The sequence below is a fragment of the Amblyraja radiata genome, chromosome 5, assembly GCF_010909765.2.
Source record: "Amblyraja radiata isolate CabotCenter1 chromosome 5, sAmbRad1.1.pri, whole genome shotgun sequence".
NCBI lineage: Eukaryota > Metazoa > Chordata > Chondrichthyes > Rajiformes > Rajidae > Amblyraja > Amblyraja radiata.
The window spans coordinates 82,166,096-82,228,963 of NC_045960.1; the positions used below are offsets into that span (position 1 = coordinate 82,166,096).

The following is a 62,868-nucleotide window of genomic DNA, read 5'->3' on the forward strand; positions in this document are numbered from 1 at the left end:
CTCCTATCTCACCAGGGACTATCTTTACTGAACCAATTTACTGTTGTGTGGTGTCTTTTTAAAATTGCTGTTTTTTCTTTTATTTTCCCCCCACAAATATGTAATATGTGATTCTGTTCCGTTCTGTTTTGTAGTTTTTTTGCACAATCCGCAAGCATTGCCACTTTCATTTCACTGCACATCTCGTATGTGATGAATAAACTTGACTTGACTTATGGAGGCTAAGACATTGTGCATTATTAAAGGGGAGATTAACAGGTTCTTGATTAATAAGGGCTTCAAAGGATATGGGTAGAAGGCAGGAAAATGCGGTTGAGATGGAAAAATAGACCAGCCATGATAGAATGGCAGAGCAGATTTGATGGGCCAAATGGCCCAATTATGCTTCTATATCTTATAGTGATGACACATAGTGAAGACCATATGGGAAGAGAGCCCGTATGTGCTTTTGGGAGCAACACTTCAGACATCAGGAGGAGACGGTTGAGAAGTCTCTCAATGACTATGGCATACATGAGACGTCCATTCCGACTTAGGCAATCAGAGGTGTTTTCTTTCTTGAAGACGGTCATGATTATAACATCTCTGAGGTGTTCTGATGTGACATCCCCAGTCAAGACATGGGAGGGGAAGGTGTGGACTTATGACTGAGCTTTCGTGTTAAAGATGGAGAGATCAAGTAAATGATGACATAGACAGTAAAATATTATAGAGGCGTTAATTTTCAATCTGTAGAGGTTCACCACTTGAAGTAACAGGATCTGGATGTCAAAAACCACCCGTCAATTGTGAAATACTTTTGACGTGATAAAGTCCAGTTTACTTCAGTGCAAACATGTTGCCATCTATTGATGAACCTGTGTTATGACACTTGCAGATATGAAGTGGGATGAAGCCAAAGCAACAACATGCTCTTACCTTGTATATTCAATAAAGATTAATGTTTTAACTGAAATTAATCAAATAGAAAATCTAGATCAAGTCAAAAGGGACGGAGAGGTGGAGGCACCAGTGATTGCAGCTGCTGAAATCTGAGAGAGGTGGAGATGGGGAAAAAATTAGCAATGAATTCCTGAGCTTGACTGTGAAGGAAGCGGAGATCTGTGAGATCTCAGGGTCGGAGTTGTGGAGGATTATAAAACAGGAGAAATTTACAGAGATATGGAGGAACAGGAATTGAAAGCATGTAAATTTGGAGTGGTGTTAGGACGCCACCTTGTGACTGATGACTTGGCAGATTGAGACACAGGTTAGGTGGTATTGTTGGGAAACCTCAGCCAGTCAGACCTACAGAAGTTTCTGTGGAAGGAGAAACAGGTCAACATTTTAGGTCAGTTATCTTGAGTCAGAACTAGGAAAGAGAGAGGCAGGTAGGTTTTTAGTATGCGGGAATGTAGGACAAGTGATATGTAGAACTTGGCAATGTCTGTGATAAGGTGAATGGCTTAATGGGGACAGATATCAGCACATAAAGCTGTGCACCAAGTTGCTAATGGTGGAACAATGAAATTGTGGCACAATTTCAGCAAGTCAGGCTGCACCTGCAGAAAAGAAACAGGCACCTTTTTGGGTCTGCAGCATTTAATTCTGAGATCTGATGAAGGGTCCTTCATCTGAAACATTATCAGTTCCTCTTTCCACTATTTTCCTGTGTTTTTATCAAGTCCTGACAGCACATGCTACTTTCTGCTCATAGAAACATAGAAAATAGGTGCAGGAGGAGGCCATTCGGCCCTTCGAGCCAGCACCGCCATTCATTGTGATCATGGCTGATCGTCCCATATCAATAACCCGTGCCTGCCTTCTCCCCATATCCCTTGACTCCACTAGCCCCTAGAGCTCTATCTAACTCTCTTAAACCCATCCAGTGACTTGGCCTCCACTGCCCTCTGTGGCAGGGAATTCCATAAATTCACAACTCTCTGGGTGAAAAAGTTTTTTCTCACCTCAGTCTTAAATGACCTCCCTTTTATTCTAACTGTGGCCCCTGGTTCTGGATTCGCCCAACATTGGGAACATTTTTCCTGCATCTAGCTTGTCCAGTCCTTTTATAACTTGATATGTTTCTATAAGATCCCCCTCATCCTTCTGAACTCCAGTGAATTCAAGCCTAGTCTTTTCAATCTTTCCTCATATGACAGTCCCGCCATCCCAGGGATCAATCTCGTGAACCTATGCTGCACTGCCTCAATCACAAGGATGTCCTTCCTCAAATCAGGAGACCAAAACTGTACACAATACTCTAGATGTGGTCTCACCAGAGCCCTATACAACTGCAGAAGAACCTCTTTACTCCTATACTGAAATCCTCTTGTTATGAAGGCCAACATTCCATTAGCTTACTTCACGACCTGCTGTACCTGTAAGCCAACTTTCAGTGACCGGTGTACAAGGACGCCCAGGTCTCGCTGCACCTCCCCCTTACCTAACCTAACCCCATTGCTCATACTTTCCTCCTCTAATGATTTATCAGAATCTTGTTGACCTGAGAAACCTGCAATGTTCCCTCACTGACACACTAACAACAAGTTTAAACAATGAGATCTGTTGTGTGCATGTGTGCATGTGTGGAGTTGATGTTTACTCATTTATGGAGAGGTCCTCAAAAATAAAGATTAGGTAAACATAAAATACCTCCAGTTTCTTTCTCAACAAACTATAAAGGTATGGCTCCACTCTCCACTGCTCTATTTCTGGCATTACAAAATAAATTCCAGGGGATGAAATCTTGTAATATTGACTCAACATGAATGCATTTTGCCATATCCAGGTTAGTAATTGTCAGAGAACTATACAGAAATTAGGTAAACCCCACAGAGAGATGTGTAAATGTAGTTAAGTTCATTGTTTTCAATGCTTTCAGAGATATTTGTGTACCTCTTAAGGTGGAAGGTTAGGAAGGTTGACTAGGAACCAAAGGGGTGACTTTTTTAACACAAAGGGTGGTGGGTGTATGGAACGAGCTGCCGGAAGAGGTATTTGAGGCAGGCACTATCACAATGTTTAAGAAACGTTGAGACAGGTACACGGATATGATAGGTTTAGAGGGATATGGCCAAATACAGGAAGGTGGGACTAGTGTAGATGGGGCATGTTGATCGGCATGGGCAAATTGGGCTGAAGGGTGCGTTTCCACACTGCACGACTCTATCACTCTAGATCTCATACAAATGCAACCTGCTTTTTGCAGTCCTTTTGACACTGACAAAAAACAAACTGCCGCACCACCCCCTCCCCGGGCATTTTCCCTCGCAACCGCAAGAGGTGCTACACTTGTCACTTTACCTCCCCCCTCGACTCCATTCAAGGACCCAAGCAGTCGTTCCAGGTGCGACAGAGGTTCACCTGCATCTCCTCCAACCTCATCTATTGCATCCGTTGTTCTAGATGTCAGCTGATCTACATCGGTGAGACCAAGCGTGGGCTTGGCGATCGTTTCGCCGAACACCTCCGCTCGGTCCGCATTAACCAACCTGACCTCCCGGTGGCTCAGCACTTCAACTCCCCCTCCCATTCCGAATCCAGCCTCTCTGTCCTGGGCCTCATCCATGGCCAGAGTGAGCACCACTGCAAATTTGAGGAGCAGCACCTCATATTCCGTTTGGGCAGTTTGCACCGTAGCGGCATAAACATTGACATAGAAACATAGAAACATAGAAAGTAGGTGCGAGAGTAGACCACCAGGTCCGTCGAGCCCGCACCGCCATTCGCTCATGGCTGAACACTAAACAGACACACTTACCCACAAACAGTAGACACAAGACACAGAATACAAGACACTACCCTCCCCTTTATACCGCTATCACCCCTCTCCACCCCAAGAACCTCCCATTTCCGGTAGCCCTTGCTGTCTCCTCCCCTTCTCAGCTCCTCTGGCTCCTCCTCTTCCTTTCTCCTTTCTTCTCCCCCCCCCACCCTACATCAGTCTGAAGAAGGGTTTCGGCCCAAAACTATGCCTATTTCCTTCGCTCCATAGATGCTGCTTAACCCGCTGAGTTTCTCCAGCACTTTTGTCTACCTGCTGAAGAACATAACAGGTTGAACAACATCTCAATTTGTGGGGTAACAAATTGTCGACATTTCAGGCCAAGACCCTGCAGAAGGCCTGTGAGTGGGATGGGAGATTGCAATCTTCACGTGGTCCGCCCTGTTTCAACGAATGCAATCAACCCGGCGTGCACAATCAAGTAGCACAAGTTGTCCTGCAACGTTAGGCTGTGCATGCCCTACGCAAGAAGAAAGCCTGTGAGTGGAGAGGGAAGAGAGCCGGAATAAAGAGAGGGAGCGGGGGTAGGACAGAAATCGGAAGGTGATAGGTGGACTGTGGAGGCGTGAAGAGTGATGGGCAGATGGAGTCAAGTGGAAGAGGAGGGATGCGAATTTCGGAAACAGAGGTGGGTGGAGGCGGGTGGGTGATAGGTGGAAGCAGACAGGGAGCAAAGACAGATGGAACTAGGCGGGGATGGGGTGATCACAGCCTGTTTACTATACTTTTATTCTCACCTCCTTCCAAACAGAAGAAATAGACTTTGCCTCGTCACCTTTCACCCTACTGCCCTCTGCATCCTGCAATGGGAACCACCAGCAGCCATATCTTGCCCTCCCCACAGCGGTCATTCTCTCTGTGAATTGCTGCTCCATCATTCTACCCCCCTCCCCACCCCCTCCCAGACCCCAGGAATTTTCCCTTGCCGCTACATCTCCTCCCTCACCACCATCCAGGGACCTAGACAGACCCTCCAGGTGAGAAGATTCATCATGTATCTTCGCCAACCTTGTCTACTGCTTTTGGTGTCCCAAAGTGGCATCCATCACATCAGCAAGATTAAGCACGGACTGGATGACCAGTTTGCAGAATACCTGCACTCACCTCCAAAGAGGAAGAAAGATTCTAAGGGGAGTAAGAGGCGACCAAGCCTGACAAGGGAAGTCAAGGACAGTGTAAAAATAAAAGAGAAGACGTATAACATAGCAAAGATGAGTGAGAAGCCAGAGGATTGGGCAACATTTAAAGAACAACAGAAGGTAACTAAAAAGGCAATAGGGAGAGAAAAGATGAAGTACAAAGATAAGCCAGCCAAGAATATAAAGAAGGATAGTAAAAGCTTCTTTAGGTATGTGAAGAGGAGAAAGTTAGATAAGACAAATATGGGTCCCTTAAAGATAGAAACAGGTGAATTTATTATGGGGAACAAGGAAATGGCAGACGAGTTGAACAGGTAATTTGGTTCTGTCTTCACTAAGGAAGACACAATCTCCCAGATGTACTAGGGGACTGAGGGCCTAGGATAAGTAAGTAAGTAAGTTTATTGGCCAAGTATTCACATGCAAGGAATTTGCCTTGGTGCTCCGCCCACATGTAACATGACATACAGTGACAGTTACGAATGACTCAGAAAACACTAAACATTAATAATAATACAACATTAATGATAAAACACCATTGATCAAGCATGTGAACCAACAAAATACCAGATCAAAGGGAGGGTACAGATTTTTGGCTGTTGAGTAGAGCAACTACTCGTGGATAAAAACTGTTTTTATGTCTGGCTGTGGCAGCTTTGACAATCCGGAGTCGCGTTCCAGAGGGAAGTGATTCAAAGAGTTTGTGGCCAGGGTGAGAGGGGTCAGAGATGATCTTGCCCGCTCGCTTCTTGGCCCTTGCAGTGTACAGTTCGTCAATGGAGGGAAGGTTGCAGCCACTAACCTTCTCTGCTAATCGGACGATTCGCTGCAGCCTCCAGGTGTCGTGCTTGGTGGCTGAGCCAAACCAGACCATGATGGAGAAGGTGAGAACAGACTCTACGATGGCCGTGTAGAATTGGACCATCATTGCCTGTGGCAGATTGTGCTTCCTCAGCTGCCGTAGGAAGTACATCCTCTGTTGTGCCTTATTGACTGTGGAGTCGATGGTAGCCCCCCACTTAAGGTCCTTGGAGATGATGGTTCCCAGGAACTTAAAAGACTCCACAGATGTGACTGTGGTGTTGTTGATTGTGAGTGGGGTGAGGGGAGGGGGAGCTCTCCTAAAGTCTACAATCAATTCCACTGTCTTAAGAGCATTGAGCTCTAGGTTGTTGCGACGGCACCAGGACGCCAGCTGTGACACTTCCTGTCTGTAGGCAGATTCCTCCCCATCCTGGATCAGTCCAATCAGGGTTGTGTCATCCGCAAACTTGAGAAGCTTGACAGAGGTGTCTGTGGAGGTGCAGTCGTTGGTGTAGAGAGAGTAGAGGAGAGAGTACGCAGCCTTGCGGTGCTCCTATGCTGAGCGTTTGCGCGTCCGAGATGTGCTTTCCCGGCCTCACATGCTGCTTCCTGTCTGTCAGGAAGCTGGTGATCCACCGACAGAGAGGTTCAGGCACAGTCAACTCGGAAAGTTTGGAGTGTAATAGCTCTGGCACAATGGTGTTGAATGCTGAGCTAAAATTAACAAACAGGATCCTCGCATAGGTCCCCTGGCGATCTAGGTGCTGTAGGATAAAGTGCAGGCCCAGGTTGACTGCATCATCCACAGATCTATTGGCCCTATATGCAAACTGCAGAGGGTCCAACTACTGAGGTTTGAAATATTTTTCAGATTGGCCAGCACAAGCCTTTCGAGTGTCTTCATGACTACAGAGGTCAGTGCGACAGGCCTGCAGTCATTAAGACAAGTAATCCTTGCCTTTGTGGGTACAGGGACAATAGTGGAGACTTTGAAGCAGGCAGAGATAGTACATGTTTGCAGGGACTGGTTAAAAATATGTATATGCCAGCTGTTTGGCACAGAGCTTAAGAGTAGAGGGGGAATCCTTGTCAGGTCCTGGAGATTTCCGTCTTTTTTGTCTTCTGAAAAGCGTCTCCACCTCCTCTATTTTTATTGTTGATGATGGAGAAGTGATGTTGCGCAGCTCGGAGGGTGTGGGTGATTGGGTGTGAAGTGGTGATTGGAAGGCGGCGGGTGTAAAAGGGCCCAGTCTTTGCAGAATGAGATCAGGCTGTGAGTGGGTGTGAAGTGTTGGTTGAGGTGGGAAATGGTCCAGACTTTTCATACTGGAGTCTTGCCTTAAGTTGGTGTATTCAATATTCAGTATTAACTTTATTGTCATTTCACCGAGTACTTGCATACACAGACGAAACGAAAAATTGTTTCTCATCAGTTTTTGTCAGTGCAATTAATAAAAACAGAAATAAATACATACAACTTAAAAATTATCATATCTAAAATGGACCTAAAATTGAATGAAAAACAGACATTCAAACCGAACAGTGACCATACCTTGACAGGTGTCTAGCTGTCAAGGTTTGGGCGAGGTTAGATGTGGGGGTGTATGTATATGGGGAGGGGACACAGTCCGTTAACCATTTTTATTACTTGTGTGAAGAAGCTGTGTAGCATCCTGCTGGTTCTACAGCTGATGCTCCTGTACCTCCTCCCTGATGGCAGCATGGAGAAGATGTGGTGTGATGGGTCATAAGGGTCCTTAATGATGGAGATGGCTCTGCGGATGCAGCACTTCTGATAGATCTCCAACAGGAAAGGGAGTGGAGCACCAATGATCCTACTGGCTGTCTTCACTATCCTGTTTAGCTTTCTTTGTTCGTAAGCCTTGCAGCTCACAAACCAGGAAGTGATGCCGTAGGTCAGTATGCTCTCAATGGTACCCCTGTAGAAGGCCGTTAGGTGAACAGTGGGGAGACCTGCTTTTCTGAGTCTCCAGAGGGGGTGGAGCCGCTGCTGTGCTCTTTTGATGACTGCTGTGGTGTTGGTCATTGAGGTCAGGTAGTCCGCTAGGTGAACTCCCAGGAACTTCACGCTGCTAACCCTCTCCACAGCAGCACCATCAATATGCAGCGGTGTATGATGTTGTTTGCCAGCCCTCCTGAAATCAATCACCTTCTCCTTCGTCTTATCCACATTGAGGGGTGAGGTTGTGAGATCTGCACCACTGTGTAAGCAGCTCCACCTCCATCTTGTATGCCGACTCATTATTGTCACTGATGAGACCCACCACTGTTGTGCCGTCAGCGAACTTGTTGATATAATTATTGCTGAGTCTGGCAGTGCAGTCATGGGTAAGCAGACTGAACAGCAGGGGGCTCAGGACACAGCCTTGGGGTGAGCCAGTGCTCACTGCGATGGTTCTTGATGTCTGGCTGCCCACCCTGTCTGCTGCCGCTGCGTCAAAAAGTTTAGGACCCAATTGCAAGTGCCAGTGTCCACCTTCAACAGCTTCAGCTTTTCCACCAGCTGCTGTGGAATGATTGTATTAAAAGCTGAGCTGAAATCTATGAAGAGGATCCTGGCATAGGTGTTCTTGTGGTCAAGATGTGACAGCGCGATGAGGAGTGTAGTGGAGACTGCGCCCTCTGTTGGTTCTGTAAGCGAACTGTAGTGGGTCCAGGTTGGCAGGGAGAGTTTTTGATGTGCTGCATGGCAAGCCGCTCAAATCACTTAATTAATATGGGTGTGAAGTGGTGAATGGGAAGGAGAGGGTGCAGGGTTCATTCTTTGTAGACTGGGGTGTGGCTGTGTTGGTTGGGGGGGGGGGAGAGGGGGTACCAGGGTTATGTTTCTGATTTTCAAACCTGCAGTAAAACTCATTCAGGTCGTTGGTCAGCTGACGATTGTCCAAAGAGCGGGGGGCTTTCCCCTTGTAGCTGGTAATTTCTTGCAAGCCCTTCCAAATTGAAGAAGAATCACTAGCTGAGAACTTGCTCCTCAACTTCTCAGAGTACCTTTCCTTGGCAACTTTGATTCCTCTTCTCAGCTTGTACTTGGCCTGCCTGTAGAGGTCTGCATCCCTGCTCCTGTAGACCTCCTCTTTAGACCGTCGGAGCTGTCTGAGTTCTGCAGTGAACCAGGGCTTGTTGTTGTTGTCGGAGGAACTGAAGGAAATTCACATTAGTCAGGAATTGGTGTTGGGTAGACTGATGGGACTGAAGGCTGATAAATCCCCAGGGCCTGATGGTCTGCATCCCAGGGTACTCAAGGAGGTGACTAGAAATTGTGGATGCATTGGTGATCATTTTCCAATGTTCTAAAGATTCTGGATCAGTTCCTGTGGATTGGAGGGTAGCTAATGTTATCCCACTTTTTAAGAAAGGAGGGAGAGAGGAATTATAGACCAGTTAGCCTGACATTGGTGGTGGGGAAGATGCTTGAGTCAATTATTAAAGATGTAATAGTGGCGCATTTGGATAGCAGTAACAGGCCTCCACCATATCAACAAGACTAAGCACAGACTGGATGACCAGTTTGCAGAATACATGCACTCACCTCATTCAAGTCAGCATGGATTTATGAAGGGGAAATCATGTTTGACCAATCTCCTGGAATGTTTTGAGGATGTAACAAGTAAAATGGACAAGGGAGAGCCAGTGGATGTAGTGTACCTGGACTTTCAGAAAGCCTTTGAAAAGGTCCCACACAGATTAGTGGGAAAAATTAGAGCACATGTTATTGGGGGTAGGGTTTGACATGGATAGAAAATTGGTTGGCAGACAGGAAATGAAGAGTAGGGATTAACGGGTCCCTTTCAGAATGGCAGGCAGTGACTAGTGGGGGTACTGCAAGGCTCGGTGCTGGGACCACAGCTATTTACAATATACATTAATAATTTAGATGAAGGAATTAAAAGTAACATTAGCAAATTTGCAGATGACACAAAGCTGGGTGGCAGTGTGAACTGTGAAGAGGATGCTATGAGGATGCAGGGTGACTTGGACAGGTTGGGTGAGTGTGCAGATGCATGGCAGATGCAGTATAATGTGGATAAATGTTCTATCCACTGGTGGCAAGAACAGGAAGGTAGATTATTATCTGAATGGTGTCAGGTTAGGAAACGAGAAGTACAACAAGATCTGGGTGTCCTTGTATGTCAGTCACTGAAAGTAAGCATGCAGGTATAGCAGGCAGTGAAGAAAACTAATGGCATTTTGGCCATTATAACGAGAGGAGATGAGTATAGGAACAAAAAGGTCCTTCTGCAGTTGTACAGGGCCCTGGTGAGACCACACCTGGAGTATTGTGTGCAATTTTGGTCTCCTAATTTGAGGAAGGACATTCTTGCTATTGAGGGAGTGCAGCGTAGGTTCACGAGGTTAATTCCCAGGATGGCGGGACTGTCATTTGATGAAAGAATGGAACGACTGGGCTTATATTCACTGGAATTTAGAAGGATGAGAGGAGATCTTATTGAAACATGGGATTGGACACGCTAGATGCAGGAAACATGTTCCCGATGTTGGGTGTCCAGAACCAGGGGCCACAGTTTAAGAATAAGCGGTAAGCCATTTAGAAATGAGAGGAGGAACAACTTTTTCACCCAGTTGTAAATTTGTGGAATTCTCTGCCTCAATTCACTGGATGCATTAAAAATAGTTAGACAGAGCTCTTAGGGCTCGCGGAATCAGGGGATATGGGGAGAAAGCAGTAACGGGGTACTGATTGTTGATCAGCCATGATCACATTGAATGGTGGTGCGGGCTCAAAGGGCCGAATGGTCTTCTGCACCTATTGTCTATGTATCTATGATTGCAATAGCCTCCCTGAGCTCCAGTTGCAGGCCATTTCAACTTATCTTTCAACCACTCCCATACTGACCTGCCTGTCCTTGGCCTCTCCAATGCCAGTGAAGCCCAGTGCACATGGAAGAACATCATGTCACATTCCACCTGGGTAGCTGGCAACCCAATGGTATGACATTGCATTTTCCAAATCCAGATACACCTGGATTTACTGGCATTTCCCTCTCTCCTTCTATTCTCTATTTATTTATGCCCCTTCTCATAACTCCCCCCACCCCCATTTTTGATCCATTCACCCTAGTTCCACCCACACATTTCACCCATTGGGTCAACTCCCATCTGCCCTCCATCTCTCTCTTGAATGGTTCATATAATCACCTTCCTTGCCTCTCAAATTCCACTACATGTAGCCTGTCACCAAGGTTGACCTTTCAGCAGCTGTGTCCACCTTTATCTCCCCCCACCCCCTCCAACCTGGCTCTGTCTTCCATTTTTCCCGTGTTTTACACATGAGCCTCCATCTCTAACTCCACACTCTCTTGTCCTACCTGGCTACATTTGCTCATCTCTCTTCACCTCTCTTGGGTCCATCTTTTACCCACTTGCCACTGCTTCACCACTCCCCTCTCTCCATTGAAAATATTTGTAGTTTAGGATACATTTTTATATTTAAGCAAATTATTATTTAGGTTTGCTTACATTCTTACCTTATGATACTCTGCTCAGCCACAATTGTTCATTTTCTTTATTTGTAACAGGTGTACTGGTAAGCATCCTTTATTGGTCCTTAGATTATGGCTCATTGCAAATCCACAAAATGTTTGAATCCAGCATTAGGCTCCATTAATGGCTACTTAATAATTCCTTGAGATATAATCTACATCGAGAGATGAAAGCAATTCAAAACCTCTTTAATACAAAATCCAAAGAGAGATGTTAAAAACAGGAAACCAAAAATATATTGAGTTTATCTCATTTAATATTAGATTTAGAAAAAACTTATTTGCATGATCATATTACCAAGTATATATTTCCAGAAAAAACACAATTTCTTCGTGTCAGAGGGGATAACAATTTAAGTACTTTAGGGGAAACCTCTCTTGAAAAAGCTTGTCATCAGCTTTATCAAGGCTTTATGTCTAACGATGTCCCCACCTTAAATAATAGGCATTAAGGTGCTTCATTTTTTTCTCTAATCTTTATACATGGTGTAGGTTATTTCACAATGCAAATATTCTTATGTATCAGTCTGTGGTGGTTGCCATTCTCACATATATCAGTTATTTTCTCTTAAATCCTATGTGAAGTCACTCTACACAAAAATTCCAGATATCAAATTCATGATTTTATTACAGAGGAGAAATTAAAAAAAACCCACTAATTATATTAACATGAATGCACAAAAGTAGACTTCAAAAGGAATTAAATTACAACTACTTCAGCAAACAGTAGATAGACAAGTTCAAATCTAAATGTGAGTCAACGTAGGTAAATTAACCTAACAAAGTACAATTTAAGAAATAAGGTGTAAAACATTAGACACAAATTGAGGCTTTATATGGATTATTGTAACTTCACCTTTTGTAATCTGAGCAATTCTGTCATTTATGAATACAACACGATTTAGTATCTGCAAAAGGCAACACAATTTAAATAACAGGCAAGTGTTTCAATGTAAAGACTGCTGAGATCGAACCATAATATTCATCCTTTTACAATTTATCCTATCAGGAAGTCAACCACAGTTCTCAATTATCAACTAAGCAACACTATACCTTCACCAACGAAAGTGAAAGTATTAATAAATTAAATGCATGGAAAATATTAAAATTATTTCTTGTGTAATATGAAATTCTATTTCTCTCTGGATAAAAATCAAAGGGTGGGGATTCCCCCATTCTCATGTTAAATGAGGTAGAAAGCACAAACACTAAAGATAATCTGATCTGACCCCTCATGTTACTAATGACAGTTTAAACCTACAAAGCTACAGATATTAGAAAACTATATACAGATATGTGACATAATCTAACACAATTACATAGATGCTGGTTGTGGTAAATGAATGTCTCACATTAAAAATAATTACTACACTTTAGACTTCAACCAGAAATGGCTGGTGTAAGGAAAAGGAAACATTTTCCTACTCAAATGTAAAACTACACCATTGTCTCAAAATGCAGTCTGGAAATGATCGTAGCTGATGAATGAAATGTAATGCTTGAATGTTTGTCCCTAGTGTTTAAACAAAATGTATTCGGAAACATAATGGTTTAATGTAAGCACCCATTAACCTTCCATCAGGACAATGTATTTAGTAACAATACTTTAAGATTATGTTTGGCAGTGTTGGACAAATGCAGGATAAATACTTTATAGAAAAAAAGCATCTTAACAGAACTTATTGTCAGACAGGATATAAACATGAAGCCATTCAATAACTTTAAGGCTGTCACCTACTATGAAAATCTTACTGTATTTACTCTTAAAACTGTGATAGTGGTTGAAATACACATTTGCTGAAGAGTTGTCGCTAGTCTGTCAGTATGGGGGAGGGATGAAAACATATGGTTCTATCTTCAGTCTAGTAGGTGTGATATACCATTTACTTAAATATTGGTTGAAGACAAACTAATCATGGGAGTGAGACAAAAGTGACTGCCGATGCTGGAATCAGGAACTAAATGACAAGGACATCTGATGACCTCAACAGGTCAAGCAGCATTTGTGGAGACAAAAGGTGTAAGTCTATATTTTGGGTTGAGATGCTGCATTAGGGCTAATGGAAACAGTTGGCCCATCCCGAAATATCAACTTACACCATTCGTCTGCATAGGTGTTGCATGATCTGCTGAGTTCTTCTAGCGTACTGTTTTTGATTCTGGAATGAATGAGACACAAATTTTACCCTGTGTAACAAACTCTCTGCAGTTAATAGATTATACTGGATACCATTTTCTGTACACAATGGTGGAGAAAGAATAATATTTTTGGGCATCAACTGTTCAATCAAATGTTTACCCTGAAGATATTACAGCAAATAAAAAGTTTAACTATATACATTCACAGGTAATACTCTAAATTTATCAATATTTTCCATGATGCATTTTTAACAATTAAAATATTTATAAAAGCTAATTTTAGCAAGTTGGCAATTCACACTTTTCCAAAACTGCACATCAACTCGTCTACCAAGTCACTGCCAAATGACACCATTGATATTTTCCTTTGTGCAAAGCCATTTGATATTTCTTGGTAGCATACAAAAAAGTGGATTGCAACAGTTTGAACATAATTTGTGAAGACATGCCGGCTGCATGGCCTCTCAGGACCCCATTCCTTTTCTTTAGGCTCTTCTGCAGGATGTTGGATCAATGATCAGCAATGGAAAATCCATTGATGCATTATAACATCAAAGGATTCTGATCTTTAGTAAGTTACTTGATAGTCCCAGATATATTATATACATCATTCTGTAAGTCTTTGCTCTGGAACAAAATGTAAAAAAAAAGCATGAAGATTCAAAGTAGAGACCTCTAATATATTCAATATAATTTAATAATTTATCTTTTATTTCCAATCAGTGATCCTTCAGTACCTCAAAGGCAATGTTTGTTCATTTGCAACACTGAGCAAGACAACTGCCTTCAAGCCCCACAGCAGGAACTACTACTGTTTCTAAGTCACGTACAATTATATTGCCACCCTCTTACTGCCAAAATGTATCTTTTTATATCTCTGCATTACATTTTATCTGCGTGGCTACCCATTCTACCCCACGTGAGAGGAATGAATAAAACATGATAGCTAAAATGTAATGCAAAAGTACAAGATATACATTTTGGCACATAGACCAGAGGGAAGCCTTTAACCACATGCCTTAATATTTAGCTTTATGTTTTGGGACAGCAGCATAATTTTGAAATTGTGTCTCGTAAACCAATTGTAAGAAGAAACACAATGGTTTCAATGCGGACTTTGGGAAGTGCTGCTGTGGACCTTATTCCAGCATGAAAACAGCATTCACCACCAGACTCTGTTCCAGTCCTTCAGTTAATTTCATCTCATATTGCCACAGAACCTTTTATTTCATGGACATTAATTTTGCTGACCAGTACACTGCATTACTCTTTACCTAATCTGTCCACATATGGAGATATATGTGTGGTCTTAGTGCTTTACTCCCAAAAAAATCAAATCAAGTTATTGCAGCATCGACCCATTCTGAGAGTCAGTCATACAGCATGGAAACAGGCTTCTCAGCCCAAATTGTCCATGCTGACCCATCTAAATTAGTCCCATTTGCTCGTGTTTGGCCCACTTTTCCTATCTATTTACATGTCCAATGTCTTTTAAATGCTGTTATAATACTTGCCAGGTCCTATCCAGGTTTAGACTTGCCAAAATGCAACACCTCACACTTGACTGCATTAAACTCCATTAGTCATCTCAGCCCAATTAGAAATAGAAAACAGGTGCAGGAGAAGGTAATTCGGCCTGTTGAGCCAGCACCATCATTCAATATGATCATGGCTGATCATCCAAAATCAGTACCCTGTTCCTGCTTTCTCCCCATAATCCCTTAATTCTGTTAGCCCTAAGAGCTATATCTAACTCTCTCTTGAACATCCAGTGAATTGCCTTCCACAGCCTTCTATGGCACAGGTTCACAAATCTAAGGGTGGAAAAGAAAAGTCCCCATCTCAGTCCTACATGGCCTACTTAAACTGTGAACCCTGGTTCTGGACTCCCCCAACATGGGGAACCTTTAATTTTTGATACCCACCTTCATATCTATGATACCACTGACATTTGTGCCATCTGTAAACGTATTAGTCATGACGTATATTTTCAACCAAATCGTTGATATGAACAAAAAAATAGCAAGGGGCCCAGCATCGATCCCCGAGTCACACCACTAGTCACAGGCTTCCAGTTCGAAAGAAAAATCTTCCACAACCACCCTCTGCTTCCTTCAATGAAGCCAATTCTGTACCCAGTCAGCTAGCTCTCCCTGGATACCATGTGATCTAACCTTCCAGAGCATCCTACCATGCAGAACCGTATCAAAGGCCTTACTGAAGTCTATATAAACAACATCTATGGTCTTGCCCTCATCAATCTTCTTTATTACATCTTCAAAAAATGTCAAATTCGTGTGACCTGATTGCCTACGTACAAAACCATGATGAATATCCCAAATCAGCCTGTCTATCCAAATGCAGATACCTTATCCCTCAGAATCCTCTCCATTATCTTATCTTCCACAGATAGACACTGGACTATAGTTCTAAGGCTTTTCCTTGCAGCCCTTCTTAAATAGAGATACATTATTAGCCACCCTGCACTCATCTGCAACCTCATCAGATTATGTCTTAATTCACACAAATTGCAATATTGACTTTCTACCTGTCAATGGCGTTTTTAATTTGTTAGAGATGGAGATGTCTGATAGATAGTTCAAAAGATTACAGAATAATAAAAAAAACAAAAAAATATAAAAATGCAAACAAATGACTAAAATATTTTCAAAAACTTAAAATGCTTCCCTCACGAGGATTTGTGCGAATTAGGCTAGTGTTCCGAGGTTAAAAATCTCCAACATAAAGCGCTGACCCTATAAAATGTTCATCTTCACCAGTCATTACTGGGCTCAATGGCGATTCTAGCGACAGAGCACATGCATATACACATCTGACCTTCAGCGGGCCTCAGATTTCTGCACCTGGCTGTGCACGTGTAGTAGTCCAGGACATGCCTGGCACCCAATTGCTGGCTATCAGTCAGAATGATTTATCGTTTATTCAAGTTTTGATTTAACCTTTAAAACATTTTTCATCAAGACCACTAAGAAAAAGCAATTGTTTATTCAATCATCACAAATAAGCAGCTTCACCTTTATCAGGTGGTAATGTCACGGTCTCATCTGTTGCTGAAGAGATCTTTTTGTTCTCGCTGGATGTGTCATCTGGGCACTTTTTCGGACAGTTTTCTTCCTGCATCTCACATACAAAGACATCAATTGGCCCTTCAGTGCTCCTTATGTAAACTTGGATTGTTTCCTATTCAAGAAAAAAAGTTTTTTTTGAATTCTGAAAGGAAATAAAATGCAAATATTGTAATGAAATACAAAGCTCAAGTCTGCTTGGCAATTTAGAAGTAAAATGCAATGGCTTTTAAAAATGAAACCACGGTTCAAGTTTCAGCTAAGTATTTGAATGATCACAAATGCTAAATCTTTCATCATTACTTTTACTTTCCTCCTTTAAATTAATCAATAACTTATTTAAGGGCAACGATGCATATTTATTAATAAATAATTGAACAATTTTAACAAATGTCTAGCCCACCAACATCAGTAACCAGATTTTAAAGTTATTTGAAATGACAATTAAGGACGAGTCGCACCCTGCCCACTCCCTCTTCTCCTCTCTGCCATCAGGCAAAAGGTGTAGAAGAAGTGTGAAAATGCACACTTCCAGATTCAGCAACAGTTTCTTTCCAGCTGTTATTAATATAACTGAACCATCCTACCACAATTAGAGGGCAGTCCTGAACTATTATCCACATCATTTGGAAACTCTCAGACAATCTTTGATCGAACTCTACTGGCTTTATCTTGCACTAAATGTTGTTCATGTTATTCCCTTTATCATGTATCTGTACACTATGAATGGCTTGATTGTAACCATATATTGTCTTTCCGCTGACTGGTTAGAACTGACTGGTTGACTGTGCCTTGGTACACATGACAATCAACTCCATGAATTCACATTTTAGTATCATTGATGTTTACTGGCTGATTTCCAAGCTGATGAAGCAGTTTTCAAGTACTTAAAAACTTAAAGTGAGCCTTCTCGTCGTTATTTTGAATTAGTTGTATGAGGAGGAGGTGGTTGCTATTTTGCATAATGTTACTGGAGTCCTAAAATACCATTAAGAATAGCTAAAGATCTATTAATATATTCAAATTCCAAATTCAAACGAGCATCTTGTATTATTGTTAAGACCCTTTAAGCAAAATGCATGTTTGTGGGAGTCCAGAGGACAAACCTATCCATGGAAAATGAAACATACTGATTAGCCATTAAACATAACATTGCATTTGTATGCGAGAGTTAGCAATCAATTTCTATAGTCAGTTAAACAGTATTTTTATTTAAATTCACTTGGCTGCTCTCGGGGCCACACATGTCCATGTTTTTAAAAAAATAGGCTAGTAGTTTAATTATTTTAAAGTTCTCCTGAATTACTTCCCATCTCACTAATTTCTTTAAGCTTATAGTCATCCAAAACTACTACCTGTGCATTAACTTCGATGGCTTGTTGACCGATTCTGTGCGTGCTCATCGCCCCTGATTCAAGAAAAAAAAACTTTAATAATGCTCTAATGCACTTTTTCTTCTGCAATGATCTCTCTTCCTATTCCCCTCCTCTTCCAAGATGCTCTTTAAAACCTAATACCTTGACTCAGCTTTTGGTTGTCTGATCAGAAGCCAAATATACAAAATAGTTGTGTTAATAATGCTTCTGTTAAGCAGAGTGTTTCATTTAGTTATCTTTAACTATCTGGTAATTGCAAGTCAATCAACAGTATGCTGAAAGTCTCCATTTCAAAAATGTTAAATCAACATAGAAACAGGAGTAGGCCATTTGCCCCTTTGAGCCAGCACCACCATTCAATATAATCATGGTTGATCATCTAAAAGATTAATTACAAAGGTATGCAGATAACTGCTAAACTGACAAAAGTAATGGAAATGTCAACATCACCATACCTCTTTTGGAATAGGTACTTCCAGCGTGGTTTCTTGGGGAGCTTTGATTGCAATTACAATCTGTTCTTTGAAGGCTTGTAGGCTGTGTATGTCCTTGTAAGTTACATACGCTAGTGTATTTGTTTGTTAAGATTAAAGCCAATTACAATTTGTGGAAAAAAGAAATCCTCAATGATACTGCAATGCATTTTTTTCTTTTACAATTACCTCATGAATGAACAGAAGTAAATTAATCAGACTACATTTACACTGAACATCTGCTGAGTGACCTTTCAGAAATCCCAATGGTTCCACAACAGGGTCACAGGGTGCAGGTTCATGCACACTGTTAAAAGAACTGGGGGCACAGGTTCGTTGGAATATTTACAACACTACTGAGTGACATTAAAAGAATTAAAAGTGTTTTGCAGCATTAATTGGAATAACATGTAGAAAGTTTGGAAAATGTGTCAGTCAGGCACCAAAGTCCAGAGTATGCTGGAATAAAAGGGATTCATTATAATTTGAAATTGGTTTATCTCAAACTAGTGAAATAAAGTAATTTCAGCTTTTTTAAATATTATATCACCAGCGTTAGAGCATAGGGTAGCTATTCAGAGTACAAAGTCATGGATAAAGTCAAGTGTTCATCTGCAAGTTTAACAAACATAGGACTCTAGAACAATTTTAAAATCTGTGGTTAATACTAAATATGAAAGGGCGATAGTTCATACTAAATATGCATGGGAGATAGTTAATTCTAAAGATGCTCACAACACATTACAGACCATTAATAATCTTGCAGAAGAGACAAATTATTGGAAATTTGTCATCACAAATAATTGCAAGATGGGTGTTTTAGTAGAGAAAATGAGGTTCTCTCAGGAGCAAACGGAGATTGATATGAAATTTAAATGCTCTGATCTTTAAAAGGTGTGCAACAGGTTAGTATAAGAATAAAAAGCAAACCAATCTCTATGGTATTTCTAGAATGGAGACAATTAAAAGAAAAGGCAAGTTATCCTACAATTTTTTAAAAATCAGAAAATGCTGAGAATACTACTCCCCTTCTCACAGAACCTTCCATGCAACACCAATCCTTCCACATGAAGCACTAATTTCCTTGTACTTATCGCAATTCAGCATTCGAGGCTTATCATGAGGTCTCTACCACATTGTGGGACATCAGATGCAGATTGGATGATCGCTCTGCACAACGGCATGGTTCCCGGTTGCTTATTACTATAATTCTCATGTCATTCTCCTTCTGATCTATTTCGTCAGCCAGCTATGTTATTTAAATGAAGCTCAAAGTAAGTTTGAGGAACGTGTACTTCACCTCTGCGCTTGACACAATAGTGTTCAGGATCTAGTATTCTAGTCTTGTGCCTCACGTTTCCAGCACTAATTTTCGCTATTCCCTTTCAGTATTTCAGTTTTTAATTATCTGAGCCTAGTTACATCTCTTCCAGATATATCTTTCTTTTAGATGGCATCAAAATTGATTGATTTCAAACTCATAGTCTCCATTCCTTCTCAGACTTTCACTTTTTATCCCTCTGCCCCTCACTCTTTTCTCTGCAACTTAAATCTTATTCCTAATGTTTTTTTCCGATTCCTGTAAAAGGTTATCAACTTGAATTGTTAAATCTGTATTTCTCTCCACAGATAAGCCTTGACCAGTCTGGCATGTTCAATAGTGCTTTGCTTTAAAGTTTCATATTCTCAGCACCTGCAGTCTACTGCATTTGAAAGTTATGCTAAACCTGTATTGAACCTTGTTAGACCACACAATAATGCATTCAATTACAGTTGCCACATTATCAAAAGGATTTAACAGCACGTGAGAGTTTGGAGAGAAGGTCTGCAAGACTGATGCTAGAAAATGCAATGGTATACATATCACTAGAAGATGAACGGATTTGTTTCTTTATTATCATGAGAAAAGGCAGCTAGAGATCTAGCATGAGAATGTGAAACTTGCGACAGGGAATGGTTGAGGTGAATAGTATAGATGCATTTGAAAGGAATTTGGGCAAGCAATATAGTGGAGGATTGTAATGGACAATATAGTGGAGCATGGACTGTTTGGGACATGCTGGTCTTCAAACTGTATGTCCAAATTATTAATCACAGTGACCAGGGCAAGACAAGAATTACCAACTGTCAATTTAGGGATACTACAATGGTGCAATTCTGATTCACCCCACCCACCTGCACCTCCCACAAGTTACAATACGGGTTCCACTCACAAAAGCCACAGAAGTAGCTGTACCAGCCATTTCTGCTGGTGGGATTAGTCGCAGATATTGGCTCCCCGAAACTACCTCTTGCATTCCAAAGACCAATAGGAAACACAACTATTGCCAATCTAAACAGAATTGTTAACAAAATCACAAAGAAAAAAGTTACCCATTTTCACCAACATTTTGTTTTCCTCATCCAAGTCTTTCAACAGTTCCAACGACTTACATCAGGGATAAATCAGACACTAGTCACATTACTATTCTAACATTTCCTTTTTAACATTGTGACGATGGACATCATGTCCTCAGAAATCTAGGATGTCTCTGGAATCTTCGGCCCAGTTATCACAGCAACTACTGCGATGGACTAGATGCTTCCACACAATTTTCCTCTGCACAAATTGACGAGGACCATAACCAATAGTAAAACAGAATCTATTTAAACAGTCAGTCATAACTTTTGCTAACATGTTTAGTAAACAAAATAATGAAGATGCCATTCAACTCTGCTTATTCCCAGGATTTAAAGCAGAGGCTCACATCTTACATTACGGTACAGGCCCACATTCTTTAAACCAGAAAAAGTATGTTGCTGGTTGGCTCCTGTTGGGCTGGAAAGCTCTTGAAACCATGAAGCCCCACATATTTTATTCATGACATACTCATGGCTATCATAGGGCAACCAATGATATTGTTCCCTTTTCAAAAAGTGTTGGACTGTCCATCAACCAACAACCTAGACTAGACCAGATTCTAAAGTAACTTGAGAGTATTTCCAGAGATCTCCCAACCAGAGAAAATGATTCTATGGACAACTCATGACTAGATGACCAATCTTGATAACGCCAAGAGATCTGTGATTGAAAGCAATGGCTCGGACCATTTAGTAAATTAAGAGATTAAACCATTCATTATTTTGAAGTACATTTTGTTTACTCTCTCATTTTATGGCTTTCACTTTCAGAAATACTCATGTTTCTATGTAATCTATGAGCAAAGCTTGTAAAAATTAAAAGCAGACATGTAACAGTAACTTCCTTAACAGCAAAAAGATATCTTGCATTTTCTTTGTCGTCTGTTAAATTGTATAACTGATGAGCACAGTCTTTGATTAATTCATCCAATGAATCCTCTACTGTTGTGAGGTCTACCAGTTCTTTATTCAATTTTCGATACTGAGCTTCATATCCTAGCTTTTCTTGTGGATTTTTACCTCTAGGAAGAAAAACAGAAACAGGATCATTGTAGCCAGTGTAGTGTGCAATTAGTTCAAAACGTTGCATATAAAAATTATGCCACTCCAAATAAAAAGAGTAATTTGGGTTTTGAATCTATCCAACTGTAAAACTAGTCATAGGCCAAGAAGTTATGTACCTTCCAAAGTCATGAAAAGCAGTTTACAGATTATTTGTCCGAACAAGGGCAACCTGTGACAACCAACGAAATAAAGAGCGTGAAAAGCATGTCAGGTGTTATGGGAAGAAGGCAGGAGAATGGGGTTGAGAGGGAAAGACAGATCAGCCATTATCGAATGGCGGAGTAGATTTGATGGGCCAAATGGCCTAATTCTGCTGCTATAATTTACGAATTTATGAAACAGTGTTATTTATTTCTTATATGTTAAACACTTCACTGATAAACACAAAAGAACAAATATTGCAGAATATACACAAAGAAACCACCATAATAATTCAAACTGTTGAAGAAAAATGTTTACTTAATTAGATGAATCAATAATTTTTTCCCATAGAGATAAGTTACCATCGGTTACCACTGAAGGTAAATGATTATGGTCCAGTAACACACAAGTCACTAAGAGCAAGATGATGCCTTTGCTGGAAATAAACAAAATGCTAACATTTCATTAAACAACCATTAGCTAATAATATAATTCTCGCAACCCTACGCAGAACTAAATTTGCAGCTTCTTTTTTAATTTAAAGCAAGCATCTCTGACATGTTAGTAACTTAACTAAATTAATTTGGAATGAAAACTAAGTTTGTCATTTTTTTTGTACAGGGAGTCAACCCTATTGGTTCTCAAAATGATACAATGCAATTTTGTGTTCAGTTACCAAAAACCATGAATCCATTTTGATGATGTTTGCATTTGTTACAAGGATATCAGAAGAATTAAACTGACAATCGTTACTATGAAATAAATTACAATCAATCAGCTGAGGTGGACCAAAACCAAAAGCTGGGCAAATTTTGTTCTCACTTGTCTAAGAAAACAAATAATGAATGCATTCTTTGGATTAGATTAAATTTCCAGTTATATCCAGAGACAAACAGTGGATCAAACAAGTAAACTCTCTAACATGTTCAAAAGGGAACTGCAGATGCTGGAATATCGAAGGTACACAAAATTGCTGGGGAAACTCAGCGGGTGCAGCAGCATCTATGGAGCGAAGGAAATAGGCGACGTTTCGGGCCGAAACCCTTCTTCAGACTCCAAACTCTCTAACATGTCCATTTTTAATTACGGAATGTAGCATCTGAGCGCAAAATGCAAGGCCGAACTGGATTAAGCATAGCACCAGGAAGCCTTAGTAATATTGCGGTAAATAATGGGAGGGTGGAGGAAAATCAGATATTCATTGAAATTGTTGCTCACTCAATTGTTGTTTATAGTTGAACAAGATCTTACACCCACCCAGGACGATCCGAGCTACTCTGTTAACAACCTTTCACCGTGACAAGAAATGGGAATGCTGTTGATGGCAACACAATGTTTGTTTCTACTTGCAACAAGAGATAATGTTGTTCTCTTGCGTCTATCTTGCAGCAACATCGAGGCAACATTGAAACCTTGGTAGGTAAGTGGCAATTAATATACATCTCTTGCAATAAGCAGTCCCAATAAGTGAGTGTCCAACTACCTCAATTTTATATTATACTAGACCAAGTGCAGACCCGTTGGGTCTGTTCCTCCAACGCCCGGTTGCGGTGGGGGGGGGGGGGGGTGGCATGCGGCGTCACACGCACCAACCACCCCCACACACAAGCTAACTACCCCCCCTTGATATTATATTAATATTATTAAGAGAGTGAAGGGGGGGGGGGTAGATAGTGAGGGCAGAGAGAGAATGGGGAGAGACAGAGAGAGAGGGGCAGAGACAGAAGGGCAAGAGACAGAGGGAGAGGGGGGTGGAGGGGAGGAGGGGGGTGGAGGGGAGGAGGGTGGGGAGAGAGAGATGGGGGAGAGAGGGGAGGAGGGAGAGGGGAGGAGGGGGTTTAGGGGAGGGAGGGCAGGGGGGTGGGGGAGAGAGAGAGAGAAGGGGAGAGGTGAGGGGGGGAGAGGTGAGGGGGAGAGGGAGAGAGGGGAGGGGGAGAGAGGAGAGGGGAGAAGGGAGGGGGGGAGGGAAAGGTAGGGGAGGGAAGGGAGGGGGGGAAAGGGAGGTGGGGGAGAGAAGGGAGGTGGGGGAGAAGGGAGGTGGGGGGAGAAGGGAGGTGGGGGAAGAAGGGAGGTGGGGGAAGAAGGGAGGTGGGGGAAGAAGGGAGGTGGGGGGAGAAGGGAGGGGGGGGGAGAAGGGAGGGAGAAGAGGGGTAGGGCCGCCCAGCAGCCGTCGGCCTCAGCTCCATGGCCTCGCATCCTCGGCGCATTCTCTCTGTACCCCCTGAGCCAGCCGGTTATCTCCGGGGCGTCACAGAGGACCGATTCCCGAGCGCTTCAGACCCTGAGTACGGGGAGAGGGGAGTGGGCGGGCGGGCGTGGTTCCGAGTGAGCCTGCGGGCCGCCAGCGAGGCACGGAGCGATGTGAGTATGGTGAAAAGCAGCGGGAGGACCAGCCGATCGTGGCTTCCGCCAGACACACACACACACACGATACTAGACCAAGTGCAGACCCATTGCGTCTGTTCCCGCAACGCAAGGGGGGGGGGGGGCGGCCTGTCATCGCGCAACGCCACACGCTAGGCGTAGAACGTCGATACGCTGCGTTCGCCATCGAGACGCTGCGTACGCCCTCAATGCGCCTGCGGGCCGACAGGCCGTTGACGCGCGGGATTTTCGGACCGTGCAAGCCCGCGGGGACGGTGAATGGGAGGATTTTATTAAAAATGTGTGCATAAAAACGACAAAATTTAATGAGGAGTGGATTTGCGAATGTAAAAGTGAAATGGTTAGCGAAATGGAAAAAATCTCGGAGTTCTGGCGTGTGGTTTTGGCGGACCAAGGAATCAAAGGTCATAAATCTAATCTGACATACACCCACAAACAAACAAACACACACACACAGAGTTTTAAAAGTATACTAGACCAAGTGCAGACCCATTGGGTCTGTTCCCCCAATGCGCGTTTGCGGGGGGGGGGGGGGGGTGTGCGGGGCGGCACCCACACCAACTACCCCCTTGATATTATATTAATATTATTAATTAGATCCTTTTACCCCATAACCGTCCTATCCACTGACGCATAGCCCCCAACTCGCAGGCACATCTAGAGAAGGAGAGGGGGGTAGAGAGTGAGGGGAGAGGGAGAATGGGGAGAGAGTGACAGAAGGGCAAGAAACAGGGGATAGAGGGGGCGGGGTGGAGGAGGAGAGGAGGGGAGAGAGAGATGGGAGGAGAGAGAGGGGAGGAGAGAGAGTGGAGGAGAGAGAGGGGGCTGAGAGGGGGGGGAAGGGAAGGGGTGAGGGGGTGAGAAGGGAGGGGGAGAGGTGGGGGGAAGGGAGGGGGAGAGGTGAGGGGAAGGGAGAGGGAGAGGTGGGGGGGAAGGGAGGGGGAGAGGAGGGCGGGAGGGGGAGAGGGAGGGGTGTGGGGGGGAAGGGAGGGGAGAGGTGGGGGGAAGGGAGGGGAGAGGTGGGTGGAATTGAGGGGGAGAGGTGGGTGGAATTGAGGGGGAGAGGTGGGGGGAAGGGGGTAGGGGAGGGGTGGAGGGGGGTTAGGGGAGGACAGGGGGGATGGGGAGAGGAAGGGGGAGAGAGTAAGGGAGGGGCGAGAGAGGGGGAGGGGGAGGGGGAGAGAGAGAAAGAGAGAATGATTTCTCCCCTGAAGAGAGAGATTTCTCCCCTGAAGCAGGTCGGTCGGGCATAGTTGACAGACGCTGAAAAACTGCGGCTGCGGTTTGGCAACAGCCGGCGTTCTGCTCTGTCTGGGGGGAGAGGGCGAGTGGGGTGAAGGGGGAGAGGAAGGGGAGGATGGGGGAGAGGTGAAGTGGGGGGAGGGGGTGATTGGAGCTGGCGGGAATCGAGCTGCGGGAGGCGTGGCACGAGCATACTTGGTATGGTGCGGACAGAGGGGGGGGGGGGGGGTGTGTGTGGGGGGTGGAGGATGTGCCGGGCTGCCAAATGAAGAGAGAGAGAGAGAGAGAGAGAGAGAGAAGTGGCTTCTGACTGTAAACCCACAGCTTGAATGAGCGTGCAAGGCTTCACGAGCTGTGCCAACAGTGATGATAAGGTTCAGCGCGTGAGGAGTCGCTGCCCCGAGATGTGTAGAGCAAAGAAGCTACAGCGGAACGGAGCTGTAGAATGTTTGTTCTGCAGAAGTTTCTCGATCTCTGTGTGCCTTTAATCCACAGTGGCGGGGGGCAGGGCCTGGAGGCAAGTGGGCGTGGATTGGTCGGCTTGTGGCATTGTGACGTCAGCAGCTTGTGAGTCCCGTTTTGATTTTAAAATTAGTGAGCGGGGGGGGGGGGGGGGGAGATGGAAAAATGGAATGTCAACCTCATGGAATCTGACATACACCCAAAAACACACACACACACAGTTTTAATATATAGATAGATATCAAGATATCATCATTATCTTTACCAACATCATTTGAAATCTACACTGACCAGAATTGCCTAGCCACATTAATATGGTGGCTACAAACGCAGACGAGTAGTGCTGAATTTGTGGCCATGGGTGCGTTAGAATCTGCCAGAACACTCTTAATTTGCCTGAATGGTACAGCTCCAGTGATCCAAAAGCCACCCTGTTTCAAAACCTTCCTACAACCTTAAATATTCATTACCTTCAGCACATTCTCATTGTGGTTGCAACATATATAGAAATTGCTTTCAATTTGGGGGTGTACATGTTATAATTGCCATAGTTTGGCACAATCAAGAATTTTCAGTTATTAAATTAAAGGCATCACACAGAACAGTACAGCACAAGAACAGGCCCTTTGGTCCACAATGTCTGTGCAGAACATTATGCAAAGACTAACTCTTATTTGCCTGCACATAATCCATATCCCACGATTCCCTGCACATCCATGTGCCTATCCAAAAGTCTCTTAAATGCCACTATAGTATCGGGCTCAAATCACTACCGCTAGCAGCACGTTCCAGGCACTCACCACCCTATGTAAAGAAAATTGTCAAGCATCTCGTTTAAACTTTGCCCCTCTCACCTTAAAGCTATGCCCTCTAGTTTTTGATATTTCCATCCTGGGTAAGTGGTTCTGATTGTCTACCCTATCTATGCCTCTCATAATTGTATATACTTCTATCAGGTCTCCTCTCAACCTCTGGCACTCACCAGAGAAAACAATACAAGTCTGTCCAACCTATCCCTGTAGCTGAAACCCTCTAATTCAAGCATCATTCTGGTAAACCTCCTCTGCACCCTTTCCAAAGCCTCTACATCCTTCCTGAAATGGGCGACCGGAACTAAACACAACACTTCAAATGGGGCCTAACCAGTCCAATGAAGCTGCATCACGACTCAACCAACCAAGTGGAGCTCTGCTGTGAACATACTAAATTAAGATGTTATTATTCCAGTTTAGTTTAGGTTATTGTCACGTATACAGAGGTACAGTGAGGGTCTCCAATGCAGTAGATGGTAGCTCAGGACCGCGCTCTAGTTCTGATAGGATGGTTCAGTTGCCTGATAATAGCTGGGAAGAAACTGTCCCTTTGGTGTAGTGTGTAATAGTAGGTAAAGAAAACCAACTTCAGCTGATGTCAACATTTTGAGAATAACTGTGAATAAAAGATTTCTAATCATTCATTTTGTAGCTAGTGATGAAGCATTGACATTCGTAATTGAGCTGAAAGAAAGGCGTCCAAAGATCCAGTAATTATTGGGACGTGGAATTCTCTTTCACTCGCCTCAGATGTAAGAAAACATGTTTTTATTATTTCACAGGAGTGGAGATTAAGATAGAAATTGATGCCATAATTTTAGACACATGGAATTATAAAATATTTGAGAACAACTGCATATTAGTTGCTTTTGAAGCAAGAGAAATTGTTGAGACTTCGAACCCCAATTAAAAATTCAGTTAAATGCATAGTTTGTTAGATAAATTTGGTCCTGATTAAAGCTCTCTTCAGATCATTAATTATATCAGTAAAGATTGCAATCATGCTCTGATTTACATAATTAATCACTGACAGCAAGTTCTGAGCTTCTGCTTGTAACTTCACAAATGTGCACTCAAAAAGATGCTGTCAGTTTCATGTTCTCATGATACCAACTGCAAACTTTTGTTTTCATTATAAATATAGAATCTGAGCCAATGTATTCAATTTTAAGTAAAGCAAACATCAATTTCCAATCAGGTCTAGTTCCAGAAAACAAAATCAGGGAATGCTGCCATACATCTTCTCAGTGGAGAAGAAGTGCAAAAAAGGCAGATCTAACTATTAGTTAACATTATATTAAAAAGTAATCTATGATTAAAAAAATAACTTACATCCATTCAATTAGGTTTTTGGATTTTTTTCTCACAAGGCGAATCCCATCTAGTACATTGGTGATATCATAAACCCTTCTTTTTCGTACTCCAAGCATTCTGGCCACATCATTAATGTCAAGAACTCCATCAGGCGCCTTTCTTACAAGTTCCATAAATTGCTGAGTTAAACGTACTAATGACACATCAAACCGTGGCCTTCTTGCTGTCACCAAAAGAAGAAACTAAGATTAACATTCAGATTTTTCAATTAATGTACTTGAAATAATATTCAATCAACAGTAAAATAGGAATTTACTGTATTATTAAATAGTCAAAAAGTAACATTGGATGGGCAGACATTTAATTAAACTGCATATTGGGAAGACAGAAGTCATCATCCATGATGCCTGCCATAATCTGTCCCTTGTCACCAACTCCATCAAGCAATTGTTTGAATCTTTGAACCAAATATCCATGTATCATTGTCTATTTCCACATCTACACTATCATTGAACATCTCATGCTGAATATCCCCTTCTATTCTTGTGATAATTCTAATCTTGGCTGTTCCAATGATTTTGTGGCTCCCTCCCTCATTCTTTGCTCCAAAAATGTGAACAAAGCCAAAACACTGCTGTCCATATCGCAACGCGGATTAAGTCTTGTTTCTCCAAGAACGCTGTGAATGTGAAGGTCTTGTTGGGCAATGTGAAGGTTTTTCAATTATTCAGGAGAAGCACCAATCCATGACCCAGGGCCTGTTGGGATCTCTCCCAGGTATTTGCCGGGGCCTTAATTCTGTGCTGGGACCCCTACTGTTTGTGATATATAAATGACTTAGGCGTAAATGGGGTTGGTTAGTAAATTTACAGACTACATAACATTAGTGGAATTGTGAACAGTGAGGAACGCAGTCTGAGGATACAGCAGGATATAGATTGGTGACAGAAATGGATGGAGAAACAGCAGATGGTGTTTAACAGAGCTCTCACTTAACTTTTTTTCGCTGTTGCCAGCCGGGCAACCTAGGACGAAGTGCGTAGTTACCAGTCGGAATTATGCTCAAAGGAGCATTCACATATTATTTCTGCTTCAAATAAAGTCGGACTAAATATATTCACCAATCAAGACATGCTATATACCACAATGACATGCAGCAAAATTATAATACAGTATCTCAACTCTTTTTACACGTTGCAATGAATGCAATTTATATTATTTCTTTCCACTTCCAAACAAAAATGTGGTTGGATTATTCAGCGTATGATCAACCCGTGTCAATAAATCCTGGACCATGGTAACATATATGCTTAATCATGCACACTACAAATTAATGCAAGCACGTTTTCTGTGAAGGACCAAAAATTATCATGACATGGCCATAGCATTGGTCTTTTCCTCTTGAATCTTCAATCATCAATCTCTGTTGTGTCTAGTCACAGCAAGGTAAATTGATAAAGAATTGAATCAATCTGTTTGACACCTTTGAAGGTAGACACAGTAACTACATCAAGAGGGGGAAAATAGATACATAATATATCCATTCTGCTCTAGGATTTTGTAATTTAAAAGAAATAAAGAGAATGGAAGTATACTTTGATTTTCTTTTTCTTGTAACATACTTGTTACTGTATTATTATTATTACCTGACCAGACCTATACCATACTTTTGAATGTACATAGTACCTCTTTTACTCTTGTGCCCACAGATCTGTTCAAATAATCTAATAGTCACTTTAATTGTCATCCGAGTCGCTTGCGAGCAGAGCATCCTCCTCATCAGACTGGTCACTGTCAGGCAGATGCTGCAGCTGGGTCTTCTCCTGTGTCAGGCCTCCATGCCCTCATCCCTCCTGCATGCCACAAGCTGATGGCTGGCCGGGATCAAAGTCCTTGATGTTACAGGCATGCGGCATGATGAGGAGCTGGTCCGTCACCTGGTCATCCTGGAGGAAACTTCTGATGGTGGTCTTCAGCTGCTTCAGCGGCTGAAGCCTTGCTCAGCCTCAACTGAAATTGCCGGCATGGTAAGGACGAGGTCAAGGAGAATGCAGATGTTGAGTAGCTCTTCTGGTGTGGGACTTCAGGAACACCAATGCTGTATCACATCAACCCTTTCAGCAACATGGCTGTTTCTTGGCACTACACTGGAGCATTAGGGGGAGCTTGAATGCCCAAATTTGATGAAAAAGTGGGGGAGGACTGGTAAGCGAGAGACAGAGACACAGACACAGAGAGAAACAGAAAGAGCAGAGGCAGAAACAGCGATAGACAGAGATGACACCCCTCCCATGGGGTGAGGGATTGAACGACCTGTCCCACTTGGGTGACAGCCTGAAAAGAAGTTGTCGCATCGTGGTCGGGTCGTGACGCGTGTAGTCTCCGTGTCGCCCCAGGATTTTGGAATGTTCAAAATCTAGGGGTGACATTTGTGTGTCTCATCATGTCGTGCGCCCTTTCACACGCTGACGTATGCTGTCCTGTGAGTGACGCCCGATTAGGGTTAGGGTTGGGGTTAGGGACCACAGATGGGCTGTAAAATAGTCTTCCTTCAATGCATGGATTTTAAACATTAATATATTAAAATTAATACAATAAAATCATTGTGCAAATGAAAAGGTCTGAATTGTTCAGTTTTATTTTGTATTGGTCCGCTTCCAGATCCAAATCACCGTCTCTAACTTTTCACAGGGATGGATTCAGTGAGTGTAGACTGAACTCCCCTCTCCCCTCCACCCCCCTCTTCCGCCCCCATCCCTCCTACTCCACTCCCCCTTACCCTTCTCCCTTCCCCTCTTCTTCCCTTCCCCCCACTTCTCCCCCTTCTCCACTCCCCCCCTCCCCTTCTCCCCCTCTCCCTCCCTTCTCCCATTTTCCAACCCCGCTCCCACTTTCCTCAACGCCCCCCGAGTCTACACTCACTGAATCCATCCCTGTGAAAAGTTAGAGACTGTGATTTGGATCTGGAAGCGAACCAATACAAAATAAAAGTGTGGCGGGGTTTGGAGAAGGGGGGGAGAAGGGGATGTGAGGGGAGTGGGGGGTGGAGTAGAGAAGGGGAAGAAGAGTGGAGCAGGGAGAAGGGAGGAAGAGGGGGGAAAGGAAGAAGGGAGGAAGCGGCTCAGGCACTCGACACCGCTGCAAATCGTTCTGTTGCTGTTGTTCCCTTAAAGGGCCTGTCCCACTTTGCGATTTTTCGGCGATATTCTCCAGATATGCTGCCTGACCCGCTGCGATACGTTAGCACTGTATGCCGTTTTTTGTTCACCTGCAGGGAGGGAGCAGTTCCTTGTATAGATTGGAAATATCCCAACACTTCAGTTCTCTTCCCAAAATGCAAACTTTATTTAATTTCCTTTATTATTCATACCATTGACTTTTGGCAGAATGTCACTAACGTTTTCCAGTTCTCACAAAAGAACACATACGTGAAATGCTAAATAAAAACACAAAATGCTGGATATAACGTGCCAATTAATGTTTAACTCTCCTATGTTCGTCTCCAGAGATGTTGCCTGACCTGCAGAGTTCCTCCAAAATTCCCCACACCGACCGGAAACGTTAACTTTGCCTTATTTTTCTCTGCCCACAGATGTACACTGATTTTTTTTTTCATTTCCGCGTTCAAGCATTTGAACTTGTAGCATTGAAAGCATTAGTCTGATTGATTTCACGGTGGAGTAAACAAAGAGCAGTGAACGTAAACTTTCCAGGTGCGTTGCAGACAAATCCAGACGAGAAAAACAAGCGAGATCATGCGAGTTTCCAACACCCCGACAACCGCAGGGAAATTGTGCCGCCGGAGCCTAAGCTTGGGCCAGCAGACACACTCACCATGTACAGACGCCACACACGCAAATGCTTCAAACCAAAAGGAGAACAGGGAGGGATGGGGGGCAGAGGAAGGAAGGAGGGGGGGGGGGTGAAGAGACGAAGGTGGGGAGAAGAGAGGAAGGAGGGGAGGAGAGAAAGGAGGGAAGAGAGGGAGGGGAGGAGAGGAAGGAGGGGAGAAGAGAGGAAGGAGGGGAGGAGAGAGGGAGGGGTAAAGAGAGGAAGGGGGGAGAAGAGAGGAAGGAGGGGAGGAGAGAAAGGAGGGAAGAGGAAGGGGAGAAGAGAGGAAGGAGGGGAGGAGAGAGGGAGGGGGGAGAAGAGAGGAAGGGGGAAGAAGAGAGGAAGGAGGGGGGGAGAGGAAGGAGGGAGGGAAGAGAAGGAGGGGATAAGAGAGGAAGGAGGGGAGGAGAGAGGGAGGGGTAAAGAGGGGAGGGGGGGGGAAGAGAGGAAGGAGGGGGGGGGAGAAAGGAGGGAGGGAAGAGAAGGAGGGGATAAGAGAGGAAGGAGGGGAGGAGAGAGGGAGGGGGAGAAGAGAGGAAGGGGGGAGAAGAGAGGAAGGAGAGGAAGAGGGGGGGAGGAGAGAGGAAGGGGGGGGGGGGAGGAGAGAAAGGAGGGAAGAGAGGAAGGGGAGAAGTGAGGAAGGGGGGGAGGAGAGAGGGGGGAGAGAGGAAGTGTTTGGCGCTCAGCTGCGACACTCACTGTGGCTGGGCGCCGCCATGATCCGCCCCAAACCTCCTTCCCCGGGGACCTTGCTCCCCTCTCTCAGGTCGTGACAACTCCCTGGACGAGGCGAGGGCACCGAATCAGCGTGGGCTGGGATCGCCGATCGCCCAGGCTCTTGTGCCGGTCGCAGCAGGGGCTCCACCGCCGCCCTCTCCCGGTCACCGCCTCCACCTGCCCCGGTCACCGCCTCCATCTCCCCCGGTCACCGCCTCCACTCGTCCTCGTCGCCGTCGCCCCCCGGCCCAGGTCCCGGTCCCGGTCACCGCCTCCACTCGTCGCCGTCGCCGTCGCCGTCGCTCCCGGTCCCGGTCACCGCCTCCTCCTCCTGCGCCGCCTGCGAAGAAATGGTGGCGCGCATGCCCAGACCGCGGCGGGCTGAGCGGCGGCGCATGCGCTCTACGCCTAGCCGAGGACTGGCGGGCTGAAGGGTCCCGGGGATTAGACACTAGATACTGGAGTAACTCAGCGGGACAGGCAGCATCTCTGGAGAGAAGGAATGGGTGGCGTTTAGGGTCGAGACCCTTCTTCAGACTGTCAGTCAGAGGAATCGGGAGTCTAGAGATATGGAATTGCAAGGTGTGAAAACGACAGATCAAAGTTTGCAAAAACACATTGACAGGAAGTAACTTCTGGATTCATACCTGCTGAGGTTCTACGTGTCGCGTTGTTGCGAATAATGTTGTCACGCAATATACCAGTCAATTGGACATTGCCTCTTATTGTGCAAACGTTCTCCCAGACAAACCTCTTGTGGTCAACACGGAACATTCTGCAGGCACTGTAGGACTAGGACTTGATGGATCCTGTGGGGTAGTTCCCTGAGCAGACTGCCCAGATTGTCTGGCAAACTGTCTCATTGTAGATCTCAACAGCATGCACCAAGACCTTGCTTGGCTGGCGGTTAAGGGCCTGTCCCAGTCAGATCTTTCCTGTGCCATTTGGCGTCTTATTCGCCAAATCAAGTTGCCCACAGGTTGCACACCTCTTTGCAGAATGTAGATTTACTCAAAGATCTGGAGAAAGGTGCAAGGATCTTTGTCACAGTTCATTCTGAGCTGCTCTGTAATGGAGGACTCTGATCTGCAGATTGTTTCCTGTGACTTGTAGTCGGACATCAGGTGTTGCCGCAATACACTCAATTCAGTGAAATATGCTCTTTGGTGTTACTGAAACTTGTTGGTCTTCCAGCACAAGATGTCTGTAAGGGAATGTTACTGACTGGCCTGTTCCATACTCCAGGAGCACGTGCTGAGGGACACACCAATTCTCAGTGCAGCCAACGTGAAGGCTCTTTGGTGGGTGAGGGGAGAGAGATCTTATGATCCTTATCCTGCTGAAGATTGACGGTCTGGGTCCGGTGGGGACTCCCCTCAGACAAGGGATGGGATATCATCCCAGAGGGACACATAAGTGCAATGGAGCTATGTGTAAGGAAAAAAGGGACTGCTAACACTACTGAGTATAACACTAGCAATATTGAATATATAGACACTAAGAATTATTAAGAGCTTTGCACAGTTCTTTTGTATATATTTTTATTTTGAATAAAGTTTATTTTTGAAATGGAAAAAAATCAATTTTTCCAATGGGCTCTGCTTTTGACCAGTTTAACAAACCTCCTGTGTAGATATATAATTTCAATGATTCTTACTTAAACTAATCCCTCTGCCTGCATGTGTTCCATACAGTGCCCTCCATAATGTTTGGGACAAAGATCCATAATTTATTTATTTGCCTCTGTACTCCACAATTTGAGATTTGTAATAGAAAAAAAATCACATGTGGTTAAAGTGCACATTGTCAGATTTTATTAAAGGCCATTTAAAAACATTTTGGTTTCATCATGTAGAAATTACAGCAGTGTTTATACACCTTTTGAGCTCAGTTCTTTGGTTCATGTTTGAGAGGGGCTGTCCAAGGTCAGATCCTTCCTGTGCCATTCTATGTCTTATTGTCAATGCAGAAGAGGTCTAGAAGCAGGTGGTCCTGACAAAAGCTCCTCAAACTAGATAACATACAAGATAAAGATAAGATATAAGGTAAACATATAAGATCATTAAGGGCTTGGACACGCTAGAGGCAGGAAACATGTTCCCAATGTTGGGGGAGTCCAAAACCAAGGGCTACAGTTTAAGAATAAGGGGTATGCCATTTAGAACAGAGATGAGATAAAACGTTTTCACCCAGAGAGTTGTGAATCTGGAATTCTCTGCCTCGGAAGGCAGTGGAGGCTAATTCTCTCAAGATGCTCTCAAGGGAGAGTTAGATAGAACTCTTAAAGATAGTGGAGTCAAGGGATATGGGGAGAAGGTGGGAACGAGGTGCTGATGATCAGCCATGATCACAGTGAATGGCGTTGCTGGCTCGAAGGGCTGGAATGGCCTATTCCTGCACCTATTGTCTATTGGCTATTAATACAGCACCTTTCATCACTTCACCGATGACCAAGAGTAAACTGATTGGACAAGAAAGAGCCAGAGTGAATGTTGTCCTGTGTTTTGGGAAGAGGACATACTTGGACAGTTTTCCCGTGGCTGGGCAGATTTTAAGCAGGCTGATTGGACAGTAATTAGATACATTGAATTTGTCCAGATGTTTGGGAACAGGACAAACTTGGACAACTTTCACCATTGCTGGGCAAGAATTGCAACCGTGGTGGGAATAGCTTGGCTATAAGCACAGCTAAATCTGGTTTTGTCAAGAGTTCTATTGTCATATGTCCCTGATAGAACAATTACATCTTACTTGCATCAGCACAACAGAATATGTAAACATAGTACTCTGTAAACAATATAATAAATGAGAAAAAAAGTGTGTATATATATATACTTTTTTTCTTCAGTCACATCTGTGGAGTATTTTAAGTTCCTGGGATCCATCATCTCCAAGGACCTTAAGTGGGGGGCCACCATCGACTCCACAGTCAAAAAGGCACAACATAGGATGTACTTCCTACGGCAGCTGAGGAAGCACAATCTGCCACAGGCAATGATGGTCCAATGCTACACGGCCATCGTAGAGTCTGTTCTCACCTTCTCCATCATGGTCTGGTTTGGCTCAGCCACCAAGCACGACACCTGGAGGCTGCAGCGAATCGTCTGATCAGCAGAGAAGGTTATTGGCTGCAACCTTCCCTCCATTGATGAACTGTACACTGAAAGGGCCAGGAAGCGAGCGGGCAAGATCATCTCTGACCCCTCTCACCCTGGCCACAAACTCTTTGAATCACTTCCCTCTGGAAGGCGACTCCGGATTGTCAAAGCTGCCACAGCCAGACATAAAAACAGTTTTTATCCACGAGTAGTTGCTCTACTCAACACCAAAAAATCTGTAGCTTCCCTTTGATCTGCTATTTTGTTGGTTCACATGCTTGATCAATGGTGTGCTGTCATTAATGATTTATTATTATTAATGTTTAGTGTTTTCAGAGTCATTCGTAACTGTCACTGTATGTCATGTTGTTACTTGCGGGCGGAGCACCAAGGCAAATTCCTTGTATGTGAATACTTGGCCAATAAACCTACTTACTTACTTACTTATATATGCACACACATATAAAAACAAACAATAATAGTGCAAAAGCCAAATTCAAAAAAGTCATCTACACATGCACACACATAAAAATCAAACAACCAATAACAGTGCAAAAAGCCAAATGCATGGGGTGTTGAGTACTTTAGCAGGGTTACTATGTGCTCCCTGCCCGTGGTCTATCCATGCTGTATTTCTTTATTCAGTGCTCTCATGTATATGTGACAGCAGGCGGCGTGATTGAGCATCTTGCTACATATACTGTGATGCAGGCGGTGACGCGGTGCAGCGGACGGGTGAAGTAGGCTGGTGGCGGCGTTGCTGCTGCCGGGCGCGGTGGCGCGCGCCTGTAATCCGGCTGCTCGGAGGCGGAGGCTCGAGGATTGCTTGAGGCCAGGAGTTCTGGGCTGCTGCGGGCTGTGCCGATCGGGTGTCCTCGCTAAGCTGGGCATCGATATGGTGTCTCCGGAGGAATCTGGAATCACCAGGTTGTGTAAAGAGGGGTGAATCGGCCCAGGTCGGAAACGGAGCAGGTCAAAGCCCCCGTGCCTATCAGTAGTCGGATCGCGCCTGTGAATAGACGTTGCAGCGCAGCCTGGTCAACACAGTGAAACACAGTCTCTCTTTTTCCACAAATTTGCACTCATTCTATCTTTTCCTCTATTTTCATTATAACTACATACTCTCTCCCAATTTACACCACAACTCCAATTAGAAGGACTGTAGGAAATTGCTGAGAGTTAAGAGAGAGCCCTAAAAAGCAATATACTTATTAAACTCCTCTTGTAACTGTTTAAACAGCTAGCTATCTGGATGTCAACATAGTTTGACAAGTATAATTAAAATTTTGTTTATAATTTGTAATTTTCTCATGCTAGGAATGCAATTTTCGCGAGCATACTGTGCGATTGATAAAATTCATTAAGAAATTCCATATTATAGTTTGCAATCATTAAGAAATTCCGTCTTATACTTTGCAATCAACTGTTAAAAATGGTCAGCGTTACTGCTCTCTGCTGCTCAAAAGTTTTATTGCACTGGAAAATATAGATAAAACAGCTGTTATGCAAGTTCTGAACCGAGGGAGCGCTAACTACATAGGTAGACAGATTTGGTTGCTCAGTAATTTAAACCCAGGGGTAACTATAAATTCGTAGATAAATTAACAATCTATTATTTTCAGGTTAATATTTTGTGGGTAATATTTTTAAAACATACATATTTAATTATTGAGCGATTTGGAAATATAAAATAAAAATCTTAATTAACATTAACAAAACACTTAATTAGTTACAAGCTAATGTGAAATCATGCAAAATGCACAGGCTGGATATAATCATGAGCTCTAATGTTTTTCTTTCAAAAATAAATTGCTAGCAATAGGAAAATAACCAAGGATAATAATCAAGAAAGTTTTGTGAATTAGTTTGTGAATTTCAGAATGGAGGACATGTTGCTATCTTGAGATAGTCCACCTCAGAGAGCAGCTAAATTATAATTAGAGAAATTGCAGCACAAGCAAGATGGAGGAATTTCTGGATTCATGGCAGGAAAGGGAGAGAGCGTGATTGTCAGTTGTTTAGGAAGGGCAATATTATTAATTCCATACCAGGGCATCGGAAATGTCCTCGTTCTTCAGGGAACGGGGATTCCCCTCCGCCACCGTAGATGAAGCTCACACCAGGGTCTCATCCATACCCCGTAACACTGCTCTCTCTCCCCATCCCCGCACGCAACAAGGGCAGAGTCCCTCTGGTCCTCACCTTTCACCCCACCAGCCGGCAAATACAACACATAATCCTCCGCCATTTCCGCCACCTCCAACGTGACCCCACCACTCGCCACATCTTCCCATCTCCCCCCATGTCTGCCTTCCGCAAAGACCGCTCCCTCCGCAACTCCCTTGTCAATTCTTCCCTTCCCTCCCGCACCACCCGCTCCCCGGGCACTTTCCGTTGCAACCGCAAGAAATGCAACACCTGTCCCTTCACCTCCCCCCTCGACTCCATTCAAGGACCCAAGCAGTCGTTCCAGGTGCGACAAAGGTTCACCTGTATCTCCTCCAACCTCATCTACTGCATCCGCTGCTCTAGATGTCAGCTGATTTACATCGGGGAGACTAAGCGGAGGTTGGGCGATCGTTTCGCCGAACACCTCCGCTCAGTCCGCAATAACCAACCTGACCTCCCGGTGGCTCAGCACTTCAACTCCCCCTCCCATTCCCAATCCGACCTCTCTGTCCTGGGTCTCCTCCATTGCCAGAGTGAGCAACAGCGGAAATTGGAGGAACAGCACCTCATATTCCGTCTGGGGACCTTGCGTCCGGATGGCATTAACATTGAATTCTCCCAATTTTGCTAGCCCTTGCTGTCTCCTCCCCTTCCTTAACCCTCTAGCTGTCTCCTCCCACCCTCCCATCCACCCGCCCTCGGGCTCCTCCTCCTCCTCCCCTTTTTCCCTCCTTCTCCCCCCCACCCCCCCATCAGTCTGAAGAAGGGTTTCGGCCCGAAACGTCGCCTATTTCCTTCGCTCCATAGATGCTGCTGCACCTGCTGAGTTTCTCCAGCATTTTTGTGTACCTTCGATCTTCCAGCATCTGCAGTTCCTTCTTGAACAATATTATTAAGATGATGGGAGAATCGCGAGGTTGAGGATTGTTGAATGGAAAGCTAATGATTAGCACTTGGAGATTATTTGTTTGATGGACAACAGCACTGGGGGTAATGATATTAATCAGTAGAACAGGAGGAAATTGGTCAGGGAGTAGAGTATGGTGCATGACTAGTGAGAATGATGCTCGTTAGGAAGGATGTTGATCACAAAGATTTGGGTGATCTGAGGCGGGGTGGGATGGGGGTCAGTGAGGTGAAGGATTGTGTTGAGGGTGGATGGATGGTCGTCAGGTGGATAATGCAATGGTGGCAGATGTAGCAGGTGATCATCAAATGAATATGGTAATCATGAAGGGGGGCTAGAGTTGGGGACAACAGATGATAGGGTTCGGGATAATGCATGAGTGGGAAGGTGGCCTGGAAAAGCATAGTTTTAAGGTGGGAATATGATCATAGATTGAGCAGGGCAGGAGAGTGTACATGGGGGAAGATGAGATAATGGAGGGAATCTAGTGATGGTGATCGTGGGAGAAATTGGTAAATATCATGTGTAGGAAGGAACTGCAGATGTGGTTCACAAGGTAATCACAAAAAGCTGGAGTAACTCAGCGAGTCAGGCAGCATCTCTGGAGAAAAGGAATAGGTGATGTTTCGAGTCAAGACCCAATCAGACAGAGAGTCCGGGGAAGACTCTCAATCTGAAGAAGGGTCTTGACCCGAAATGTTACCTATACCTTTTCTCCAGAGATGCTGCCTGGCCTGCTGAACTACTCCAGCTTTTTGTGTCTATCTTTACTCAATGTCATGATGATTGAGGTGAATGTTAAACAAAGAATGTAGAAGATCAGTGGTGGATGGTGATTGTGGGTGCTAATGGGTGGAAAAAAGGTGATCGTGAAGAGAATGGTGATTTGGGAAAAACACATTGTTCATGGGAAGGGCATTCTTCATTGAGAGATATGTCCTGCTGAATTAGTTTGAAAATGTTTGTCAAATATGTTCAGGAAAGTTTCCTTAGCCAATGTATGGAAGGCAATACAAGGGAAATGGCAAAGCTTTGCCTACTCTTAGGAAATTAGGAGGAGCAAGGACAGTAATGGAGATGTCATGAGGATTTAAAACTGTCCAGGAGATGCTGGGTGTCATAACACATGTGAAGGTAGATACATCTGTGGACAGCTTGATTGTATCATGTATAGTCTTTTCGTTGACCAGAGAGCATACAACAAAAAGCTTTGGTACACATGACCATTATTCATGCTTCGGTAAGAATAATAATGAACTAAACTGACTCCCAAGCCTAATCAGATATATCCAAGGACACTGTGGGAAGGTAAGGAAGAAATTGCAGGAGCCCTGACTGAGCTACATGAATCATTGTTAGACGCAGCTGAGGTGCCGGATGGTTGGAAGGTGGCTAATGATATCCCCTGACTCCGCTATCTTCATAGGAGCAGGGAGGTTCTACTGCAGTTGTACAGGGTCTTGGTGAGACCACACCTGGAGTATTGCGTACAGTTTTGGTCTCCAAATCTGAGGAAGGACATTATTGCCATAGAGGGAGTGCAGAGAAGGTTCACCAGACTGATTCCTGGGATGTCAGGACTGTCTTATGAAGAAAGACTGGATAGACTTGGTTTATACTCTCTAGAATTTAGGAGATTGAGAGGGGATCTTATAGAAACTTACAAAATTCTTAAGGGGTTGGACAGGCTAGATGCAGGAAGATTGCTCCCGATGTTGGGGAAGTCCAGGACAAGGGGTCACAGCTTAAGGATAAGGGGGAAATCCTTTAAAACCGAGATGAGAAGAACTTTTTTCACACAGAGAGTGGTGAATCTCTGGAACTCCCTGCCACAGAGGGTAGTCGAGGCCAGTTCATTGGCTATATTTAAGAGGGAGTTAGATGTGGCCCTTGTGGCTAAGGGGATCAGAGGGTATGGAGAGAAGGCAGGTACGGGATACTGAGTTGGATGATCAGCCATGATCATATTGAATGGCGGTGCAGGCTCGAAGGGCCGAATGGCCTACTCCTGCACCTAATTTCTATGTTTCTATGTTTCTATGTAAGAGCCCTATCTAGCTCTCTCTTGAAAGTATCCAGAGAACTGGCCTCCACTGCCCTCTGAGGCAGAGAAATCCACACTCACAACTCTCTGTGAAAAAGTGTTTCCTCATCTCCATTCTAAATGGCTTACCCCTTATTCTTAAACTGTGGCCCCTGGTTCTGGACTCCCCCAACATCGCGAACACATTTCCTGCCTCTAGTGTGTCCAAACTCTTAATAATCTTATATGTTTCAATAAGAATCCCTCTCATCCTTCTAAATTCCAGAGTATATAAGCGCAACCGCTCCATTCTCTCAGCATATGACAGTCCCACCATCCCGGGAATTAACCTTGTGAGCCTACGCTGCACTCCCTCACCTACCTTTAGGATGGATGTCATTAAACTGAAAAGGGTCAGATTTTGAGATTTACAAGAATTTTGCCAGGGCTTGCAGGCCTGAGCTATAGAGAGAGATTGGACAAGGTAGGACTTGATTCCTTAGAGTGCAGGAGGCTATGGGATGATCTTATATAGAGGTGTATAAAACCATGAGGGGAACAGATATGGTGAATGCACAGAGTCTTTTGTCCTGAGTAGCGGAATCAAGAAGCAGAGCTCATAGGTTTAAAGTGAAAGAGGTTAGATTTAATAGGAATTAGAGTGGCAAGGGATCCTTCTTCAGACTGATAGGAGGAAGCTAAAAGAAAGGTGGAGGCAGGACAAAATATCACCTTTACTACCAGTTTCTACCCTGCCCCTAAATGCACCTGGACTATCTTCGATATCTCATCTTTTTAGAGATTTCTCTTTCTCTATCTCAAGAGACAGATTTGCCATTGGCATCAATAAATCAACTAACTCCCCCAACTACCTCAATTATACCACCAACCACCCTGGCATCCTATTTTTTCCTGGATTTCGCCATCTCCTCTGTATCTGTTCCCAACTTGAAGCTTTCTGCCCTTGGGCTTGTGAAAAGTGCTACTTCTGGAAACATGGCTTCCCCTTTACCATTGTTGATCAGCCCTCACCTAAATTTCATCCATATCCCTTACATTTGCTCTGATCCTCCCTCTCCCAGGCAGAACATCATAGTTTGCTTGGTCCTTACCTTTCACCCCACCAGATTCTGCATCCAGCACATCAATCCTCAATGTTTCCTCCATCTTCAATCAATGTGATCAATCACCATTCATTTTTTCCCCTCTAACCACGCCCTCCTCCTTGTACTTTCCACAGGGACTACTCCCTTTGCAACTCCCAGGCCCATTTATCCCTCACTATCCACTCCTCCCCGTCTACTAGTACTTTTCCCTGCAACCATAGGAAGTGTGACACCTATTCTTTCATCTCTTTCCTTACCACTATCCAGGGACCTAAACAGCCTTTCCAGGTGAGGCAAATGTACAGCTGTACATTGTCCAACTGGTCGACTGCATTCGGTACTCACAATGTGACCCTCTACATCAGCAAAACCAAGTGTACACTAGTGCCGTGTTGCAGTGCACCAGATCTCTGTTCACAAAGGCTATTTTGAGCTTTGGTTTGCATGTCGTTTCCCATTCTCCCTTCCCCACTGACACAAGGAAGGCCAAATGCAAACCAGAAGAACAACATCTCATTCTGCTTAGATAGCCTGCAATCCAAAGCTAATAACATTAATGTTTACAATTTAAAGTAACCCAAACCCTTGTGTTCTTCTCCCACGCAGTCACCTGTCCACCTAGGTTTCTTCTTCCTTTCCTCACTTTTCCTATCGCTTTCACAGCAAATTCAATCTATGTACATTTTCCTTCCCTCTGCTGCTTTTTTTTTTTTTTTAATATTTTATTTTATTAGAAGTAAGTACAGTCATATGGCACCAAAGTGCCTAATATATATTTTCATAATACATTTTATGTACAACTTCTTTTTTTTTTGTTACACTGAAAAAAGATTAGAATAAGAAAAAGAAGTTAGATAGTAAAGGATAGAAAGATGTGAAATATATAGTGTGTGAAAAAAGAAAACGAGTAAATGAAGAAAGTTGAGAGAGAGAATAGAGAAAATAAAATAAAATAAAAAAGAAAAGGAGATCATTATTTATAATCTTGACCAACCCTCATCCAGTCCTGAAACTGTTATTTTTTACAATTGTGTTGCACCATATGATTCCAAAAAAACGACGAATGGAGACCAACTCGTTATGAATTGGTCTGATTTATCCATTAGGAGGAATCGCATTTCCTCAAGATGAGCGGTGTCCAACATACTTGCAATCCACATTTTAAGCGTTGGTATTGATGTACCCTTCCAAAATTTAAGAATTAATTTTTTTGCTATTATTAAACCATAGTTAAGGAATAGATTGCTTGTCCAGCTTTCAGATTTTAGTTCCAGATTCCAGCATCTGCAGTCTCTTTTGGCTTAATACATCAGAGCTATGTTATCAAGCCAAGCAGCTTTAGCTATATTGCACCATAATGACAAATCAAGCAAGGTTTCATCCTGGCTATTTTATCACTGAGTATATCAAACATGGTCACAGGTATATTTATTCTGAAACTCAACAAATGGGGTATTTGTGTACTCAGAGATTCAGCCTTCATAATATTAACTTTAAGTATCGGTGTTTTTCAGTTTTCGCAAGAGTTTAAAAAATATTAATGTGGACTACTTTGTATCAGCAAAGGTGTTTGATGGTTTTGTCAGTTATGTTGTCAGTTATATTGTAAACAAGACTTTGGGACCCATTCCCCAACACAATATTCCTCCACTCACCCGTTCCTTCAATGCAACCCGTTCCCCCAACACAATATTCCCCCTCCACGGGGGGGTGTTGGGGGAGGGGTGTGTGGGCGTGGGGGTGTGTGGGACGTGTGGGAGGCGGGGTTGTGGGGGGGAGGGGTGTGTGGGCAGGAGGGGTTGTGGGGGCAGGTGTTGGGAGGAGGGGTGTGGGGGTAGGGGGGTGTGTGGGGACGGGGAAGGTTGTGGGGGTGTGGGCAGGGATGTGTGTGTGGGCGGGGGTTGAGGGGAGGGGGGTGTATGGGCGTGGGGGTTGTGGGGAATGGGTGTGTGGGCAGGTTGTGGAGGGAGGGTTGTGGGGGTGGTGGGGGGGGGTTGGGGGAGGTGGTGTGTGTGGGCGGGGGGTGTGCGGTTGTGGGGGGAGAGGGGTGTGTGGGTGGGAGGGGGAAGGGGAGATAGAGCTCAGAGAAAGACGGGGAAGAGCCATGGGGGAGAAGTGGGTATCACGGGGGAGGGGGGCAGGAGCCAGCGATGGGGACCAGAGGGGAAAGGGCTGGAGCTGGTGGTGCGATGGGGACTCACTGCGGATGCTGGTCGTTGGTTGTTCTCCTCCGCCGGGATCAGAGTCTCCACTTTCCGTTTGGCGACATCGGCGACATTTCCGACTCCATGCTGGGCTTATCCGGGCCCGGCCGGGCTGGACCAGGCCGCTTCGATCCCTCCAAAAATTGTGTGTGGTTCGAGACCTCCACCGGCCATCCTCAGCTCCAATAAAGATGCATGACAGGTGAAGAGACTAATCCGCGCAGCGCTGACTGGCAGGAGAGGAGATTGAACTGCGCATGTGTGGTTTTAAGATTTTTAAACCTTGCTAACGTTTACGTTATGCCACTGATCGGAACAAAACTTGGTGCACTCGCCGCACAGGAGAACAGTGCGTGAGCTGGCGAAAAATCGTAGTGCTATCGCGTACCGTTTTTGCGCAAATAGACAAACCACACAAACCGGAAGATAACAAGATCAGAGTTTTAGTTATGTATAGATAGATAGAAGATAAGCAATTCTCTTCAACCATTAGTTCACACGCAAAATATTGAACTAAACTGCAATTGTAGTTAGAGTCATAGAATCACAGAGTAATACAGTGTGGAAACGGGCCCTTCGGTCCAACTTGCCCACACCAGCCAACATGTCCCAGCTACACTAGTCCCAACTGCCTGTGCTTGGCCCATATCCCTCCAAACCTGTCCTATCCATGCACCTGTCTAATTGTTTCTTAAACGTTGGGATAGTCCCAACCTCAACTACTTCATCTGGCAACTTGTTCCTTACACCCTTTGTGTGAAAAAGTTACCCCTCAGATTCCTATTCAATCTTTTCCCCTTCACCTTGAACCTATGTCCTCTGGTCCTCAATTCCTCTACTCTGGGCAAGAGTGTGCATCTACCTGATCGATTCCTCTCATTATTTTGTACACCTCTGTAAGATCACCCCTCATCCTCCTGCGCTCCAAGGAATAGAGACCCAGCCTACTCAATCTCTCCCTATAGCTCACACCCTCTAGTCCTGGCAACATCCTCGTAACTTTTCTCTGAACCCTTTCAAGCTTGACAATGTCTTTCTGATAACATGGTGCCCAGAACGGAACACAATATTCTAAATTCGGTCTCACCAACATCATATACAACTGCAACGTGACCGCCCAACTTCTATACTCAATAAGGATAGACACAAAAAGCTGGAGTAACTCAGCGGGACAGGCAGCATATCTGGAGAGAAGGAATGGGTGACATTTCTGTTCAAGACCCTTCTTCAGACTACTCCGAAGGCCAATGTGCCAAAAGCTTTTTGAACACTTTATCTACCTGTGACTCGACCTTCAAGGAACCATGCACCTGCACTCCTAGATCCCTCTGCTCTGCAACACTACCCAGAAGCCTACCATTCACGGTGTAGGTCCTGGCCTTGTTAGACATCCCAAAATGCAACACCTCACACTTCACTGTATTAAATTCCATCGACCATTCCTCAGCAATCGATCTAGATCCTGCTGCAATCTTTCACAATCATCTTCACTATCTGACCACCATCTTCACTATCTGAAATTGTATTCAAGTTATAGATATTGTGTTCAATTATCTGTAGAGCCAGGATGTTTAGGCACTAAAAAACTGAAATAGGCAGGCAAAATGGCATAGTAAAATTACAAAAAAGACACGAAAAATCATTAATTGGCAAAAAAGGCATTTATTTACACCACCAAAATATAGTTAAATATAATAATATAAAGATATACTACATTAAATGACCAAAGTTGCCTGGTTGCACATAATTACTAGCTTTTAAAAAAATTATCTGGTGTTAAACTATGCCGTCTGTCAGGCAGAATATGCTTCAGTTGTGAAAAACCTCTTTCTATCCCAGCTGAGGTCACTGGTGCATACCCGAAACAAGCTCTATATTCATGTCGATATCTTGTGCATTACAACTACCTTTGAGAACTTTAGCTATGTTTTCTATTTCTTCAAGATCTTTGTTACCTAAAATCACTCTCTCACAATTTCCTTGTATGTCTTTACCTGCATCGCCAAGAACTTTACGAATATCGTCAGTTACTTTGTTGAAAGCCTGCAAGATATTCACTAATGTTTCACCACATTTCTCAAGGGAAGTGATAGCTTGTGGGAAGTTTGCAAAATTGGAAGCACTAAACACAAGATCGCAGTGGAGGGACTTTTTCTGCATGATTTCACTCACGATCCTGACTGCAACAACTTCTTCAAAACAGTTGACGATTTATTTTATCTTTTCAAAATTTGCAGCATAGTAGAGTGCAGCAGAGACCCATGAACCCCACCTAGTCAAAACGGGCTGAGGAGGTAGCGGAATCACGGGTGCCATTTCCTTGAACAACTGCACACGTGACGGTGCTTTGAAGAAGATTTTCTTGGCATTGGAAACTAGGTGATCAACATTTGGAAACAAACTACGTCTGTGCTTGGCAATTCTATGAAGTCCTTGAGCTAAAGGGGCGACCTAATGGGGCTGTCTTGGGCGACCTAATTGGCGAGTTTAGAAGAGTTTGAAAAAATGACATGTTGAAGACCTCCTTCGAAAATGTAGAAGACCTCCTTCGACCTCCTTCAACTATGCCGGACTATGACTACCTCCAACTACCTTCGACTACCCTCGATTACCTACGATTAACATGCTGACCTACCACGACCTCCCACGGCCTACTACGACTAAACCTACGAGTAAAAAAAGTATCGATTTTTTCCATGGCGACCTTTTTTTACTCGCGGGCATTTTTTAATATATTGATAAAAAAGCCGCAACCTAGCTGAGGCCTCGAGTACGTGGAAACTACTCTTGAGCATGGAGGAGAGTTACGAAGACCTCCTACGGCCTCGTGTTGACCATGCTCGACCATGCTTGGAAGGTAGGCGAGTCTGCGGATGGGTTCCTGCCAGCCATGGGCAGGCCGGGCACCCGCTGGTGCTGCCGGTGGTATTGGTGATGGTGGCGCTGGCGGCAGCAGCAATCTCCTCCCCCTCCCTTGCCCAGCCCCAAGCCCAGAGTCCGGGCCAGCTCCAACTCCAGGTCAGGGCTGAAGGCTGCCTGTAGCATGGCCCAGTGCAGCACCGGGCCGGAGGAGGCCGAGCCCAGACTGGCGCTCTGGCACAGGAGAGGCCGGGGCCCTCGCTCCTCCTCGGGGTTGTGGATGAAGTAGCAGCGGGTACCGTAGGGGCAGAAGCCGTTGTTCGTACGCTTTTTCTTTATAGCAAATGACCTTTAACAAATCCCATGATTCCTTGCGTTTTTCAGAATACCGAACTCGCTTATTCCCCTGCCTTCTTTTTGGTAAAATCTCTCCTTCCTTTGTCACCTAGTGAAGTTGCATTTGCCATCCTGCGTCAGGTTTGAATTGGAGATGTTTGGGGAATGAAAGGCCGGCAATGTATCCATCCTATCCTTCGCTGGGGAGGGGGGCGGGTGACGCAGGGTGCGGGGGTGTGTATGACTTGGTGGGAAAAGCTTGGCTATAGACACAACTAATTCTGGAAGAGTCAAGAATATTTTATTGTCATATGTGCCAGATAGAACACTGAAATTCTTACTTGCAACAGCACAACAGAATATGTAAACATAGTGCATAAAAAACAAATGCAAAAACCATATACTGTAGCGGCATCTGCTGGTGCGCGTGGTAGTCGAACTCTGCGGTCAGGTGCTTTGGTCGTGTGACTGTGGAGAGGGGTTTGTGTTGTGTTGTGTTTGCGCGCCTTCAGTCATTCTCGACCACTGTTGTGGTTTGGCTTTTGTATTGGCTGTGTTGTGTTATACCGTTGATTTTGTCATTTCGATAATAAAACTTATTTTGAAAATCGACTCTCGTCTCAACTCGCCAAATTGGTGACCCCGATGCGCCCAATCGAAAATTGGACGCCAGCATGCAAGATAATTACGCCACCGCCGCCGCTTCCGACGCCCATCAGAGCGCCGTCAGCTTCAAACTGCCTGTGTTTTGGTTTGATCAAGCGTGGTTTGCACATGTTGAGTCGCAGTTCCATCTGCGCCGCATCGTCGGGGACGAGACAAAGTACTTCCATGTGGTGGGAGCCCTGCCGCAAGAGTCCGCCTCCCATTTGCTGCCTTATCTGAGGGACCCTCCCGCAATCGCCAAATACGACGGCCTTAAGGCCCTCCTGTTACACACCTTCGGGCTCAGCCGCCGGGACTGTGCCGCCCGTGTCCTACACATGGACGGTTTGGGGGATCGCAGGCCATCCATCCTCATAGCCGAGATGCTCGCGCTCATAGACGGTCATAGCCGGTGCCTGTTGTTCGAACAGACTTTTCTTGAGCAGATGTCCGACGATGTCCGCCTCATGCTCGCCGGCGCAGACTTCTCCGATCCTCAGCAGCTCGTGGAATGGGCCGATGAGCTCTGAATGGCCAAGCACCAAGATTTTTTATTTTATTTTATTTAACCTTTATTTAACCAGGATAAGTCTCATTGAGATTAAAAATCTCTTTTACAAGAGAGTCCTGGCCAAGACAGGCAGCAGCACAGTTCCACAGTTACAGACAATAATTTAAAAAAACAACAGAGAACATATAAATAGAGTCACAGTCAGATTCAAATTCAGCAGGGGTGTTAAAATTAACAGCAGACTCAGCAGAGCCTGGGCCTGGGTTAGGTTGAACATTCCCTGAAATCATATTTGTAAAACAAACAGACACAGTTAGAGACAGGAGGAGACGTGTGCTGCCATCTTGGATTTTTGCCACAGAAGATGTCGAGACGGTGCAGGTTTGGAATTCCTCCCACACCACACGAAAGCCAGACCGGCCCGGTCAGCACCGGCGAGGCAGTAAGGGGGGAGGGGGGCTGTTCTGGATGCAGGTGTCAAAGTCCAGAAAGATTTTCTCCCCTCTTTTGGTGCGCTAGTTTCATGGCAGGTTGCCAGCCACAGTTGTGGGAGCTCGGCAGTTAGTTGATAAGACTGCTCGCAGTCCCAAAACAAGCAGAAACTTTTAAAATAAATCTCTGCAGCGTCGCAGCGATACTCCAAGATGTTAAAGGTTCTGCTGTGCCTCCTCCGAAGTCCAAAAAGATGTTTAAATTCACTCACTTTTGTGTCTGGACGGGAGCTCCGCAACACCACACCTCTCTGCTGCCACACCTCCTGCAAAGATATCTGCGCCATTAACCGTATGCTCGCACCAGCGCGTCGTTTGCCTCAGCGAGTCTGCGAGGAGGCCCTGCCCACGTCTTCCAGCGAACTCTTGGTTGGCACCGTTGGTGTTATTATCATCTTCGCTACGGCGCGGAGGCTTGACGCTGCCACCCACCCTGTACGTTTCAGGGAAATGCCTTGGCCGATCATCTGTAGAGGCGATTGCGATCGGCCCAAACAACCGCCTCTACGTCCGCGACTGCCATTCCGGCTGCCGTTTCATGGTGGACTCCGTTGCGATCGTCAGCGCCCTTCCCCCGACCGGTCGTGATATTCGTGCTGATAAGCGGACCCTTACATTCACTTTTGACTCCCGCCTGTAAAAGTGGACGTTTATCGTGGCGGACGTTGCCCAGCCACTCTTGGGGGCCGATTTCCTCCGCGCATTCTCCCTCGTCGTCGATTTACGGGGCGGTTGCAAGACTCCACGGTCGGCCGTCGGCTCCACTGTGCCGCAGTCCAACGCCGTCGCCAAGGTCGGGGGCCCGTACGCTACCCTACTCTCCGATTCTCCCAAGCTCCTTACGCCCCATTTCAGCGGGCCGGCACCCGAACACGTGGTCGTGCATCACATCCCTACCGAGGGCCCTCCAGTGCATGCCCGAGCGCGCCGCCTCCCGCCGGACAAACTGCGCATCGCCCGGGATGAATTCCAGCTCATGGAGGACATGGGCATTGTCCGGCGGTCTGACAGCCCGTGGATCTCCCCGCTTCATATGGTCCCTAAAGCATCTGGGGGGTGGAGACCGTGCGGTGATTACCAGCGCCTGAACGCGGTAACCACGGCAGACCGTTACCTGGTGCCTCACATCCAGGATTTCTCCGCGCACCTTGAAGGAGCAGCCTTTTTCTATAAGGTGGACCTCGTGCGGGGTTACACCAATCGGGGTTTCACCCGGATGACGTTCCGAAAACCACCACGATCACCCCGAAGGTGCTTCGGTCGTGAGATTGTAGGGAGGGGCTTGTGATCGCGCATCTTCTGGGCGATGCTCCTTCAGTCGTTCTCGACCACCGTTGTGTGTTTGACCTTTGTATTGGCTGTATTGTGTTATACCGTTGATTTTGTCATTTTGATAATAAAACTTATTTTGGAAATCGTCTCTTGTCTCAACTCGCCAAAATACAGTCATTAACATAAAAATCAAACAAACAATAATAGTGGAAAATGCCATATTCACACACACAGACATACACATGAAATCAAACAATATAAGCCAAATGCAAAAAACCATAGACACACCCACCCACACACATGAAAATCAAACAAACAATAACAGTGCAAAAAGCCAAATGCAGGGGTGTTGAGTACTTTAGCAGGGTTACTATGTGCTCCCTGCCCGTGGTCTATCCATGCTGTATTTCTTTATTCAGTGCTCTCATCTACATTTTGGTTTCATCATGTAGAAATTACAGCAGTGTTTATACACCTTTTGAGCTCAGTTCTTTGGTTCATGTTTGAGAGGGGCTGTCCAAGGTCAGATCCTTCCTGTGCCATTCTGTGTCTTATTGTCAAAGCAGAAGAGGTCTAGAAGCAGGTGGTCCTGACAAAAGCTCCTCAAACTAGATAACATATAAGATAAAGATAAGATATAAGGTAAACATATAAGATTATTAAGGGCTTGGACATGCTAGAGGCAGGAAACATGTTCCCAATGTTGGGGGAGTCCAGAACCAAGGGCTACAGTTTAAGAATAAGGGGTATGCCATTTAGAACAGAGATGAGATAAAACTTTTTCACCCAGAGAGTTGTGAATCTGTGGAATTCTCTGCCTCGGAAGGCAGTGGAGGCTAATTCTCTCAAGATGCTCTCAAGAGAGAGTTAGATAGAACTCTTAAAGATAGTGGAGTCAAGGGATATGGGGAGAAGGTGGGAACGAGGTACTGATGATCAGCCATGATCACAGTGAATGGCGTTGCTGGCTCGAAGGGCTGGAATGGCCTATTCCTGCACCTATTGTCTATTGGCTATTAATACAGCACCTTTCATCACTTCACCGATGACCAAGAGTAAACTGATTGGACAAGAAAGAGCTAGAGTGAATGTTGTCCTGTGTTTTGGGAAGAGGACATACTTGGACAGTTTTCCCGTGGCTGGGCAGATTTTAAGCAGGCTGATTGGACAGTAATTAGATACATTGAATTTGTCCAGATGTTTGGGGACAGGACAAACTTGGACAACTTTCACCATTGCTGGGCAAGAATTGCAACCGTGGTGGGAATAGCTTGGCTATAAGCACAGCTAAATCTGGTTTCGTCAAGAGTTCTATTGTCATATGTCCCTGATAGAACAATTACATCTTACTTGCATCAGCACAACAGAATATGTAAACATAGTACTCTGTAAACAATATAATAAATGAGAAAAAAAGTGTGTATATATATATACTTTTTTTCTTCAGTCACATCTGTGGAGTATTTTAAGTTCCTGGGAACCATCATCTCCAAGGACCTTAAGTGGGGGGCCACCATCGACTCCACAGTCAAAAAGGCACAACATAGGATGTACTTCCTACGGCAGCTGAGGAAGCACAATCTGCCACAGGCAATGATGGTCCAATTCTACACGGCCATCGTAGAGTCTGTTCTCACCTTCTCCATCATGGTCTGGTTTGGCTCAGCCACCAAGCACGACACCTGGAGGCTGCAGCGAATCATCCGATCAGCAGAGAAGGCTATTGGCTGCAACCTTCCCTCCATTGATGAACTGTACACTGAAAGGGCCAGGAAGCGAGCGGGCAAGATCATCTCTGACCCCTCTCACCCTGGCCACAAATTCTTTGAATCACTTCCCTCTGGAAGGCGACTCCGGATTGTCAAAGTCAGCCAGACATAAAAACAGTTTTTATCCACGAGTAGTTGCTCTACTCAACAGCAAAAAATCTGTAGCTTTCCTTTGATCTGGTATTTTGTTGGTTCACATGCTTGATCAATGGTGTGCTGTCATTAATGTTTTATTATTATTAATGTTTAGTGTTTTCAGAGTCATTCGTAACTGTCACTGTATGTCATGTTGTTACTTGCGGCCGGAGCACCAAGGGAAATTCCTTGTATATGAATACTTGGCCAATAAACCTACTTACTTACTTACTTACATATGCACACACATATAAAAACAAACAATAATAGTGCAAAAAGCCAAATTCAAAAAAGTCATCTACACATGCACACACATAAAAATCAAACAACCAATAACAGTGCAAAAAGCCAAATGCAGGGGTGTTGAGTACTTTAGCAGGGTTACTATGTGCTCCCTGCCCGTGGTCTATCCATGCTGTATTTCTTTATTCAGTGCTCTCATGTATATGTGACAGCAGGCGGCGTGAATGAGCATCTTGCTACATATACTGTGATGCAGGCGGTGACGCGGTGCAGCGGACGGGTGAAGTAGGCTGGTGGCGGCGTTGCTGCTGCCGGGCGCGGTGGCGCGCGCCTGTAATCCGGCTGCTCGGAGGCGGAGGCTCGAGGATTGCTTGAGGCCAGGAGTTCTGGGCTGCTGCGGGCTGTGCCGATCGGGTGTCCTCGCTAAGCTGGGCATCGATATGGTGTCTCCGGAGGAATCTGGAATCACCAGGTTGTGTAAAGAGGGGTGAATCGGCCCAGGTCGGAAACGGAGCAGGTCAAAGCCCCCGTGCCTATCAGTAGTCGGATCGCGCCTGTGAATAGACGTTGCAGCGCAGCCTGGTCAACACAGTGAAACACAGTCTCTCTTTTTCCACAAATTTGCACTCATTCTATCTTTTCCTCTATTTTCATTATAACTACATACATTTTCCCAATTTACACCACAATATCAATTAGAAGGACTGTAGAGTTAAGAGAGAGCCCTAAAAAGCAACGTACTTAATAAACTCCTCTTGTAACTGTTTTCTCATGCAATTTTCGCGATCATACTGTGCGATTGATATTATTAATTAAGAAATTCCATATTATAGTTTGCAATCATTAAGAAATTCCATATTATAGTTTGCAATCATTAAGAAATTCCGTCTTATACTTTGCAATCAACTGTTAAAAATTGTCAGCGTTACTGCTCTCTGCTGCTCAAATGTTTTATTGCACTGGAAAATATAGATAAAACAGCTGTTATGCGCAGCCTGGTCAACACAATGAAACAAAGACCCTTTTTCTACAAATTTGCACAAATCGTATATTTTCCACAATTTACATTTCACAACTACATATTTTCCCCTAATACAGCATACAACTACAATCAAAAAGGGCTGCTAAGATCCGTTACGGATATGTCCTTAAAAGCCAATCTATAATAAACTCCTCGTAACTATAAGCAGCCAGCTATCTGGATCTGTCAATTTATAGTTTGTCAGGTCTAATTACAATTTTGACGTTTATAATGTTTTCATACTAGGAATATTTTTTCTTGCGATCACGCTGCGATCGATAACATTCATTAAGATATTATTTTGCACCCAACGCTGGAAAATCGTTCTTTTTCCACCAAAACACCATGAAAAGAAAAAAGAAAAAAATACCACTGTTGGAAAGTGCAATATTAATCCGGGTGCATTTTTGGTATTTTAATTTTAATTTTAACTTAATGCATTGTTATTTTTGTGCAGTCGCCACCACTTGTTTGGTAGTTAATGCACCCCTATAGAAAGATAAATGGCAAGAACTAACTCTGGGAATATTATACTTGGTTCCTTCACTCCTACTCCAGCAGAGTTCTAGATTCAATATATGACGAATCCAAACAAAATGATGGATTTCAAATTGCAGACATATGAATTACACTATTTTGAAATAATGTGAGCCATTTATAAAATGTATTTATTTATTGTCATTCTTTCAACTGAAGTAATTGTTCTGTTTGCAAATGACACATTCTCTCATTGTCTCTAATTAGACATTATAAACATAGGAAATCATAATATGCTATAGTAAAGACTGGCCCAAATATTTTTGAGAAGGAAGGGCTGATACTTTTGCTTGGAACTTTAGGCATTTATTTCTGTAAATGTCAACAAGCCTAGGACTCTTGTGCAAGAACATGTGAAAGGTGAAGTTCATTGCAGTTGATCACTGTGCTTTGACCTTAGAAACTTAATCAAATATTCAAGTTGTTTGACAGCCTTGACATTTGGTTGAGGCTTAGGTGTTTAGCTTAATTAGCTGTCAATTTTTTTCTATGGGATTTTGGCTGTTGGTTAGATTGGTGCAGGTTTCTATCAAGCCTGTTCAGTGTAAAGAGGGTTAAGTGTGTGGGCAATTGACCAATAGGGATAGGAATAGGAATACGTTATTGTCATATTTGACTAGGCACAGTGCGATTCTTTGCTTGCATACACAATGTATACAAATAGCAGCCACCTAAGACGCTGAATAGACTGTCTCTGCCCGTAGCAAATTCTAGGCCAACATATCTTTTATATTGAAATGGCACTGAATCAATTTTTTGCTGTGATGTGGAAAAACAGATTTTTTTATTGTGTGTGATTTGCAAAGAAGGCCAACACATCATTGTGACTTTCCCATGTTTTGTATTTTGTTACAGGGTCTTTAACTTTAGTGAAAACCTGGTCCACAGTACTATATAAAAACAGTTTTTATCCACGAGTAGTTGCTCTACTCAACAGCCAAAAATCTGTAGCCTCCCGTTGATCTGGTATTTTGTTGGTTCACATACTTGATCAATGGTGTTTTATCATTAATGTTTTATTATTATTAATGTTTAGTGTTTTCTGAGTCATTCGTAACTGTCACTGTATGTCATGTTGTTACTTGTGGGCAGAGCACCAAGGCAAATTCCTTGTATGTGAATACTTGGCCAATAAACTTACTTACTTATACAAGATTTTATTAAAATTATCATTTCAACCCTAAAGTATGCAAGGGCACCTTCCTTATACTGAAGATTAATGGCTATTCAGATTTGACAGTTTGTTGGACTCTTGTCTCTAAATATGAAGGCTTTGGGTTTGTCCCTTTCTGTAAGGGTACTATCCTCTTTAGAGAGGCTGGGTTGGTTTTGCCAGCCCGGAACCATCATCAAACAAACCCATTGACTTCTGTATTGAGCCTTAATCTGAGACTATAATTAGAAACCCCTGAAAGGGAGAATTACTCAATTAATTATTCATTCAAATGGGTTACTTTTACTATGGTGTGGTAATTTAACCCAAGAACCATGAGTTTTCCAAAGTCATTAAAATTAGCCTGTAAAATGTATGGTAACAGAGTGGCAGTGGGCAAGGGCTATTTGTGTGTGACTCAGTGAAAAGTTTTATTAACCATAGTTAGGTTTGCTCTGAAAAGTTGTAGAAAGTTTTGAGGAGATAAGTGCTAACTCTTTGTTTCAGAATCAATATTGCTTACCATTGGAACTCTAATGCATGTTGTGCTTTGCTGTAATATTCTAGGATCCAAAGTACAGAGTTGTGTAACCATAGTTGCCTCAAGAAGCAGCCAGTCTGACCTGGGTGTGGTTGTATGCAAGCACCTGAATCATTACAGAAACAACTTTCAGGAGGGAGTTTCGAGAAAACAGGTGTACGCAATTTCCATGTTTGAAGCAGCAATATATCAGGTAGCTTAGTCCATCACACTATTTGCCAGCATATGTTTTTATATCATCAAATCAATGCATTAATAGTTTCGTCAAATCACCAGATTTTATCTACAATGCGTCAATGCCCCTTACGTCTCCTCTTTGAAATGTACAATCATGACATGTTCTACACGACGAATACAAATATAAATGTGTACTGATTAAACAGCATTGTGATACCTCTATATATCATAATGAGTTATGTTTATCTTTGATTAAAAAAAGCCACGATTTTACATTTAAAATAGGGATATGATATGCTCTTAATGTTCTAAATAGTATATGTGGTTGTTATAACTGTTTAATTGTATAAATATAGAAAATAGGTGCAGGAGTAGGCCATTCGGCCCTTCGAGCCAGCACTGCCATTCATTGCCCAGGTCTCGCTGCATTCCCCCTTACCTAACCTAACCCCATTGAGATAATAATCTGCCCCCTTGTTTTTGCCGCCAAAGTGGATAACCTCACATTTATCTATATTATACTGCATCTGCCACGCATCTGCCCACTCACTCACTCACTCACTCACTCAACCTGTCCAGGTCACACTGCAACCTCCTAACATCCTCTTCACAGTTCACACTGCCACCCAGCTTTGTGTCATCCGCAAACTTGCTAGTGTTGCTCCTAATTCCCTCTTCCAAATCATTAATATATATGGTAAACAGTTGCGGCCCCAACACCGAGCCTCGAAGTGAAGTGTAGTGAAATTTCTTAGTTTAGTTTGGGGTTGGAACTGTATCCTGTCCCATTACTATATATATGTGACCAAACACTTCACAGGTGTAATGTTTAAAGAGGAAACATGAATGGCATTGAGTAAACAGAAAATATTCATTTGATGGCACAATGAAAGTGAAGAGAGACAAGTACGTTTGCTATATTGAATTGAATTGAAAGTTACAGCATAAAAATAGACCCCTCGGCTCACTGAGTCTACGCCGCCCATCGATTACCCTCCTATTTTCCCACTTTCTTATCTAAACTGCGGGGGCGGGAACACTGCGGGGGCGCTGTTCTGGCAGCAGCCATGTCAGCAGTGCGTCAGTTTTTTTCAACTTTTTATTTTTATTTTTTAGTATGTTTTAAAGTGTGTATTTAATGTTTCTTTGTGTGTCTTGTGTGGGGGGTGGTGTGGGGGGGTAAGGGGGAAACCGCTTCGGTCGCCTCCTCCATGGAGAGGCGACTTTTTCCAGGTCGCCTCCCCCGTGGCCTAACATCAAGGATCGGCGCGGCCTTTCCCGGAGACGTGCCCGGGGCTTCAGCTGCGGGCGCAGCGTGGACTCTCGGCGTGGAGCGGGTGAACCCTCGCTGGGGCTCGCTGGAGGGGAGCGCTCCGTTTCGCTGGCCCGGGGCAGCTGGCAGCCTGAAGTCGCAGCCTGAAGCCGCGGTCTGCAGAGCTCCAGCTGGTGCGGCGTCTACAGCCCGGGATCCCTCGTGGGGGACCCGGGGGAAGAAGAAGCCATCACTGCCGGCCCGCGGCCAACTTCTACCGCGGGGCCGGCATGGACTTACCATCACCCCTGGAGGGGAGCTTCGACCGCCGGCCCTGCAGTCTACGGTGCTTCTGGCTGCGGCGGGGACTTTAAATCTTGACCGCCGGCCTGCGGCCTACAACAATCTAAAGCCGCGGTCTCCGGTGAGGAAGAGCCGATCCTGGACTGACTCTGGACTCTGGTCCTGTCCACAGGGGGGAAATGGAGGAGGACTGGCCAAATTTTTGTGCCTTCCACCACAGTGATGAATGCTGCGGTGGATGTTTGTGTTACATTTTGTGTGTTCTTTATTATTGTATCGCTGCTGACAACCCAATCCTTGCCGGGTCACTGCTCGTGCGGTCGACCGGTCGGTGCAGAGAGTAGCTTTGAATGTTTGTCTCTTCGTTACGTTGTTTGTGTCCCTTTCTTTTTTTAAAAAGCTACTGTAATGCGCCCTTTAAATTGCCCCTCGGGGATGAATAAAGTGCTTTGAATTGAATTGAATTGAATTACTCCCTGTACACTCGAGGCAATGTTACAGAGGCCAATTAACCGACAACCCACACGCATATGAGATGTTCGAAGAAACTGGCGCACCCGGAAGAAACCCATGTGGTGACATGTGGAAGCTCCACGTAGACAGCACCCAAGTCAAGATCAAACCTGGGTCTCTGGCATTGTCAGGCAGCAGCTCGCAAGCTGTGCCACTGATTGTATTGTATTTTCTACATGAATATTTTTATGAATAAGATATACATTTTGAAATAAAAATATTCTCCAATCTTTTCAAATTTGCTCTGCGATGAGAGATCCACCCAAACCAAACCTGTGCTGTGTTTGGCAGGAAAATCTCTGATATTGTTGCACTGTTCAGGGATACCATTACCTATGTGCAGGACAGGGGAGTGGATACTTGCCTGCCAAGCTTGGTCCAGGAGAAGGCCTTTGACAGGATATTATACATGCACATGATGGACGTTCTCCAAAATGGGCTTTTGGGACGGAATCAGGAATTGGATCCAATGTGTCCATATAGGCATCAATAGAACCGTGCAAATTAATGAGCAGTAAACAGAAAACTTCCGAATCAATCCTGGAGCCTGACAAGGCTTCTCACTCTCCTCATCTCAGATACAACTGAAATGTATAGCAGTAGTACATTAATGCAGTATTCAGCATTGTCAGTTAGGCGCCATTTTCAAGTCCAGTTGTTGTCCTGACCATGAAGGTCTGTTGTCCTGGCGGCATTGCAGGGTCGGCCTGGCCATGCGTGGCCATGGTGTCCTCTGGCGCTACTCCACTGCTGGAAGCCGTGTGTGGGTCTACGCGCTCGGCCTCTTGGAGTGGCGCCCGGTTCAGCCGAGCCCCAGGTAGCTGCACTGAGTGAGGTGGTGAAGGCTTGACCATAGGATGAAATGCATGAAGACAGAGGAAAAAGTAAACCCATGCTGGAATGGTGAGATAGAAAACATTGTGGATGATGGCAATCTGTAATAAAACAAAACAACGTTGGAAATAGTCAGCAAATTAGGCAGTATTTGTGAGAGGGAGAAAAAGAGTTAATATTATAGCTTGATGACCCTTCACAAGAATTGTTCAGTAAGGCTGGTTAACTGAAATTGTTCAATTTAGTGTTGCGTCTGGAAGGTTGTGGTATATTTCTTCAGAAGATGGGATGTCATAAAGATAAAGAGTAGTACGACACGCAAACAAGCTCTTTATTCCAACTCAACCATGCTGATCATCTAAGCTAGTCCCATCTGTCTGTGTTTAACCCATATCCCGCTAAACCTTTCTTTTCCATGTATGTGTCCAATGTCTTTTTTTAAATGTTGCTTTTGTATGTCTTAACCACTTCCCCTCATTCCATGTATGTACCACCCGCTGTGTGAAGTAGTTGCCTCTCACATCCTTTTAAATCTTTTCCCTTTCACGTGAAACCTATGCTCTCTAGTGTTTGATTTCCCTTCCCTCAGAAAAAGATCACGAGTTGTCTAAAATATGAGATCATTACCTTATCTACGCCCATTCAGGGAATAACATTTAGTGCAAGAGGAAGTCCAGTAAAGTCCGATAAAAGATAGTCCAAGGGTCTCCATTGGCTAGATTCTGGTTCAGGACTGCTCTCCAGTTGATGATAGGATGGTTCAGTTGCCTGATTACAACTGGGAAGAAACTGTCCCAGAATCTGGAGGTGTGCCTTTTCACACTACTGGACGCAGCTCAGTTCATCAGGCAAACCAACCACCCTTCAATTGACTCTATCTACACTTCACACAACCTCGGCAAGGCCACCATCATAATTAAGGACCAGTCTCACCTGGTTGCTCCCTCTTCTCCCCTCTGTCAACAGGCAAGAAGTACAGGAGTTTGAAAACACATACCTCCAGATTCAGGGACAGTCTCTTCCCAGCTGTATCAGGCAACCAAACTGTATCAGGCAACCAAACCCATCTCCCCGATTGGAGATCTTCAAACTATCTTTAATCAGACTTTACTAGACTTTAACTTGCATTGTCATTATACCCTTTATTCTGTATCTGTACACTGTGAACGGTTTGATTGTAATCATGTATAATCTTTTTGCTGACGGGATAGCATGCAACAAAAAAGCTTTTCACTGTACCTCAGTACAGGTGACAATATTAACCTAAACTAAACTAAAATATGAGAGGCGTAGATCAGGTAGAAAGTTAGAAGGTTTCCCCAGGGTGGAAATATCCAACACTAGAGGGCATAGCAAAAAGGTGAGAGGGGAAAGTTCAGTGGAGATATGCAGGACAGGTTTTTTACACAGAGGGTGAGGGGGCCTGGAACACATTGCCAGGAGTGGTGGGGTAGACAGATTCAATAGTGGTGTTTAATGCAGGGAATAAAGGAATGTGGATCATGTGCAGGTAGATGAGATCAGTTCCGCTAGGCATCATGTGAGCTGAAGGGCCCGCTCCTGTGCTGTACTGTTTTATGTTCTATATACAGGTATCTCAAAGTGCTGGACGAATTCAATATGTCAAGCAACATCTGTGGAGGGTAATGGATAGATGACATTTATTTTAGTTTATTATTGTCACGTGTACTGAGGTACAGTGAAAAACTGTTGTTTGCATGCTATCCAGTCATAAAGACTATACTTGAATCCAATCAAGTTATCTACAGTGCACAGATAAAGGGTACCGAATTCAGTGCAAGATATAACATTGAATATATAACCGGTATATTGGAAGATTAGGAATACATCTCTTAGAATAAAAGGAAGGGGTGTGAAACAGGTTCAGGAGTCAGATAGCAGCAGGGAAGAAGCTGCCCCTGAAACTGGTGATGTGTGCCTTCAAGCCCCTGCATCCTCTGCTCCAAGAAAGAGCAGTGAAGGGAGAATTACTGAGCTGTGAACAGCCCTTGATAATGTTCGCTGCATTCCATCAAGGTGCCAAATTTGCTGCCCAGCAGGTCGGGTGGCACAGTGGTGCAGCAGTAGAATAAACTTTCAGGTCAGACCGTTCTACAGACTGTTCCAAGATTCCAGCATCTGTTATTTCTTAAGTCTACTTTCCTGACGAATAAAGACCTTCACATCTACAACTTTGGTGCCTCTGAGTGACTCAGTTCACAAGTCACACCAGGCACTGCTGTGGATTTGTTTGTATCAGAGATGCTTTTGGTCCATCTGAGTGATCTGGTGTAAGATATCCTGACGTGAGAATAGACACGACCAGGAGGGCACGTGCGTCCGTAATGTCATCCTTTGAATTGTTTAATTAAATTGAACAAACTGGATGCTGGTGCCATTTCAGAAATGATTTGAAATTCTAATGGGTTAATGGTTTTAATCATCACAAGTCCATTAGAAATCGTATGAAACAATTAAGAAACACAGTTCCTAGTGCAAAGTAATGACTTCTTGACATTAATACAAACAATACCGATACGTTTATTTGAAGAGTAAACATACAAATGGATAGATTTGCACCCTGTGTGTAGGTAGGAACTGCAGATGCTGGTTTACATCGAAGATAGACACAAAATGCTGGAATAACTCAACGGGACAGGCAGCATCTCTGGATAGAAGGAATGGGTAATGTTTCAGGTCGAAGAAGCGTCTCGACCCGAAATGTCACCCATTCCTTCTATCCAGAGATGCTGCCTGTCCCGCTGAGTTATTCCAGCATTTGTGTCTATCTTAGATTTGCACCCTTTCAGCTTCACAGTTTCAGTTTGGTGAAGATTAAAGTATCACAAGACTCCACATATCCTGCAAACAGCCAGCATTTCCTTTAGTTACCAATTAATTCATCTGCTATTGAGTGAACCCTTCTGCCAGCACACATATAGGAAATGTCGTAAAGTGGATCCTACATACTTTGGAGATCACTGGGCTGCATGTGTAGACATCTACAAAGTCTATATTTATTGGGAGAAGAGTCATTTTAAAAAATCCACACTGCCAGCAGCAAGCAGCGCTTTGGTTCGGATTGAAAAGTCATGGCACGAAATGCCTGAATCATGGAAGTGTGCAGCCTTGGAGATGAGATTTTCTGTAATTAATAGGAACTGCGGATGCTGGTTTATACCAAAGATAGACACAAAATGCTGGAGTAACTCAGCGGGTCAGGCAGCATCTCTGGAGAACATGGATAGGTGATGTGTGTAAGAAAGGAACTGCAGATGCTGGCTGAAGAAGGGTCTCGACCCGAAACATCACCAATTCCTTCTCTCCAGAGATGCTGCCTGTCTCACTCTCACTCAGTTACTCCAGCTTTCTATGTCTATCTTCTGGTTTATACCGAAGATGGACACACTAATTCTGGAGTAACTCAACAGGTCAGGCAGCATCTCTGGAGAACATGGCTAGGTGGTGTTTTGGGTCAGGACTCTTCTTTAGATAAGATTCCCTGTTGGAAATGAAATAACAATGGCTCCACAGTGTTAACAGGAGAGAGTATTATACTTGGGGAATTCATACTTCCAATTCTTAATAGTTTAAAATGTAGGATGTGACAAATTTACTGTTAACTGGATAGAAGTGATCAGTTACACCATATGCAGCTGCAGCACAGATGTTGTTCTGTTTTAAGTGTAGTCAGGGTTAACTCTTGTAGCTACTGAACAACAGATTAGCTGAAAATCACTGAATCTCTATTGATATTTTCAGTGATTAGTTTTTTACGATGGCGATTTCCTTTTCTTAAAAACCTGATATGTGGTTGGCTAAAAACTGAAGTTAGTATTGGGTGGTGCAGTGGTAGAGTTGCTGACTTACGGAGCCTGAGACTCAGGTTTGATCGACTCTACGGGTGCTGTCTGTACAGAGTTTGTATGTTCTCCCCGTGACCTGCGTAGGTTTTCTCTGGGAGCTCCGGTTTCCTTCAACACGCCAAAGACGCACAGGTTTGTAGGTTAAATGGCTTGGTATAATTCTAAATTGTCTCTAGTGTGTGTAGGATGCTGTTAATGTGTGTGGATTGCTGGTCAGCATGGACTC

The 62,868-nt window shown here is 44.2% G+C and overlaps 1 protein-coding gene across 2 annotated transcripts; it reads right to left on the reverse strand.

Moving 5' to 3' along the window:
• Positions 1-11,473: 11,473 nt before the first annotated feature.
• Positions 11,474-35,727, reverse strand: e2f6 (E2F transcription factor 6). 2 transcript variants are annotated; one of them, XM_033021623.1, is made up of 7 exons: positions 35,716-35,727; positions 32,660-32,949; positions 28,148-28,352; positions 21,572-21,730; positions 18,291-18,405; positions 16,409-16,574; positions 11,474-14,000 (listed from the first exon to the last, which is right to left on the reverse strand). In XM_033021623.1, exons 2-7 carry the CDS (start codon positions 32,874-32,876, stop codon positions 13,981-13,983), a joined length of 882 nt encoding a protein of 293 aa, XP_032877514.1. In that variant the 5' UTR covers positions 32,877-32,949; positions 35,716-35,727; the 3' UTR covers positions 11,474-13,980. The 2 variants fall into 2 exon arrangements, with proteins under 2 accessions (XP_032877514.1, XP_032877515.1); XM_033021624.1 differs by lacking the exon at positions 35,716-35,727 and having other exon boundaries at positions 32,660-32,959.
• Between the last annotated feature and the right edge of the window lie 27,141 nt (positions 35,728-62,868).

Bases quoted from the DNA above. Each gene is read 5' to 3' on its own strand.
- e2f6 (XM_033021623.1), bottom strand. From the start codon at position 32,876: ATGGAGGCGGTGACCGGGGCAGGTGGAGGCGGTGACCGGGAGAGGGCG. The intron at 16,575-18,290 runs GTATGGTGATGT...TTTCTTGAATAG, and splicing joins AAGTACCTATTCCAAAAGAG to GAAACAATCCAAGTTTACAT. The intron at 14,001-16,408 runs GTGAAGCTGCTT...ATTTTGTTCCAG, and splicing joins GACATTACCACCTGATAAAG to AGCAAAGACTTACAGAATGA.